Source organism: Conger conger, chromosome 5 (assembly GCF_963514075.1).
Source record: "Conger conger chromosome 5, fConCon1.1, whole genome shotgun sequence".
Taxonomy (NCBI): domain Eukaryota; kingdom Metazoa; phylum Chordata; class Actinopteri; order Anguilliformes; family Congridae; genus Conger; species Conger conger.
In genome coordinates, this window is record NC_083764.1 from 8371386 (window position 1) to 8432333 (window position 60948).

Here is a 60948-nt window from a genome sequence, read left to right on the forward strand (position 1 = left end):
GCTTGTGAGACGTTTGAGACATTTTTGAGAGATGTTTGCGAGATGTCTGTGAAATGTTTGAGAGATGTTGTGAGAAGTTTGTGAGATGTTTGTGAAATAGCAGGGAGACATTTGTTACATATTCATGAGATAACTCTGAGACGTTTGTGAGATGTTTGTTAAATCTTTGTGAGATGTTGTATGATGTTGTGAGATATTCCTGAGAAGTTAGAGAGATGTTTGTTAAATGTAATGAGATATTTGTGAGATGCTTGCTTGCTGTCTCATTCAGTCCACATTCACTTTGCACTTCCACCTTATACTGAAAGCACGGCATTACCTTTTCCATTTCTATTTAAGCTCACAACACTGCACTCTTTACAATTATGAAAGTGTCCACTCTGGTTTTGGTGAACTCTACTTACCGTGTTTGTGAGGAAAAGACAGTAATATTTGCATTTCATTTTGACACGGGCAAATGCTGAGTAGGGTTTTTGAATAGGCATCAACCTCATCCATTGCACTACACTTCCCCCGGAGGCTGAACAATGCAGTCCCTACTCCCGGTGCTTTCTGCAGTGGGCTATAGAGTTACTGGCGTTTCTCACAAGAGCTGGTTTAGATATGGACACTGCGCTACCCGAGGCTACAATCAGGATTAGCACATATGCAGATTACATGTTAACAGTTCAGGAACCCTTAAAAATGCACTTCAATTAAAATGAATGTTGACAGCCTATCAGGCAGGCACTGGGTATACTCAATATGTCGCCATGGTCGCCAATAGGGGTGAAGTACCTTGAAGTGATCTTGAAAGACTCAAATTAAGGAAATTACTCCCATAACATCTGTCCCGTTTAAATAAAATGTGCATCAGAAAACAGGGAAAGACAGTGGGATCTTCCTCAATCAGAGTTTGGGTAAAACAGGTGGATTTTTCGCCTGGCAGAAAATCACCTACTGCAATTAGTGCCACCCCAATTTCCTTTAATGTCCTCGGAGGAATATGTTTTATTCTAAAAAAATTAAACTTTCACAGATTAAGGACAAAGCTGGCGTTGGGTTTTCCAAACCAACTGTGTAAGTAAAACAAATTATTTCTGTTCTATTTTTGTTGTGTACGTTCTTCATTTTTAGCTGAGAGAGCAGTAAATGTGTTTTGCATTCCGTATGAATACGCAATTATGCAATTAGATCTTACCCTCCAATCAAAGAGTATTAGTCAACCTGTTCTGAATTTGGCGTGTGAAATCCCAACCATTTTCATAAATTAGGTGTCGTTTTATGACACTTTCCTTGAGAAAGGGCAAATAATTTTTGGAATAGCAATTGTGGCCCAACGCATGGTGAGGTGTAAGGAACGGCTGGCTCAAAGCCCAACGTACAGTACAATGGTAGAGCCACCTGGATGGTGGGGGATTAATTACAACACAAATGTGATTATCTGCTATCAGCTCCAGGGATGAAACGCCGAATGAGAACGTGAACGTTGCTGCGACCTCATTTTTATAATAATTTAGAAAGTCACGTAATGGGCTTAATGGACGAAAATAAGGGAAGGATCTGATCCTAGAATCAGGGAGAGTTGTGGACATAAACCAATGTAAAGTAATAGCCTGCGACGTTTATTGAAGGGATTAAAAAAGCACATTTGAGAAATCTCTCTTTAGAGTGAGTTTGTAGAAGTGTCTCTGCTTACTGTGTCAAAAGAGTAGGTCAGTCTATAATCTGCCTCTTAGCTGACAAACTGGATATTCTGGATATTTAATCTAATTTATTTAATTGCAGCTGTAGCAATGCAAAATCTTTTCCAGATTCACAGGCACAGGGAATGTGCGCTTCCACTGTGTCCTGGAAACTGTGACTACAAACTGAATATTAATAATAATAATAATGATAATAATATTCTCACACATGTAATTAAAGGCAATGAGCCACTGGACTAATGGACTCGTTAGCTCTGGGGAGGCTGGGCACTGTCACTTTGGCTTAGTTGATGAGGAAGGGGTGATCTTTGTCACATGTCAAACACACGGCTGTCTGTGTGGCCTGACGGCCTGTCAATCCTTTCAGCCAACGGGGTGTTTTACACAGCGCAGTGTTAACTGTGTTTCTGCTCCCGCGTCCCATATTAGGGTCCACCAGACATTTCACTCCACCGTTCCCTGCACCTGTTGTACGTGCATCTGGGCCTGAAGAGTGTGTGTGTGTGTGTGTGTGTGCGTGTGCGTGTGTGTGTGTGAAAGAGAGAGATAGAGAGTTAGAGAGAGATAGAGAACGCAAGAGAGAGAGAGACATACTGAGAGAGAGAGAGTGTGTGTGAGAGAGAGATAGAGAAAGCAAGAGAGAGAGAGACAGAGTGAGAGAGAAGGAGAGATAGACTGAGAGAGAGAGAGTGTGTGTGAGAGAGAGAGTGAGAGCAGGGGGAGAGCAGAGAGAGAGAGAGAGCAAGCGTGTCAGAGATAGATAGAGAGAGAGTGAGAAAGAGAGAGGTTCTGGCTGTGTCTAGGGAACACTGCCCAGCCTGTTCACAGCACCAGGGCCCGTGGCCCGCCCTGGGCTTGTTGTGTTCTGGACGTTAAAGATAAGGACTCCCGCCTCGGTCAGGCAGGTATTCCTCACACCGTTCTGTCAGCGTTACTGCAGGGCCCGATACCTGCGACCATGTCCTTTCCAGGGGCTTAGAACCGCGGCCTGACGCTAACAAATCTATTTGGGGCAAATTGTCAGTGAGAAACTTCCGCTCGAACTATTTCGGACAAAACTGGCTGTTGCAAAGAGCAAATCCTGTTGCATGAAGCTCTGAACAATGGCCAAATGTGTTGATGTGCTGCTGGTGGGTTCCGACTGACAAAGAGCGGATTAATTGGTGCCTTGGCTGACTGATTTGAGATGGCTCCACTCAGCTAGCTCGGTGGGGAGTCCCATTGTCCGCTCCCTGATTCCCACTTTTCACAAACTCCAAACAAAAGTCAATTTCTTTTTTAAGGGGAAAAATATCGACCCGTGTTTTAGCTCGGGAAAGTGACTCAAACTTTAAGGATGACTAAACCCTCTCCTGTAGGATTCTTTTTTTTTTTTTGTGTGTGTGTGTGTCCTTAATGGATGTTACCGAATAATACAATTTTTTTTAAAAGACGGCTTTCCAAAAGGGAGGGGTGATGCCACGGCACCTGTTGAAAGACTAGGCCAGCTTTATTGACGCGCCCATTAATATTAAAATATACAGGAATGCCATCATCCCGTACTCTGAAATCGGTCTGATGTGGCCCCTGGCTTCCCCCAGGACAGACCACTGCTTTCAGGGAGCTTCTCGAAAAGGCTCGTTAACAAATTATGACAGCTGATAAGAAAAGCTTATCCCATTCACGCCGAGCCGGCAAACAATCTAAAGCAAATGACGGATTTTTAATTTAGCAATGCGCGACGTGTACTTGATTTTATTTGCATGACTTAAAAACGTAGCTTTAAATCCTCAAGTCATGCAAATAAAGTCAGCGGAATGTTTGTCTCTGCATGAAACTTCAGACTCTTTAGAATTCGCGCATAGCAGTGAAAGCAAAAGTGTATTTGTGTTTAGATTTCTGATTGTGTGCCCAAAAACCTCTTCTAAACAGTGTATATCGCTTATGTGTTATTGTGTTTTTAGTCTCCCATCAAAGATTATTAGTCAAGCCATTGTTAACTTGACTGTTCCTATTCAGCTAACTTGAATAGCTTTGAAAAAGCAGAATTATGGCTAAAAAGATTGCAGTTAGCAGCTAGTTGCTGTCTTCAAATCTTATTGTGCCTAAGAAATGCATTTAGAATGAGTTACACCAACAAACTTATGAATTTACTAAATGGTTGCAGAAGCTGCTACATATTTAATGCCAATACAATTCAACAGCATTCAATTATTCCTTCATCTATATACATCTAAAATTGACGTAATACCACAAAAGAGTAACACCACAAAACAACAGAAAATGAACAGCAGCAACAATGTTTGTTTTAGTATTTAATCACAATGCTTTCTTATTTTTTAAATTATGTCCCTCCTTTCTTTGCATAAGCAAAGTCTCTTGTAAAACAAAACAAATGAATTAAATAATAATACTACCTTGTATTTGTTCTGAATATTTGATTAATATACAGTATAATAAACTCTGCAGTACCCCAATTGCTCACACAAAATGAAATTGAACGATCAATCCCAGTGTAAATAAAAAATGTACACAAACTACGTCTAAAACCTGAAGCACAATGAGCTGTATACTGTGTCTGACGTACAAGGCGGATCATATGGTGCTCAGTATGTTGGCATTCATTTGAGTTCACGTAATCATGTCTCCTGTCAGTCATACGTCAAAATTAGGGTCTAATTTTATAGTCCAACATGCCACCCCTGCACATACGAGAACAATGGCGGATGTCTGCCTGCTGACCACTGATCTGGGGGGGGGGGGTGCGACGGCCAGCGTAGACAGCCCCCCAACGGGACACCTCTGTTCCGGGGCCCTGGGGTTCAGAGCAGGTCAGCGAGGCCTCCAGCTTCCCGACTGACCACCCCCTAGGAGGACAATTCCAGATCTGGGCCGTCCGGAGGAGAGCGTCATTAACCTCCCTCGCCGACAGCTTCGAGCTGCCCGACGCCGTTCCCCGAACACTCCGAACGTCTCCCGTGTCTGCGCCCGTAAGCTTCAGGGCTCTACCTGTGATGCTGTCGTCTCCCCTTCCTGTCACTGTGTTTGTGCGGGGGGACCCACCGGGGATTGTGGGCCCCATCTCACATTGAGGGCCACCACCCCGTAAGACCCCATGTTGTGATATTTTCTGAGGGCCCCAGACAGTAAGGGCCACTATAATTATCCTCAATCGATCAATTTCTCATCCAGCCCCCCCAATGGTGCACCCGATTTTGTCCTTTGAATTTGAATGTTTTAGTATGACTTCAACTGAAGAAGTCAAAACAAAACACAGTCAAAATGCGTATGCGAAGCATTATAAAACGCAAATTATCTTTCCATTTGTTTGTATAGGTCTTGACTGCAAAGGTTCACTGATTCCCACTATTGGTTCTCTGGACAGACCAAATGGGGACGAACTACAGGTTGCACGGTATTTCAATATTAATATTTGTACCGGCCAATGTGGCCAACAATAATCTCACGCAAGTCAGAGAACCTTGCCCTTTCGTTCACAATGTTATTAACATCTGTGACTAAGACTAAAAATAGAAATAGACTCATTGTTCCATTATTCTGCCATCCTGAGGGAAACCTTAACCAAAGCTAACAGAATGACTATAAAAGCAACAAATTGCTTGGTCCTTGATGACAGTCACATAACAGTTCTCCCACTGTCGGATAAAAACTTGATTTTGAAGTTTGTCAGGCTCTGTACAACAACAAATGCGTTTTACAATAAAGAACTCATTTTAGATGCTCAGAAATTCAGTATTCATAGATCATGGTATAAGATACATAATAAAATTCTATATTGTTAGAATATATTGTCCCACTTATTCATACATGGCAATCATGATAAAATAATTACTCTAACCCCTTGTGTTCTGTTTATGTATTAGCACCTGTGAAACTCAGTCAAATTGACCCGGGACATTTTCAGATTTTTTATAAAACAATAGCTTTAGAATCCCTATTTTATGGAAGCGAATTAAAGCAATTTGACCCAAACCGAACATCGAGGTGTCGCAATAAGTGACAGCCTTCCCTTCATTTGAAAAAAGAACACGGTTCTGGCTCAAGGTTCATCCGCTGTGACGAGATCAAACAAATAAATGTCAGCCTGCGCACAGTATGAAGCAGAAATATGAAATGCGCGATGTGAATGGTTTTGTTTATTAGTGTCTGGTGGTGGCCCTCAGATGTGGGAAGATGTGGCCCCGGTCATTATGCAGGAAAGCTTCATTTTTACCCAGAGCCAGTCTGCTATTGTTTCTAAAACAATTCCTGTTGTGTTTGGGGTCCTTGCTCTGGTTAGCATGTCATTATGCGCAAAGCTGTTGATTAATTTCATTTATGCATCACTTCTTTCCGGCGTTTGTAGTCGCGCTCTCCTTTTTTTCTCACCCGCGAAAATAACCGTCTGGTCTGGAATCTAGAACATACGAGTTGCATTGGTAAAAAAAAAATTAAATTAAATTAAATAAACAAAAAATAAAAAAAGATTTAACCATCTTCTTCCTCGTATTGAAATGTCCAGAATGTTAAATATGAACAATATAGCCCAGACTATTCCCTGTCCTTTATCTTTCAATACCTCTATTCAAAGGCATTCTGTGTTGCTGCAAGAAAAGGGACATGCATGCTTATTTATAAGAATTCCTTTATTGGAACATGTGCAGGCAGTTGAGCCACAAAGGCCTTAGATAGGATATTTTCTGTTCCTATAGTAGCTTTCCCTTTTAAGTACCGAGCCAAAAAAGTAAGTTTACAACTCCTAGCACAATGGCCCTCTTCACTTTAAGGTTGCTGAGACCTGGGTGACCTACGAAAGTTAATTAGGAGGTTAACAAAGAACATGCTGGAGCGAAATACCTCGCCTCCCCTCCAGCCAAAGATGTCATCCATTAATTAGGAAAATCTTTAAGGTGGCCTTATTGAATTTACAGAAAGCCCGCGGTTGGCGGGCGACAGTTTTGATCAAGCCCCTGCCACAATGGAGGCCCGCTAAGAGGCGGGGACTGGAGAGGAGGAGACGGCCGGGGCTTCAGCCTCCGTACAGTCTAATGGAGTCGCGGCCCAATTGTGACAGCTGTGCTTCTCAGGGTATAGGGGACATAGCTTCCGCATGATGTCATGCAAAGCCAACCTGGGGCGGAGAGGGCCGCACCGGGCTAAAACTACAGGAGCCTTTCAGAGTTAACATCTCTCTGTCTGGGCCAAATCCTCCCCGATCCTTTCTTCTGCCCGAGAGGCTCCCTCCCCAACGGGGCCCGTTTACAAATCAGCCCTCCTTCAAAACTGTAACTTTGCCTTTGTGCACTCCCCGCCCCACAGAAATTGCCTCTGCTTAAGAAAAAATAAATAAAAGGATCATTGGCGGAAAAAAAACTTTTCTTTTTTTCCTCTCTCTCTCTCTCTCTCTCTCGCCTTTCTTAAGATGTAGGTTTTTCAGAAGTTTGTTGTTCCTTTTTTTTTGTTGTCCCCCCCCCCCCCCTTCCTTTCTGAAATGTTGACGTTGTCCCAAATGTTGTGTTTTTTTTTGTTGTTTTTTTTTGTTTTTTTTGTGTGTCTGTGTGTGTGTGTCTCGGTGAAAATAATTTGCCGGGAAGTGAAAGTGGGGTTCCGCTCTGCCTGGGTGACGACGGAGGAGTCGAGTTTTAATCAAAGAGTGCGTGGAGGGGGCAGCGACGGAGCACAAGTGCGGTATTATTCCGTCGGTAAGAACGCGAGGCCGTGTGTACGCAAACCTAATGGCTTTGAAGAAGGCACGTACGCTTGTTTTTGCTGTGAGATTTGTATTTCTTCCCCCTGCGTTGGGTTAAATACACCCGACTCATTATCTATAGTACAAAAGATTCGGATGGCAAAGGTGCAAATCGCGCGATACGATTATTAATTGGGTGCCGGACTCGGTTCCCATTAGCGGAGGTCCGTCACCAAAAACAATGATCACGTGCGAGGGCCTTTAAGCCACAGCTAACCTCTCGCAGAATGCACGTCTGATTGTCTAATGCCTAGTTGCCGCAGCGACATGGAACATCTACCCTCCAGGTTTCTGTTGAGTGAAAACAGTTTGCTTTTTTTTTTTTCTCAGAACCAAAATAATTCATCTCTCCACGCCCAGCACATTTTAGGGGCCTACTGTTGCATCCGCCCGTCTTCGGCTTCGAACAATTACATTACACGGGAGCAAATGCGACATGTCGCGAAATGTTTGCCACAAACTACTTTTTAAAATAATTCAGACTTGGGATGTTTTGTGTGTGGTGAAAGAAAAGTCAAGTACAAACCGCAGAGCCGCACACTAAGACATCATACACAATTAACAGCCACGTGTGTAATTATCACTAATACCAGCTTTCCACGTGAAATTAACAACCTTCAAAATTATGCCAGGACATCATATCCATGAACGGGCTCTGTCCTCATAAAACTGCTGATTTATTTCATCTCATTTTCCTGGGGTAGGATTTTGATGTTTTCCCTGTGGTTGGATGGTGATGTGTTCTCTGTGGTTGGATGGTGATGTTTCCCCTATGGTTGGATGGCGATGTTTCCCCTGTGGTTGGATGGTGATGTTTTCCCTATGGTTGGATTGTGATGTTTTCCCTGTGGTTGGACAGTGATGTGTTCTCTGTGGTTGGATGGTGATGTTTCCCCTGTGGTTGGATTGTGATGTTTTCCTTGTGGTTGGATGGTGTTTTTCCCTGGTTGGATTGTGATGTAAAATTATTCTCGCTCTAACTCTGCCTTGCCAAACCTAAATGACTGATAATGGAATGATTTCTGGACATAAGTTGACCAAGGTGCATTTTTATTTGCAATAAAAGTTTGCAATAAAAATATGCTTGTGTTTGACGCACTCTGCTCAAAGGTATTGTGAAAAGGAAATGTTTTACACCCATTCCCAAAACCAAACCAAACCAAGCTTAGCAGAAACCTCCCTAACTGTCATTGTACATCATTAAAAGCCTCTTAAACCCCCACAAAGTAATTAAAAAAGAAGACTAAAAGTCTTTTAAAGTAGTTAGTGACTGCATACAACTGACACACTCTAAAAAACAAATAAATAGCTCAGAATAGGATTCAGTTCAGGATGTCAGATAAATTTGCAAGCTTCTTTTTTCCCCATTTCAGCATCAATGTTCAAAATGTTCGAGGGCCAACTTTTAAACAAATTAAGCAATGAATTTTGGGGCAAACCACATTCATCAAACAGGGGCTGCTGGCCTGTATCTATCTATTTTTCCCCCTTGACGTGGAGAGTCTCCCCCGGGGCCCTGTGGCCTGTAAGGAGGGGCTCGTCCCCCCCCCCCGTTCAGAGGCAGACCCCTGCATTCACCCCCCCCCCCCGCGCCCCCGCGTTACAGTCCGCGAAACATTCAGGCGACCGGCCGACCTAAAACCTCCTCTTCAGCAGCCTAATCTGAGGGGTGGATCTATGTGTTTTGTTGCTCGTCAGAAACAATCGCCCCCGTCCGCCATTACATTTAACGCACGTCCTCCTTTAATTGGTGTAACACACTGAGAAGGGAGAGGGGGAGCGGCCCCACAAAGGGAGCGCAGTGAATGAGCCCCCGACTCGCACAAAACTGCTCTTCAGAAAGTTCTGAGCTGCCCACTAACAAGGAGGTACGGCCGGGGCCACTTTTAGAGAGGGGGCTAAGGATGCTACGCTAAAGGCAGCCCCCAGCCCCCCCCCCCCTCGCCCCTCCCCGGCCAACAAAGCTAAAAAACCTCAGTGTGTTTGGGCATGAGTGTTGTATCAAGGTATCGGGCCCTCCGCAAACAAACTCGGAAACAACCGGGCAGAGAGAGAGAGGGAGATGGGAGAGAGAGAGCGGAGAGAGAGAGAGGGTGAGAGAGAGAGGGTGGATGGAGGGAGAGAGAGAGAGAGGGGGAGAGGGGGAGAGGGAAAGGGGAGAGAGAGGGAGAGGGGGAGTTTGAAAGGGGAGAGAGAGAGGGCTGGTAGATGGAGGGAGAGAGGGAGAAGGGGAGAGGGGGAGAGAGAAAGGGGAGAGAGTGAGGGGGGGATGGAGGGAGAGAGAGAGAGAGAGGGTGAGTGAGAAGGGGTGGATGGAGGAAGAGAGGGAGAGGGGGCGAGAGAACGGGGGGAGTGAGGGGGGATGGATGGAGGGAGAGAGGGAGAGGGGGAGAGAGCAAGGGGAGAGTGACGGGGATGGAAGGGGAGAGAGAGATAGTTGAGGGAGAAGGGGAGACGGGGAAGAGAAAGAGGGGAGTGAGAGGGGATGGAGGGAGAGAGAGAGAGAAGGGAGGAAGAGAGAGAGAGAAAGAACACCATTGCAAAACATCCCAGAAATGAGTTCAGAAATGGCTAAAATACCTATGCATTAATTTAACTTTAATTTGCACACCCCCTACCGCCTGCCCCCCTGTCACAATGGGAAGAAGCAGCTCTCATAATCTGAAGTAGCCCCCTCCCTTGAGGCAGCGGGTGAATAGTTTTTTCTAAGGCGACATGCTCTGACCGGACAGCACTAAGAGAGAGAGATGAGCACCCCAACACCCCCCCTCCCCAACCCGACCACCATCTCAAATATTTTTATTTGTCCTGAACTAAAGGGGGGACTCTTCACTGCATGGCTTTGTGTCACAATATTACGGGCAGTGGAGAGGGGGGGGGGGGGGGGGGGGGAGGGGGTCAGTGTAGGGGTGGAGGGAGGGTTGGGGGGGGGGGGGGGGCAGAGACACACACAACAACTTTATTTCCCAGCGAAACACCCCACCCTCGTCCCGCACGCTCTCACCCTGGCCCTGTCCGGGGCACCGGGGGCTGTCAGCGAGGGTTTATGTTCAGTTCACTAGAGCTGAAAGAAGTCAGCTTCGTGTCTTGTTATGAAACAAGACGTCTCTGGCCCCCGCTCGGGGGCCCGGGGGCCCCGGGGATCATGACGGGCCCCGGGGGGCTCCGCGGCGTCCGCGGCGGGGCCTTCCCCGGTGGCGGCCGGCCGCGAGGAAGTCAAAGCCGCCATTGTTTCGCTCTCCGCTAACTGCCCGTTTGTTAATTATCCCGTCTGTGTCTGTCGAGCCAGCGCCTCTACACCCTGCCAGTACGTGAAGCGCACAGCTCCCCAGTCTTTTACGCTGAAATATACCAATGTTCGGATGCTGTCATTTTAAGAAATGATTTGTGATTAAATTATTAGTTGTTGTTGTCGTTGTTGTTGTCGTTGTTATTATGTGCATTAGCAGGTTTCTTGACTTAGCCACACAGGGTTATACCCGTGCACGGTGCACTGGTGGCACACAGAAGTCTCCATGTGCTGGTTCACTTGCCTCGCTAATGAACGAAGTGACTAATTCAGATTTGAGAAGCTTGCTTTGCTTCACACAATTCTTTGCCACCACAAATAGAAAATAAAAGTGCAACATTTTTGTGTGAGCTGTGCCCTATTCACGAGTGTTTCATGCGTTATTTTAAGTGTACATTGAGTGCATGACATACAAACATAACACACAAACACAAACATGCACACACACTGACAAACACACACACACACACACACACACACACGCTGGTAGTCAGATAAAGTGACCACTTAATTTCCATCATTTCTTTCCACTTTATTATTATTATTTTTTTTACTTATTTTGAAAAAATAAAGAGAAAAAAAAAATCACAATGAACAAATCCAAAGAGTAATCAGCTAAAAGCCATTAATTTGTACATAGCTATTCGTTTTAAAGAGAAAAGCAGCCACTTTAAGTGAATGCGCGTTCGTTTCTTCTTTCAGAAGGCCTATATAATGCCCGGCTTGATGAGTTTCTCTTGCACAAATCAGTTCTTAGATGCAGAATAGCTGGTCCCTTGATCCTCACCAATTGTCATCGGGAGTTTGGGCCACTCTGACCGCCAGTTAAGGGGGAAGTCAGGGCTAATCCCCAGGAGGAATCACGGGCGAAGAAAAGCAACAATAACCAAGTCAAGCGTAAAAAAATGAAAGAGAAATCTCTATTATCACCCACTACATTTCCCAGCTATGTACTGAAAATCGTCTAGTTTGTCATTCGAGTCAGACACCGGGAGAAGAATATGGGGTCGCGGTGGGTTGGTCGACTCACACGACGTAGCGAGCAATATTTCGGTGAAAAGGGGCCTCGCATTCGCGAAATCCTCTCTCACATCCCGACATAACCATTAAATACAGACTGACTTTATTTTGTATAGAAAGCAAAAAACAAGAAAAGAGGCACAGTTCTGGTATAAAAGAATGAGGTTTTGGGGGATTAGGGCTGGCCCGAGGGATGAAGAATAACTTCTGCATAACTTTACAGCTATTTTCCCCTTCTCGCCTGTATGAGCCAAGTCTACGCCGCGCTAAAGCAGAAAGGTTTCAGTTAACCCCTTGAGGAGTGTCCTGAAGAGGGAAAAGAAGGCTTTTAGATAGTCCCCTATTGAGCCCACCATTTGCAAGAACCGCACTGGGGTTTATAAGAACTTTTGAATATTCAAAGGGTTTTTTAAGAATATAATGAAAAGTAGTTTTATCACACATTTACAGGGGATATATAAATATATTTTTTTACATTTGTTTTATTGTCTTTTAAAGACCCTCTTCCATGACCTGGCATTATAGTCACATAAATATGTCACCAACAAAGATATGAGTTATACATCTTCATTTTAATACCCAAGCCTGACTGCATTATGTAATAGAAATATATAGAGTAGAAATGGCAAAATATCTGAGAATATCTGAGGCATATTGTATTTTTTCAGATTGCCATTAACGCTGCAGTTGTATTATTGTATAGGCTACTGCATATTCCTATATATAGCATATATATATATATATATATATATGTGTGTGCAATTATTTTCTATATTATTTCAACAGAGAGGAAAAAGTGAATTAATTTGTTTGCTGTCTTTTCAGGTTCTGTTCTGTTCAGGTTAATTTAACCACAGTGGCGAAAGAAGAAAACTATGTCAGCAGAATCTGTGCCATACATTTGCGCCATACAATTTCCTTTAAAAAAAATTCCACCCATTGCCATATTAAATGTATAATGTATAAAGAAGAATAACATGTGCACAGGCAAAGCCTTTTCGCCTTTTAGCCAGTGAAGAGCAAAGCTGCTGGTCACAGACCCTCTTCTGCGAATCATCTAAGTTAATCAATTTGAGAATCAAGGTCTATCTTTAAGAGAATTAGGTAAGCACATTTCCTCGGCGTGTCATTTTTATTAATATAATCACTCCTTTCCAACATTTCTGAATTATTACGCCCCGGCCCCGGATTCGTATTGCGACGGAGTCTTTGCTTCATCACCTTGCTAAAGAGCCCTTGAGGCGATGGAGATACTCCGCTGTCCTAATTAGTGATTTCTGTCCCCTTGTTGCCGGGCACAGCTTCTCATGCAAATGAGCTCTTCACCGCTTCCACCATTACCATTCGCCGCAAAATTAAATGACAGTTATCTTTAATGATATGCTGATCTTCTCTTAACCTAGCCATATCCCCATCCTGATTACACCAATCAATAAACCTCTGAAGCCACTCTCATCACCAACAGCCATTCTGCTGTGCAGGGCCAAAGTTTTATCCGGATGATTATGACCATATATATATATATATATATATATATATATATATATATATATATATATATACATTTTTATTTATTTTTTACATTTAAAAAAATGCATATAACTATATAAGATTGATCTTCATTTCACAGTAAAGTAAGATTTTTCATTCGCAAGGAATTATACTGAAAGAAATGCATTATATTTAAATAGGTTACATGTTAGTGCACTATTACATAACATGTAAAACACAACCCCGTTTTCTACATTCAGAAAGATTCAATCAAATATTTGTGAATTCGTGGATGGAAATTGTGGCTGTATTTTTTTCTACCTGTAGCCAACATTTCCTTGATTTTTTTCCAATATCACACCATAAAACATACACACTTTGCCATAATCGAATAGACACATTTTAAACCACATTTGACATGTTTTTTTAATAAGTGATCTCATAATAAGTCTGAGATTTTTTTTAAAAAGTGGATATTGTGAAGAGGAAGAGGTAAAAAAAAAAGAAAAAAAGGGGGGAGTGAGGACAGAAGAGGCAGGTGGAGGCCAAACGCAAGGACAGATCCAGCGGAGCCTACTTGTGAAGACGAGCCAGCGAGCAGCCGTCAGAATGGCCCTAAAGCAGCGCGTCCCTTTCATTAAGCTTGATGACTACGGAATTGCCGCGGACTGTAAGTTATCAAGAGCCACTAATTTCACATTAAAGACCATTGACTGCAACGGGTTGATTCAAGGGTTTTTGACAATTAGCACAATCAGAATTTGAGCCCAGATCATTTACCTTGACTCTGTCATTATTTTACTCACGCACACATTCGAAAATTGCATGGTGTCAACTAGCAGTAAATATGAGAGGGAAGTGACACGGAATAGTCCAGAGACCGCCATCTATCGCACTTAAAAAACGCATTCTTCACAATCTCAGCACAATAATTATTGAGTGCTCCATACTGAGTGCAGTGCCGGACCATATGCTGTAATTTCTTCTCTTCAGATGTTTTCAACCAGAGTAGAAAATGTCACAAGTCATATCTCCAGATATCATGCCAAGCCAGACCACAAAGTGTAACACAAGGGGGATTTTTTTTGGCATTGGGCTGTTAACTCAAATGTTTTTGTACCTGTTTTTCTGCTAATATTACATTTGTTTGAAAAGGCTTTTAGCTGCCGATGCTATATTGTTGATTGATGAGTAATTCAGGTTCAAAGTGTCAATTGTTGTTTTGAGGGCACACTTTGGATTTCAACATCATAGAAATGAGTTTTTTTTTTTTCCTGTTTCATTTGAAAGAATGTGATGGAAACACCAAGGTACTCTGCTCAGGGAACATTGCATGTACACAATGTACAATGCACAGGCTTGGTCTAGAAAGCAACACACTGTAATAACAACTGAACACAAAAGGATGGCTCATCTTCAAGGCAAGGCAAAAACAGTACATGAAAACGATACAATCTCACATAAGACATAGCTTTTGGACTGGATTATGTTGCCGTTATAGTCGAGAGTGCTGTTGAAAAAAGTAGCCTTCATAAAATCAGAGGGCATCGTAGGAACTGTACCGAAATATCCCCGCACAGCCTCTAAACCATGGGAACTGTGGCCACTGCGGGAGAGTCACTTTGAATGTTACAACCGGGAGCTGAAAGGGCCCATTCAGAGGCCTAAAACCCTGCTCCATGTTGACCTCAAACGTTGATATAGCCAGAGACAAAACAATAATAGCAGCGGACCCAGGACAGCTGAGATGTGCCCAATGACAACTAGAGAAGGCTCTGTGTAAAAAAAGCTTTGCATCAGTGCGCTTGAATGGGCTGCTCCTAGCGGGAGGATGAGGATAAGGGGGATTCTGTGACACTAATGTATTGACTTCCAGGGCTGTGATTTATTTAACCAAATTGTATATAATCCCGTTTCAGCGTAACAGCAAGGTAAAAAAAAAAAAAAAAATGAAAGTAAAAAAATTTCTGTAAATAAATGAAACTCCCCAAAGATAGTGTTGTGTTGTTAGGCACTGCAGTTTACATTTGAAGGCTATTGTTTTTAAAAGGTGTCAAGCCACCATTGCAATTACACCAGCCCCATTGTTGCACTTCACAAAGTAAAATATTTATGTTTTATAATCCATTTCATTATAATATGCTTTTTTTTCCCCTAACAGTATTAATGCAACGTGAATAGCCTACATATAGCCTAGTTGAAGCAAGTATTAAACAGCTCAAGTGTCTGACGACGCAACTGTCTCGGTTTCCTTGTTTGCCGCATCGATGGTAAAATTGAATGAATTGCGTATGACAATAAGACTTGTTAATTTAAAAAAAAGTTTATTAAAAAAATAATAACGTGTGCTCAGCTGAAATAATCGCTTTCATATCATGGTTTCATTATGCGTGTATTTTATATATCGCTACTAAATATAGTATACTTGTTATTAAATACTATCTGATTGCGATATATAGCATATAATAAGGTTAAATACTATCTCACTAAGGTTTAAGTTTGCATATATGCCGGTGTCAGCGGCTGACCTAAAAAAAACAGTGGAGATGTCGCGACTACAGAAACTTCGCATCTCTCGAGATCTCAGTCATCATGTGACTAGAAGCAAAAACAGGAAGTGTTGCTCTGTGGCGTGACAAAGGGGCTAGAAAGTATCTATCCTTCAAGAGACATGATTTTCGGCAGGATTTTAGCTTATTTCATTGCTTCGTTACTTTATAACACGATCCAGGCATCTGACGTACAGATCAACCCCGCAGTTTCTGAGTCGAGCGATGGCGATGTTTCTGTAAAAAATTCATATTTAAACCCTGTGTTGTCTATGTCGCCTTTGCTCCCATGGAGTTCTCATTTCTCTCCCAGCTTGCTGTCCGCGTTCCCAGAGGATCTTGAAGTCAGCGACTACTGTCGTGAACTCCTTACAATCTTTGCTCAGCGATATGTATTGTACGTGAATTGCCTCGTTACTTATGCCCGCCCTGTCAAGATTTGCCAGAACTGTTACATCCAGTTTGGAAACCTGAAGGAAATATACCGCAACATATCATCAGACCAGGTAAACCATTTGAAGTTCAACTGACGTCTAATTAGTGAGCTAGTTAACTAGTATTTACAGTTTTAAGTTGGTCGAGACTTCGCTAGCTAGCTAACTAGCCATTACATTATATTTATTCGCTGCTTCTTTGCTTAGTCAGTCTGTCCTGTGACTGATACGGAAACGAGATTGCCTATGGAAAACGGAACTTGTAAAACTTCAAGTTAGTTTCAGGATCGCAGGGCCATTTGACTGTAACGCATTCAACGAATTTAATTATCTCATTACATTCACACTCGTGATTTTGTTTATAGCGAATTAGGCTAAACTCTGAGGATGGAGAAGGCATCTTTGAAAGACAAAACATTTTACAAAAAGTAATTTACATTAGTTAACTGGGTTCCTTTTGGGTCCAAACAGTAGACAGGCTAACTGTACGAACTGGGACATGTTTATATTAGCCTGAAAATAAATAACTGTTTTTCAGGTGGGCCCTGCCAACGTCAGCTGCAGAGATAGCCTTCTGCGCTCGGACAGACTAATGCTGGTGTTTTTGCTGTATGACAACCTACTCGAGATATGGGGCTGGTCGGACTGCAAACGTGAGTGACCTTGAGGAGAATGCGAGTTTAAAAAAAAAAAAGTTGAGAGCTTACCGTTGCCCTTCCTTCTGCTAAGGACGCGAGAAAGCGCATATATGGAAAATCACATTCACACGCGTTTCTAGTCTCAAATAGCTGTGATCTCAGTCTTCTGGTTGGAAAACTGGGTCTAGAACGACCGATGTCTTACAACTAATCGCCAGAAAGACAATGAAAACGTAGATGATTAAACGCCCTTCAATAGTAAACTGAGTATTTCTCCTGAGGTTTATTTACTTATGTGCCCCTTGTTGGTGTGTGGTATAGTTGTACTACTTGTATAACATCGATTCCCCTTTCCCTCTTCTGTAGACTGCCTTGCCGTCGACCAGCACAGTTTAACCAATGACACTCTGTACTATATGGCGATCCTGAACGAGTCACTAAGTTGCTTTGAGAAACATCAGCAGGTCAGTAACCCTGGGACATGACATCTGTTGTCACTCTTTGAGTGCCGACACAGTGAAGTCGACGCACGGAGACTGATCTGACCTTTCTTTGCCTTTTCATCAATGGACGCTGAAGTTAATTAATTAGAATAATAAAAAAAGCCCCGTCATGAATAATGCAAATAACAAGAACGGTTATTATTCTCCGGGTGTTGCGGCTTTAGTTCTGCACTAGAAGAGGTTCAACTTGTGTGACGTACACTGTGTGTGTGTTTTGTGTGTGTGTGTGTGTGTGTGTGTGTGTGTGTGTTTGTGTGTGTGTGTTTATATTCATGCTTTTCCCCTCTTTTTCCCTTCAGCAGGGGAATCACTCTGAGCTTTGTAAGGAGTGCAAACCAACCTACAAGCACTTAAACGATCTCTACAGCCGGATGGACGTGAACAAGACCCTTTGCATCGATATTGAGGATGCAGTAAGTACCTCACACTTTCTCAGTAGGCATGGTGGTGTCTTCTAAACAACATCCTGCAAGCACATGCAATACATGTTTTGCAGGGTTGTTAAATTGAACACAATTTTATTTTTATGTCCTCTTGGCATTGCATTTGACATTTGACGCCCCCCCCCCCCCCCCCCAGAATTCTAAATTACTCAAAAATAGTTAAGGACTAGCCACTTGTTATTATGGTGAAAATACAAACACAGCAGTCGCGGCACGCGATTAGAACGCATGAAAACAGCACCCCCTAGGGGCCACTGCAAATCCTGCCTTGGCAAGGTGCTAACTTTTTCACTTCTACTTTTATATACGTCACGTTGGCAACAATGGCAACCACAGTTTACGGTTCAGTTCCACACCTCAGTTCCTGCCGCAGATCGCTAAATGAATGGCATTTATTATTTCATACTTTTATAAAGTTTATAATGTCCTGAAACAATTAAAACCATTCAGGGCTTCTTTTGCCAGACGGTTGCCTGCTTTTAGCCAAACGGGGCGTTGTTAATCTATTATAGCCTTTGTATATAAACAGCGTCACCTGTTAAAGACTCCCACGCGAGAAGTTTTAGACAATGGTTGTACTGGCAACTTGGCAAAATGCACCCATCCCCGTTCGCTGGCAACGGGGAATGCCTGTCCGCGTCAGGGCCCGGCCGTAAACTTTTCACCCTCTCGGCGTTGATGTAATCCCTCGCGTACGAGCCGCCCGGGGCTGCCAGCGGCTACACCTTGTTGTGTTCGGTGTCCCACAATGCTCTCCGACGCCAGCGGTTGTGTTTGTAGCAGCGGGCCTTACGTTGGGTTGGGACCGGTAGACCGCTGGTGGACCTGCCGGGGGGTGTGTGTGTGTGTGTGTGTGTGTGTGTGTGTGTGTGTGTGTGTGTGTGGGGGGGGGGGGACTCCGGTGCAACTGCAGGAGCACCTACGGGGAAGGGGGGGGGGCCTCCTTTTCGTGGTTTCATCAGCTCTCGTGTGGGACTCTTTTTTTTTTTTCTTTCTCTTTTTCAGATGAACATGACCCGCAGACTGTGGAGCAAGAACTTCAACTGTTCTTTCCCCCGGGAAGAGACGGTCCCTGTCATCGCCGTGTCGAGCTTCATGCTGTTCCTGCCCATCATCTTCTACTTGAGCAGTTTCCTGCACTCGGAACAAAAGAAACGCAAGCTCATTCACCGTGAGTAACCGGCTTAATGCGCCCATTGTCCTGCCGTTTTTTTAACTGCCGAGTCCCGGGCCCGGGATGCCACAGGTTGTTTTGCGGGGAGGCGCTACGGTCTCTGACGGTTTCTTGGGATTTCTGTGACCGGAGACCGGCGTTTGTCTTGTGTGGCCGGATCCTTAAAAAAACGTGTGTGTGGGTGTGTTGCGGTGGACCGTGACCTTGTTATGAGTCATTTTGCATGCAGTGGAGGGCTTCTGTTATTGAGGGCCAACATCGGCCATTGAACTAATGGGGAAATGGGGGATAAAAGTACTAATTGGAAAATAACATTGAGATTAAATGAAGACTGTACAAATAAGATATTTTGGGGAAAAAGAGGTCAGAATACACTTTCAGACAGTTAACAATGCATGAGGCAGAAGATGGATTAACATTAAGCAAACCTTTGTGAAAAGAAAAAAACTTGCTGTGGTGAAGGATTTTGACAAACATTTTTTTGTTTGTTTTTCTTGTCTTTCCTTTCCTTTTCTTTTTTAAAATATCCTAGCCAAGCGGGCTAAATCGAGCAACAGTGTGGCGAACATCCAGGACAAGTACAGCTGAGGGAGGGGGTCCCGACGTGGAGGAAGAGGAGTGGATGACGTGGAGGTGACTCAGTGCCCCGCCCCAAAAACACAGTGTGTCTGCGACGGTCCCCATCCTGAGAAGACCGCTTTCATTTCGCCTCAGCAGAGGGGTATGGTCGGGGGCATTGGTCGCAGTGCTATAGTTTCACAATAACGCCCCCCCCCTCCCCGGGCAAAGAAATCAAAAGCTTTTATTCTGATTGGACTGTGAGGAAAACGTGATGCTGGCCATCAGGAGTTGAGTTGCCACGTTGTGTTACTTTTGTCAGGTTGTGTCGTTAAAAAAAAAAAAAAAAAGACTAAAAGAAGCACGTTTGAAATGAGCAAAGAAGAAATCACACTTTCTGAATACTTACAAAATGTTGATTATGAGATCACTGTCGTTCGTTGGCGTGTCCTTTTTCAGTTTGTTTTGTTTTCTTTGTTTTGTTTTGTTTTGTTTTGGCCGAAGTTAACGCTGCTGTGTGTCTGCTTTTCTGTTTTGCTGCCGGTCCCGTTCCGCGGCTAATTACCTGCAACCGAGGCCCCGCGTCCACTCCTTTGTTTCGCCCAACGTTTTCCGGCGTTTGAAAGCCGAGGCTGGGTGCTGGAGGGCCGGGGAAATGGACGGCGGTAATGTGGCTGGTGAACGAGCTGCAGGGAAGCACTTTGGTGTCCATTAACAGAGGGACATGCAGCTCCTCTCTCACCGAGGAGAGCTGGCTGACCATTTGGACTTTACAGAAATGCCATTCCTGGCTTCCCCCCCCCCCCCCCCTCTTTTTTTCTTGCGTTTTTGGAGCGATATATTAACCGCGCGGGATAAAAGCACTGAATCGCGTATACAGACTCCATTATGAAAGCCTTCTTGAGCTTCCTTTCCACACGGAGAGAGAAATGTAACATTGTGTCCCTGCAGACTTATGCTTCGGTCGTGGTATGCGTTTCATTTAACCAATTAACCATTATTAATACATGAACGTGCGTTACTAACATTTTAGCAGGCAATGGAAAAAGTTCCTTTTGAAAATCATCTTTATTGAACGATATTTTCTTCTCGACACTGAGCATAGTTTTGTCAGGTGCATGGCATAATTACTGACCCACTGAGTTTAAAAAAAAAAAAAAAGAAGAAAAAAAAAACCCCCCAACACCTGTAAATGAAAACTAAGACGTCTATCTCTGCCATGTACAAACCACCAATGTCTCTACTCGGTACATTTTTCTCCACGATCTCTTCGTGTGTTGAAGCAATCGGAGCTTTTTGGCAGGGCTTTGTGTTCGTCCATTTACCCTGCTGAGAGACTCTGGCTGGTGGTGAGGCCGGCCTGCATCACCGCCTTCAAGGAGGCTCAGGTTCAAGGCTTTACTCGATGTGGTTCGGAATGCTCAGTTGTGGAGAAAAGTGCTCCTCATTGCTCCGCCACAAACAATCACATTTTTATTTTTTGACTTGAGTCCTTGAAAAGCCCTGGAAAAGAAATTGTACTTGAAAAGAAAATGTGGTGTGATTTTTTTTTTTTTTTTTTTTTTTTTTTGGTTTTGAAATTTTTCACCTGATATTTAATGTTCCAGCACTTTCCGTATCTTGAATCGATTTGCAGTTGAACATTGTCTATGAGTGCAAGCTGTTTAATAAAGGAGCAGGATGAGTTTTAATGACGGACATTGGTTTTTAATTCTGTGTATAAAGCATGGTTTTTTTTCCCCACAAGGAATGATAGCAGTGTACTGATACTGTGTGAATTTGATTTTAGGATGTATATGATACGTGTTCGTGTTCGATACTGTGTTAACGTTTTTGACATGGCTTTAAGGAAGATTTGAATGAAATGCTAAGACCTGGTACCACCCTGATGCGGGATTGGATTGATGTAGGGAAAATGTGTCAATGGTGATCAAGAGGCAATTAATAAATGGGTTAAGTTGCAACTTGTGTTTTCGTTCATTTTACTATCAAAACCACTGGTATTTAAGTCAAAAAGAGCTGTGCCTGTTATTTTTAACTACACTTGAAAAAATTACCAAAACTAACACTGGTTAAATGTCACCACCAAAAACTAACACTGGTTAAATGTCACCACCAAAACTAACACTGGTTAAATGTCACCACCAAAACTAACACTGGTTAAATGTCACCACCAAAACTAACACTGGTTAAATGTCGCACCAAACTAGGTAATGCTTACATCATTCTACGCTACATCATGACATGGTAAAAAAATGGATCGAAACATTCTTCTGGGGAGCATAACCCCCTAGATGGTTATGGGTCCCCCGCACCAAAAATCCAGTGGGAAACACTGATGATGATTATTATTATTATTTGTGTTAATAATAATTTTAATTCTTTCGTTTTTGGATACTGTATATGTTCTGTACAATGGTGTCGTGAATCAGTTTTTCTTGGTTGATGTGCCATTTTTTTACTTTGAGCACCTGCCCCTTAAAAGGTCTCCACACAGCCCTGTGCTTTAGTCCTCTGACAGTCTCAGGCACACACTTAATACAACTGTACTGTTTCAGGTCCTTTTGGTTCTTATTTCTGGTGATGTTACAGTTGAACAATATACATTTCTTCTACTTCGGTATTTTAGTCGCTAATTCAGAACATTTGTACATAAAGCTTGACTCTTTTCATACAACTGAGATTTTTTCTTTATTTTTGCCATTTTATTTAGCAATTTGTTGCCGATCTGAGAGCAGGTAAGTATTCTGCCTTCACATTGATTAGATAGGCCCTATAATTATTTATTTTTTTGTTTGTTTGTAAATGACAAGTTGGGTATGTTTTAATCCAAATCCCTTTCAATGCGTGCTCTATTTAAAGCTTATTCGCTTTCTTGCGTCATTGTTTGAGAGCGGGGGACGTTTTCCAGTTTTAAGGTTCTTTGGCTTTTTGCTGGATTGCAACAAAACCGGTTTCCTGCTCATTAGTAGTTAATCTAAATGTAGGATAAAGTTACTCGGCTGACTAATCATAATAACACTTCGATTTAAACCCCTTTGGCTTTTTGGACTTCGGAACCACAGCCATTGCCTATTGCACTGTCTGTAATAGCATTAGCGCCGATTTGCTGAATCATATGATTGCGAACGCGAGCTTCTGAAAACAGTCTTTCATTCATGCTACCATGAACTGGCCACGCAGCTCAAGAATGACAGCTTTGATTCTGTAATCTGTGGCTTTCTGTGCACCGTGGTGGTAATCGGGGCTGAAAGTCATTATACCCAACTGGGGCATTTCGGTGCAGAGAGCTCTCAAGCTGGCCGAGCGGGTTCCACGTGAGGGCGAAACCGATGGAAAACTGAAATGCCTTCGGTTATACGTGCGATTCTGGTCCCTTGCCCTTCTCTGGAAACGCTTGAGGAGATTTGCGTGACTTTGGCCATGAGGAAACATCTGGAAGGCTTTAGTGCGCGTGGAGACAGCCAGCCTCCGGACGTTTGTTACATGGTTCACTTTAGGTTGGCAGGAAGTGCAAGTCGGGTCGGTGTGAAGTTATGTGAAAACTAGAACACTCACACTACATAATACTGATCACACGATAAACTTGCAGCTTTAGTTGCTGAACCAATCAAAAAGGACATTTAGCTTTTCTCTGGGGGTGACTTTTGACCTTCCTAAAGGGCCACTCTACCTACAGGAAATGCCTAAAAAGAGATGGACAGCCACAGTCAAACGCCAGTATTGAGAGAGTTGGCTAATCCTGATTCCGGTGACAACACTGAATTCCCTCTCACTGTGTATTAGTCATATGTGTGGGGTCAAACAGTTTTCATGTATACTGGCCATTTACCTTAATGTAAACTCCACTTCAAAACTCCAGGCCAAACCACTACGCTTTCGGCCCTGCACTCGTGTTCACTTTTTGGATTCGAAAAACCTGCCCGTTAAAAATGAACCATTTTAGAACGGAATTGGAAAAGAACGTTAATGACAACAGACTCTGACATTTGAATGCGAATTGCCGGTTGCTTGGGACTGTTAGTTGCGGCGTTAGTTGCTAGGACCGCGAATAAAGGGGGTGATGCAATCCTAAATCGGCGCTGAGCAGTAAGTTATTCATAATTCCCTCGCTGTGCGAACGGGCCTCCTGTACCACAAATCTACCAAAAGCGCTTTTAAGGAAATTGACTGTGGAATAGTGCTGTGAGAAATGTCAGTTTTCTAATAAAGACTGTAATTTTCAGACTTGTGTCTGTTGTTGATGTGTTTGTGTGTGGAGGGAAAGTTTACACGGACACATCTCGTCATACTGAATTGACGCAGTTATACCTATTCCTATCTTGAACGATTATTTACTTGGCTGGCTTGATTTAATTGACTTGAGTTTGTGGGTACTGTTTTTGTTGGAAGGTACATTAGATGTGTAACAGAGGAACAACGGAAAAGGCAGTAACAGAATGATTGTGCTGCTAATATACTGAGTCTATTTAATGTATCCATCATATTTAACTGCTGCAGATATTTTTAATGTGCACCCAAAGCTTCACAATGATATATTAGACCAACATACAGTATGTTCATATTGAGTGGGTTCGTGATTGGCTTTGCTCCAGATCGAACTGGATTCTTGGGGTAGAACAGGGTTAATCAACTGGTCGGCAGGTTCATTTATCGACCTAAGGTCCAGGGTTGAGGCCAATTTCATTTCAATTCAGTTTTTTAATCGAAATGCAATTCATGAAAAGAAAAAGCCCATGAAGTTGAATGAGGATTTTTCTATTCTTTAAAAGAATTCCAGTTAATTTCCTGAACCGACCACGTTTAAATTAAATTGACCGCAACCACAAAAAAGGGATAGCCGTTTTCTATTAAACAATTATCTTATATGCAACACGTAAGTGCCTTTCTAAATATGCAATAGCTATTAATTATGATTCCGGGTATGCTAATATTGTGAGTATGCTGACTTCACGTAATTACATTCATTTTTTTTAAAGCAGCTGAATGATGCAATTATTTTCTTCTCAGCGGCCAAAGAACCAAACGTACACGCTACAGCCCTCAGGCCCGCAAGCCGGGCAGCCAAAGTGTATCTGATGTACCACAGGTGAGCAGGGAAAACAGCAGGGAAAAATCGAAATAACATTTTCTACTTCGAATGTGGACACAAATTCAAACAATTGTTTTGTATTATTACTTTCATTTATGTTTTTAGGAACATAAGCAAATTAGCTAATGAAAACATATTAGTTAAAACACTTTTACGTTTTTATTTGGTAGCTATATCTATAAGTAAAAAATAATGGAAATAGTTTTGAAATAATTTAGTAATTTAGAAAATGTCCATTACATTTTTCTTTTGGTGCTTGGTGTACTTGATGGGGCTAAATGATCTAAATTAACTGCTTAAAATTGTTTCTTACCATTGGTTCATGCATTTTATGAAACCACAGTAGTTGTCAAAGCTAAATTTCATAATATCTCAAGATTGACCAGTGGTGCCTCCCCTCAAGGAACCAAGGGGAAGTCTGAACAGGTTGGTGTCCTGTGTGCAGGTAAGTGCCCTGTAGTTCCTACTGCAATTGGACCTACAATTCAGCAAGCCCGCAGAAAAAGCACTGCTGGCCATTTCGACAGAGCTTTCAGCGGCATTTACCATTATGAGGCTATCTGTATCGGTATATTAATGCATATTAATACATAAAGAAATGTATGTATAACTGCTGGGGGAAAAAAAGAAAGTTTATGTAGGCTCACATGCATTTTGTCCGTTCACTTCCTCTCAATGTCCTAGAACTTTTCAGTTGCCCTGGTGACCTGTGAGGGAAAGGTACAGGCGAATATGTAAAGAACATGATGTTTGAGTGCATTTAGTTTTAGATGTGTGCACCTCTGTGCTTTTGGATGAGTGGGGGTTGGGGGGGGGGCGTTTATAGTTGTGTATAGGTTACCTAATGCACATGGTGATGTGTAGATGATCTAATGCACATGCCTGTTATTCAAGTGCTCCTCTTCAGTTTTCCTGAAATAATGCACATTTGCTTTTGTGAGGACATGCCCTACTCTGCCACTGAGGTTATTAACCACCACCCCCCCCCCCCCCCCTTGCTGGCATGCTCCAACCATCATACATTATGAAGTAGTCAACGTTTCCTTCCTCACGCCAATATTAAGAAACTGTTAGTTAAAGCTTAAGTTGTTATGCAAACGCCTTAATCTGTCAATTAGTTAACTGGCTAAGGCAGCAAAGCTACCTCCGAACGCCGTGGTAATGAATATGGTGCTTTGTTAGAGCGGGAGAACATATGCCTGGGATATATACTTAGAAGAAAGCCCCCCAAAGAGCGAGCATGTGCAGTTGAATAAAAGGGCTTATTATACCTGTAAGGGGTCAAAGTCTGTAGATCTCTGGCTTAACGTATTATGATAGATTATAGAATCACTCTATTATGTTAGTCATTGAGTTTGTAATCGGGCTCCAGCGGGTTAGCGGCTCCTCGAAAGGCCATTGAAAAACAAGGCTTCCCGTTTGGCGTTCGTCCAGAGGTCCCATGACAGGTCAGCTGTCGATGACATCACCGCCATCGGAGCGTATGTCAGAACCTCTGCGCGTCTGACTTCTGCCGTGTTGTCTCGGAGCCCCTCGGGCCCGGACTTCCCGGGACGCGGCTCCTCGGCGGATAATCGGGGGTCCGGCGGGGGGTGCGGGGATACGTGGGGAGACCATCTGACCCCACTCTTCGCCCCGCACCACTCCACTCGCTCAGAAAAAAGGGCAGCCATCAGCTGGAGGAGACATTTTCAGGAGGCAGGAAGGAGGAACAGTCAAAAGAGACACACGCCTGTCAGTATGTTGGATGGCCCTGAGCCAGACACACCCATGAATGCACATGCTAAATACTGCTGTGTTGTATTGTGGGATAGGCTCCTGCCCTGCGAATCCGTCCTTCGATATTCAATAAATACTGTTGTTGTTTTTTTTTATAGGAAAGGCCTTGGCATGGAAAGACTGCTGGCTTGCCTGAATCTGTCAGAAATGGTTAAAATGTGAATCGCGGTCCGCTTTCGCTTCAGCGGGTCACAGCGTGTGCGGCCTACACACTCTCATTCACGAGACGCTGTAGGTCAGTCGCGTGTGTTTTTGCCCATTATCAGAAATAATGTCGTACGACAGAATACAAGATACAGGAATCTAATTAAAATCTCTCTTCTTCTTTTTTTTTGTCTGTATTAAGACCATTTTAATTCCATGCAGTTCGACCATGGAAGAACTGAAGCAAAGGGACACTACTGTAAATCCAGCCATTTCAGAGCAATGTTTTTATGAGAGAACAGTGGTATAACAGTGGTATAATCTCATCAACAGTACTGATGGTAAATGTGAATTGTTGTGTAAAAGTCATTGATACTGACATTCACATTTAAAGCTGCCTATTCAGTTTGGACCTGCAATCTCTTTAAAAAAGTTACAAGTATAGTTACAAGTTTCTTCATTCATTTAAAATAATATATATAATACATATATGAATGTTTTAAAAAGTCCATGTCAACGAAACAATGTTTCTCAGGTCTGCAAAGAACATTTTTTTGGAATTATGGACATGACTTCCACGTGCTCTTTCAGTGCCATCTATAGGTAGCAGCGTGTAACTGCAATCGATTTAGCAATTAACTTCATTAATTCAAAATATGACGTTAAAACAAAAATAAAAAATAAAATAATGACATTATGGACGAAAATTATCAACACGTATAGTCAGGAAATTAATATCATCACTGCAGTTGTCAAATTTCTAAATAAATCTTCTGAATCTACTTTCTGAATTCTGCTTTTTTTCAGTGTCCAGTTATTTTATTCAGATTTTGTTCCAGTACATACCCAAAAAACAGACTTTCTTGGGGGGACATCAATTTATTTGTTTCAATTTCAAAAGATTCATAAGAGTTTAATCATTGTATTGTACAAACCACAATTCTATGGGGATATTATTTCTTCATTTAACTTTCGCCTTATTGTTTCTGCTCATTTCTTCTCTGTGCAAGAGAGCCTTAGGTTTAGTTTGCTATTTCCCCTGTAATATAATATTGACAGAAATCACAATTTAATAAAATAAAAAAGACAATAGGAATAGTTTAATAACACTGTAAAACACATGTATTAATATCTAATCCAAACACTGTCGGAAGTGACGTAATTATCTTTGCCGAAACATCAGCTGACTTCTGTGTGCCAAGCGTGGCGGTGGGAGCATGCGTAGTGTACACAAAACATGGCGGTGGAAACTTGTTTTGCGTTTCTGCTCGCAGAAGAATTGGATTCAGATGATAATGTTCCTTTTGTAGTCGATGCGCTGAGACACCTTCAAGAAGTGAGGTGTGCATGCTTATTATTGCCCAAAATCCCATCTATATTTGATCCGTTATCAGAAGGTATCTTACTCAAGGCTAATATTGTTAGCTAGTGAATGTGGTTAGCGGCTGCATTCATTTTGGTGTGGCTACCAAACGCTATTTTTATTTGCAGTCTGGTGCGACCCACGCTGGCTAGCCACGTTCCTCCATTGCGATGTAGAGGGAGACGTAGCCGACTTAGTAGCAACTCTACAAAAAGCTAAATAATAGAATAAAGCACGAACGTAAGTGAAAAGAGGAAAGGTGAGAAGCTTGTTATTTATAAGACCGGCACCAAATGCATTGGAATGTATGAAATATAATTTCGCGGTTATTTGGTATTAATGTAACCGAAATCATGTAGCTAGTAAACTTCTCACCTAACATTAAATTACAGTTATTTGGCGTTTATCCAAAGCGACTTGATTTGACTAAGCAGGGGCCAATCCCCCCTGGAGCAATGTGGGGTAAACGGCCTTACTCAAGGGCCCACAGCTGCACGTATCTTATTGTGGCTACACTGGGGTTTGAACCACCAGCCTCCTGGGTCCCAGTCAAGCAACTTAGCGACTAGGGTCCCAATCAAGCAACTTGGGTATAGGTAAGCAAGTGTGCTGTATGTACAAAAATCTAATCGTGTATGTGGCCAAAACCATTATTTAGGTAGGGTGCTAGTAATGAACTCCCCTTCTTATTCGTTAACTTGAATCTTTCTGTCTTAGGGATAAAGCTGAACGGAACTACATAAATACTGTGGTGCCTAAATACAGTATTAGCGAGTTTCAGACCCACTTCCAGTTAACACCAACTCAGGTGGAGGTATGTAAACAACTCACTTATATCCTGACTTAATAATTGACTTGAAAATGCATTTTTTGTACGCAGATATATGGACAGCAAAACGTATCATAGGGATGTACATACATGAGTGCGGTATGTGTATTACCTGAAATGCCTGCTGCTGCTATTTGACGCATGCAGATCCGTTTCCACAGGAGCTGATTACGTCTCTGGAGCCGTTGAACTGGAACTTCATGAGGAGAAAATGGCCCCTCAGGAACATCATCCTGTCGAGCCTCTGGACGCTGTCCACACTCGAGTCGTACCGGGACGTGGCGGAGCGGTTCCAGACGAGCAAGTCGGTCATCTGCGACCACCTGCACGAGTTCTGCGCGCTGATCGTCGAGCACTTCCCCGACAAGATCGCCTGGCCCAAGGGCGCGGAGGCGGAGGCGTCCGCGGCCGGGTTCTCCCTGGCCGGGCTGCCGGGCACCCTGTGCGCCGTGGGGTCCTGCCACGTCCCCATCGACAAGCCCCAGGGCGTCCCGGTCCCCGAGGCCTACCTCAACGGCAAGATGTTCTACTCCGTCAACCTCATGGCGTTCTGCGACCACGCCGGGCGCTTCGTCCACGTCAGCGCCGAGCACCCCGGCGGCTGGCACAACTCGCAGGTCTTCCGGGCGACGGAGGTGGGCAGGGCGCTGGAGCGGGACCCGCACGCGCTCCTCCAGGGCCGCCATCTGGCGGGCGACGCCACCTTCCCGCTCTCCGAGCACCTGCTCACGCCCTTCCCCGATTTCGGCAACCTGGCGGCGAGGAAGGGCCGCTACAACCGGCGGATCCTGGCGACGCTGCAGGCGGTGCGGGGCGCGTTCCGCGCGCTCCACGCGCGGTTCCGCCGGGTCAAGTCGCTGCAGATGCACTCCGTCGCCAAGACCAGCACGGCCGTGAGGGCCTGCTGCATCCTGCACAACGTGTGCCTGGAGAACAACAACCCCGTGCTGCTGGACGACACGGACTGCGACACCGTGTCCCAGGAGCCCTTTCACCTGCTGCCCAACGGCCACTCCGGGAGCCTGGGCGGCATATCCAAACGACAGGACATCGCCGCCTCGCTGTCCAAAAAGAGGCCCCAGGACGTGATGTGATCTCAGTGTTTTTTGTTGTCGTTTTCTTTCCTCCCGCTTGTGTAAATAAAATGTTATCGCCCGTGTTTCGGCGTGCGATTTTTAAGCTCGTCAATGTTTTCCAACCTTTAGCATTCACAGTCCGCCCACAGACCACATGCAATTTTTTTACCGTATATGATATCAAAAAGGGTTTGTATGTCCATAAATAAAAGATTCCCATGTGGGTTAAACTGTCTCTACTCGAGACAGTATATACGTATGTAGTGTAGATTACTGACTATCATTAGTTGATTCAAAAACTATTGGCTCCCCAAATGCCCATAACGCAGTGCATCACTACAATAAAAAGAGACCAAATTGAATTATTTTGCAAACCAGATTATCTGAATACATTTCCCATGCATTAAGCGTCTGCCAAATGACTAAAATGTAAATGTAAAATGTAATTATGGTAATTATGATATTCAGTACTGTGGAAAAGTCTTAGGCACCTGTATAACATTCTGTACAGATAAGATTATTTCAAAAATAATTAAATGAAAGGTAACCTAAATAAACATACCATACATTTTACATTACATTTCAGTAATTTGGCAGAATTGTTAAAAACTTCATCAAATCAATATTTTTTGTGACCACCCTTTGGCGTTAAAACTGCATCACTTCTCTGAGATAGCCAACGCTGTCCAGCAGTCCTATAAGACAATCAGCAGGGAGGTTGTTCCAAGCATGATGGAGAACTTGCCACAGTTCTTCTGCAGACTTAGGTTGGCTCCTTGCTTCTGATCTCAGACAGTTTTTATGTAAAAAGTAGTCAATTTCTTACAGTAATATTTTACTTTTTTAAATTAAATACAAAAATGTATTATTAGATCTTTTGGAAAATGAATATTTGGAAATCTCAAATATTTTCTTTTATACTAACACAAAAAAATAAACATATATAATAAAGTCTAGGATGCCTAAGACTTCTGCACAGTACTGTACATACACTGTAAATCCACATTTTTGGATTTATTGCATGATCTGCCATACACTGTCCATGTTAACATTAACTGTGTCATTGTAGTATTGCGGCCTCAACTCTTCTGTCGTCAAAATGGAGACATTCACAAGGAGCTGTGAGGGACAGAGAAATGACTGAAAGTCTGAAGCAACACTTTTTTTCTGAAGTCGGCAGTCAAGTTGTCTGGCCTGCTGACCTTGAGAGGTGTTTCACAAAGTTTACACGAGATGAGTGCAGACAGACCACATTAAGTCTTACATCCTTCAGTCAGTCCTTCCACTTAGAATAATGATGTGCTTGTACATAATGGATGTCTATGAATGAAAGAGCACAACCTCTAGCATCAAGAGATCAATAGGTTCAATGTCGAGAACCCCATCAACCAAACCAGCACTGTGAAATAATGTGGGGAAGTTTACAAGTTACAGTTATAGCACCAGAGGCAATTAACAGGGTCCAAGCAGCATTTGGCAGATAGGGCACAACTACACAGTCTTGTATGTTTGTCAGGATGTATTGAATGACACAAAACACCTGATTTATTAATCTTAGAATGGATTTTAAATGCAGGCCAAATTGTTGAGTTAGGAGTCAAAAATATGAAAAATACATGCTTCATCTGATAGTGGTGCGAGGGAGCATGGCCGTTTGTACTGCATATGTTTGTGGACTTCAGACAATGATGGAAATAAGTTTTAACTAGGTTGCACAAGTTATTCAGAATTACGCTTCACCGGCTTTTTACCCATACTCACCACTAAGTGTGCTGTGGCTGACTGCTTTGGATCGCAAAAATCTTTTTCATCAGCATACTCCCAAGGGGTCAGAATCATGTTTTGTTAACATTAGCACACCAGTCTCGGAAGACATCATTTTGACCATGGAATGCAATATTTTAAGTTATGGAAAATGACAAAATATGGCAGAAATTAAGCAACTGTAAATATTATTCAACACTCTTTACTCAATATCTAGATCCCGCATTTTTAATCTGGGTGAAAGAATGCCAGAGTTATGGTAAAAAGGGAATAAAGAGAAACACACCATGTTTATAGACCTTGCAGTTTGAGATACAGGTCAAAACGTAAAACGCCTTGTTATAACACCAGCATGTGGTCAATATGTACACTTTTGGTGATTGAGTAGTGGGCTGAGTAGTTCAGTTTAGAAAAGTAATGCAGAATCATAATAACCAGAACAATCCCGTTAGGTTCGCTGCATGGACACCAAATAGCAAAACTTCCATTGAATATGCGTATGATATGGATCTATTAATGTATTCATAATAATGTGTCAAAGTCCGCTAATTAAATCGACTTCTTCAGACTTAGTGTGTGTGTGTGGGTGTGTGCGCGCCTGTCTGCCTGTGTGTACGTGTCCGTAGTGCGCACGCGTAAGACCACGTACCCCCCGATTCCTTGGAGCGTCGCGTTGTTTCGCCGTGTTTGCTGCTAGTGTGTCCAGTCACACTTCCAGGGCATTGACTGGGGAAGGTAAGCGGCGGAGAGGAAGGGGGAACTTCAGCGCCTCTCCGAAATGGCCGGACAGCAGTTCCAGTACGATGACAGTGGCAACACGTTTTTCTACTTCCTAACGTCCTTCGTTGGACTCATTGTCATCCCGGCCACCTATTACCTGTGGCCGAAGGATCAGAATGCGGGTAAGGCCTGAAATCTTGGGTTGTAGCTAAGTTGTTGGCTGCAGAGGAACTGAGTATCGTTGCCTCGCTAGCATTAGCATCACTAGCTGGCTAATGTTGCTAGTGGGTTAGTCCAGACAAACAAGATACCGTGTCGCAAGTATGAATGTGCATGCAGCGACCGTTTTCTAACAAGAGGCCTCTTGGTTTTTCCTAGGGGTAACGTTATAACGATAGATCACGATGGCTATCTAATAGCCAAACAATGACCACTTGCATAGACAGTGCTAGTGCCTGTTGGTCCGAAGTGTAAGCCTGCAACACGGGTCGGGATTACTAGCTGGCTAAATTAGCTAGCTAAATCAGGCTAGTTGCAGCTAACATCCCTGCTTCTGAAGTTAGCTAGCTAGCGTGTGAGAGAGTTTGGTTGCTAGTTGCCAAACCAACTAAAGAGGAATCAAATATTTCGCTGAAATGCTAGCTAGCCACACACGATGTTGAAACGGATAACACCACAGGTTAACTTACGAACAGGCTTGCACGTTTGAATGCCCATCCTTTAAAAAACTTCCAGAGCTCCCGCTAGTTAGGTAGCAAGCTAGTTATTTCCTCGGCCCCCTATCGCTAGCAGCCTCACAATGAGCTAGTTTACCTTAGGAATTACAAAAATACTCCACTAATTACGTTACGGTAACGGCGCTTAGGCTTGGCTCTATGGGCTGCCTTAAAAAGAACGGCCACATTTGTAACATAGTTCGTCATGCAGCTGCGAAATATTTGCCTAGGCTAACGTTATGTTGGCTAGTTCGACTAGCTACGGCTACAACTGTTTACTTTGTGGAAATCACACAAATATGTTATGGAGCGCCATGGAGTGTTAAGTGGGCCCATGACCACAGTTATGGCAGGGTAATCTATCACAGAAAACGGTGGGTGTAGATACATTATTGCAGTGGATAACATTACCATAGTGTCAGTTAGCTGCTGCCTAATTTACAGTACTTGCCTTTTAGTTACCTTGCTCTGCGTGACGTGTTCTTTTTCAGACACACGCACACACACATACACACACTCTCTCTTAGAAAACTAAAACCTATTGCCTTTAGCTGCCTTAATTGATGCGAAAATAAATGTGCTGTAACATTAATACAGCGTTAATATCGTCTTTCATTTTCGTAGTTAAGTCAACCAACTGCTTAAGAACAGTGATGAAACATTGTCGACCATTAAGCCTAACATTAGGTACTGTTGTTAGTTATTAGTTACTAACTTCGATAACTAGTAACAAAAGCTACTTTGTCTTGCTGGTCGTAAATCACTTGTTATTGCTGTGTTAATATACCAAAGGTTTGTTTTTACTTCTGACTTACAATTTTGAGTAGGTGAGACTAAAGTTTGTGCTAACTAACCCTTTGCCTATCTATATCAAAAGACTGACTAAAATTTGCTAGATCCAATTGGACTGCAATGAAACCAATCTGTCAATGCTTAGCGCTTCTTTCCAGACACGGTCAGCATTTGGGCCAGGATTCCGGTGACCCAATAAATAAAAAGCCACACGTCTTCTGATGAAATGTTACCCAACATACTTGTGAAGACTAGGTTGCAGCTGAGCTTTTGTCAATACAAGTCATACATACATACACACAGACTTCCTCATCGCATGCAACGCATTTTAAAATTTGCATAGCAACAGGTCATTGTTGACCACAATTTAGATAGAGAACCCATAACACAAATTGGTGATATGTGTTCCAGAATTCTCAACGATCAGCTGTTTAGTCTGGTAGTAAGTACACGATTTCTTTGTCACTCTCCCGTGGGTTTGTTCGTCTGCGAGGTTGTGTTTCTGGTGCATTGTGAAAGGTTCAGTTCCCACATCTGGCTCGTAAATGAGGTCTATTCTGCCATGCTGTTGCGATCATTTCTGCGAAGTCTTCTGCGAGGTAATCATGAGGAAGAAAGCTGTAGCTAGAGAAGGTCTTCTGCCCTGTGATCTCCCTAATCTGGCTTCACTATGGAGGAATTCCCTCTGGAAAAAAAAAAAACAGCCCCCCCTTTTGCCAGAGGGTGTTTGGCATACTCTTGTTGAAATTATTCATTCGTTTTTTTTCTCGTTGATATGTTTAGCCAAATATCTGTTTTTTATTTACTGCAATTCATATCCTTCCCACGTATGTATTGTAGCTATCCTACGCACGTTTTCTTTTTCATGGCAGTGGCCAGAACTTTCTGGGATCAACAGGCTTGAAGCCTATCAGGGAGTGGAAATGCAAGTATCATACAAAAGCACTGTTCCAGGGTGTGGATGGAGACCACGGTTTGTTATTGAGTCTGGCTTTCATATTCAATAGACATATTTCCCTGTCCGTGACCTGTTGATAGGATGCGATGAGGCCAGACTTGGGTCAAATGTGTGAACGTTTTGGATTCAAAGACTTTTCTACACTTTACTGAGCTTGTCTGTTGTGTTTGTACCTATGGAATAGCCTACTCCCAACAAGTGCAAACCACACCCCCTGGTCCTCTTGGTTGGTTCAGTTGCATCTGGCAAGATCAGTTGAGTGCAAAAATCCAAATGAAATGCGTACTTGGTCCAGGTCTGGATGAGGACCAATCCTTCGCTTTTGTTGTTCTTTACCTTTTCTTGGGCAAGCGGGCAAGGAAGGAAGCAAGGACGGAAGGAGCAGGTCCCAGCTGGGGCCTTTCTCTGTGGAGTTAGCATGTTCTCCCTGTGTCTGTGTGGGTTTCCTCTGGGTACTCCGGTTTCCTCCCGCAGTCCAAAGACATGCAGGTTGGAGGATTGGGGAGTCTAAATTGCCCCTGGGTATGAGTGTGTGAGTACACGGTCTGTGTGCCCTGAGATGGATTGATGACCTGTCTAGGGTGTGTTCTTGCCTTTTGCCAAATGCATGCTGGGATAGAGTCCACCAGGAAACACTGGGTTACAAAATGGATGGATGGAACTTTACCTTGCTTGTCTGCAACAGCTGGACCAAATAAGGTATCATTCAACAGCAGTTGATTGCTCTGTTTGAGGATGTGTACAGTATTTTGACTGGTAAATTTGAAATTGAACCGTGGGAAAGAAGAAAAACCAGGTACAGTTGTATAGATTCTCATGTTATAATTAGGCTTTTTATGTTGTGTGTTTGAAGGATGGTGCGAATTCTAGTAAATTAATTTGACTTGGTTTTGTCTTCAGTGTCTTTTTTCTTTTTCTTTTTTAAACTGGTTAACAAGCCCTCAGAACTGTAATCACAGGCAGCAGCTTGAATGCAGAACATTGTTTTAGAGATTGCTTTGTGCTGCCGTTATCAGGATTGTGAGTTACTGCCGTTTTATTTTATAGTCAATAGCGTCTGATGTAAAACAAGTGCATTGTACTGCGTCTTTGCTAATCCTCAAGAGAAACTGGCAATCTTGGAGAAGAAAGTTTTGAATTTTAAATCCGCAACAAGGAGTGTACATGCAGTGTTTTCAGTAGCACAGTGCCGCACGAAGTGCAGAATGCTCAAGTCCTCTGCTCAGTCCTCAGCAGGTTTTTTTTTTTTTTTTTTTGCTTCGTAATCTTTCATAATTCATTTCCGTTTCTTAGATCTTCTTTCTGGCTTGTCTCTATTGTGCTGTTTCTACATTTGGAAATGGAGTAGCGCACGAGTGTGTCAGCAGAATCTGATTTGTTCAGGGGGGAGGAAAGGGTGTCTGGTGTTTTGGGAAAAAAATATAAAAATCTTTTTGTGGAGTTTGGCTTCTTGCTTGTCACAGACCGCATTCTAATGCTTGTCAGTTGTCAACGGTTTGACTCAGGCTTGTACTCTGCAAATGTATGATTGAATCTCTTCCCACAGTGGTAGAGTTGGAGTGAACCTATGGTATATTTTTTGCCTGCTGAGGAATATTTGTCTCATTGTTTCTGTGTTGGGAGAGCAAGGAACTGGGACTCTGTGCACTAGCCGTTTGTATCCTTCTGCCCATTTGTTGTACTGGATGAACCAGGTCTTGGGCCCATGAACCTTGGGTTGCAGGGTTTGTGACCCTGATGGCTAGCTCCTTTTGTGCTGACACACAGGGTACTTTAGGTCTGGGTACGTGCAGCAGGCCTAATTTAAACCATCCAGAGTTGAACTCGGTTGTACTCCGTCTGTTCCATCTCTTGTTCCGGTGGGAACACACGTGCGCGCGCACACACGCACGCACACACACTCTTGTGCCTGTGAAAGGTGTTTGGCCTGGGATCCAGGTGAGGGCGAGAGAGAGTCTCACACACACACACACATGCACCCATGCACCCATGCACACACACGCACCCATGCACACACACACACACACACACACGCACACACACACACACACACACACACACACCCCCACTCCCACTTGTGCCTGTGATTTATCTGGAAAGGTGTTTGGCCAGGGATCCAGGTGAGAGACACACACACACACACACACACACACACACTCTTGTGCCTGTGATGTTGCTGGAGAGGTGTTTGCCGTGGGATCCAGTGTGCTTCAGTGTTGCTCCTGGAGAACAGGGCTCCTGTGGGGGAGCTGAACTCCCCTTTTGCTTCACGGTACATTATTCATTCGCTTAACTGGCGCCCGTATCCTGAGAGATTGTAGTTATGCAGCTAGATATTCATGTAGGCAGTTGAGATGATGTGCCTCGTTCAAGTGTAGACTGAGCAGGGATCCACCGGCTTCATGCTTCTGACTTAACGAGCCCAGTTCATGAATGGCGGCTGTGATTCGTTCGGCCCCTGAGTGATCCGGGCTCTGCTGCCAGAACAAGTGGACCATTTTAGGACGTGGCTATGACTCGCTTTCAAGTCACCTGCACTCCTCTTAGGAAGTAGCACCCTCAGGTGTGCTGAACAGGAAGCGTTCACACAGAAGGTGTTGTGTAGATGTGTGTATGTGTGTGAGAGTTATTAGTCAGCTTCTGCCAGAACTCAAATCCAGACTGCTTAACCCTTTGCACAGTAGGTTTAAAAAAACCCCCAAAAAAACAATTTTTTCTTCTCCCTTAGTGTTCTAGAACTCCAGTGCTTTCAGATGCCAATAGTGGCATCAGCACTAGAATATTCAGTTAAGAAATGTGTGCATTAATACCTTACCGTCCCTAATTTAAGAGGTGCGCCTTTTCCCGGGCTCTTATTTTGAAGGGTTTTTGCCTAAAGGGAGCAGGAAATCCGAAACTCTGGGGACGGGAGGGCTACATCTGGCTGCTGAGACGGACGGCTCTGCTGTGTGCTCATGCTCCCCTCGTTTGGGCTATTTCTGGTAGTGGATCAGGGAGGCAGAAGATGGGTCCATCAGTGTATTTGTGTATTTGTCTGTAAGCAGGTATATGCTAACATGAATGGTCTCTTGGTACCCAAGGGAACTGTGTTGCGTGTGCTTGTGCTTGTGCTTGTGCTTGTGCTTGTGCTTGTGCTTGTGCTTGTGCTTGTGCTTATGCGTGTGCTTATGCGTGTGCGTGTGCGTGTGCGTGTGCGTGTGCGTGAATGCCCTGGAGTGTCTGTGTGTCTGTCTGTAAGCGGGTATATGCTTGCATGTATGTGTCAGAATCTCAGTTCTCAGGTACCACTCTGGCACAGTGCCCTATGAAACTCGACTGTCCTGCTGACTGCCTATCTCTGTCTGACTGTCCCATTTCCACAGAGCAACTTCGCCTGAAGTCTCTGCGGAAGGTGCACGGGAGATGCCAGTGGTATCGTCTGCGGCTCATGAAGTCCCAGCAGAGCATCATCCCAACTCTAAAGTACGTACCTCTCCCCCTGCACCCCTTCAAGCCCTGTCTTTCTCCCTGTGAAGAGTGGCTTTTTTGGAATGTTTATTTAAAAGAAATGTCTTTTCAAAATTCTAGAACTCCTCTGCTTTCAGTTACCTGAAGTGATTGTGACATCAGCATCGGAATGCTCAGATAAGGACGTTCTAATCGCATATTTGTGACCTCACACCTCAAAGGGTTAAGGACGGTTTAATCTGCCTTGTGCTTGTTTATTAAACTGTCAAATCCGGGCGATTGCCAATTTGTCTGCTTTAAGTACGCCGCAGTTTTTCCTCCCCGTTATCTCCAGCAACCTCGGCTGGTAAGGTTGTCTCAGATAGGGGGATGCTGTTCCGTGCTGTTTGAGGGAACGGCCTACACCTTTAAAAAGGAAATGTAGAACGTGTAGCCTCTCTGTTCGCCGGGGCTAAATGGGGCTGCTTAATTCGGATCACATGCTTAGCCTACCTTTGTGAGGGATGCGCTTTGTTTCATCGCCGTGAACCTAAATCTGAGGCTCAGCGTAACGGAAAGGCTCATCCGAATCTTAACAGCGGAACAGGGGCTCGCTCTAATTCTCTTAACATAAAATTGCCTCGTCAAAATGCACGTAAAATTAATTTGTTGGAGACCGGTGATTTAGTGTTGTCTCTGCCCGCATTGCCCTGTACCTGTCGCTGACGCGCGTGTGTTTGCCGTGTGTGGAGAATCGAGGGACGTGGCGTGTCGTGACTGCAGAGGGGAGCTCGGTTTGGTGAGCTGTGTGGGAAAGAGGCCGTTGTGTTGTCCTCCTGTTAGAGTCATAAGGACAGCAGGAGGATGAGAACAGGCCGCTTCCCCCGTCTAGGTCTGCAGGCCTGGGGGTGTCCAGCAGAGCTCCTGGCCTGGGCTTGAATTGGACCCCCGGGGTCTCGTGTCTCGACTATATGAGCTGGTAGAGCTGTTTCGTTCTTCGACAGCTCTTTGTTTCAAAAACAGTAAAAAAAAAAAAAAAACTCATCCTAAAAATACTTTTGACAGAGTGAGGTGAGTCGAGTAGTGGGTTAGGGTTAGAGTGACAGAGTGAGGTGGGTTGAGTAGTGGGTTAGGGTTAGAGTGACAGAGTGAGGTGGGTTGAGTAGTGGGTTAGGGTTAGAGTGACAGAGTGAGGTGGGTTGAGTAGTGGGGGTTGAGTAGTGGGTTAGGGTTAGAGTGACAGAGTGAGGTGAGTTGAGTAGTGGGGGCTGAGTAGTGGGTTAGGCTTAGAGTGACAGAGTGAGGTGGGTTGAGTAGTGGGGGCTGAGTAGTGGGTTAGGGTTAGAGTGACAGAGTGAGGTGGGTTGAGTAATGGGTTAGGGTTAGAGTGACAGTGAGGTGGGTTGAGTAGTGGGGGTTGATTAGTGGGTTAGGCTTAGAGTGACAGAGTGAGCGTGAGAGCTGGCCCAAAGATGTTTTCTAGGTCACAGGGAGCCCTGCTTGCCGTTCCCGTCCCGTCCCGACTAAGTGGGAGATGATCGTTCACATGAGCGGCTGTGCCCAGAAGTAGGCCAGGGTGCAGGCGCTGTTGCAAGGAGTCGACGACAAACTTTCCTATTAAACTCCCATCTTGTCTGCTGTGGCAATATCAGCACGTGCTCTCAACAAAAATGTTCGCAGTTAAACGCATTTGTCTGCGGAGTTTAATTGCAAAAAATCGAAAATGCTGTGCAAAGCGAGAAAATTGAGTGGTTTTAGGCAGGTTTGCTTTCTTCGTGCCGGTGGAAGCGGTGTCAGACGCCTGGCCTCTGCCGTCGAAAGCCCCACGGAGGCCGCACCCGCCCGCGTGCAGACGACGCTAACGTGCTAGCTGAGCGCACCTGGAGCCTCCCGCGCGCTCAGCAGCCTAGCACGTGCTAGCCGGTTACCACGGAAACGTGCTCTGCGAAGGAAGAAAAAAAGAAAAAGAAAAAAGGGTAGGGGGTGTTTCGGCTTGAAGGGCAACATTCCTATCCAATGAATAATAAAGACACTGAGGCTCTCTCTCTCTCTCTACCCCTCTCTTTCCGCCTCTGAGAATCTGGGTTGTCACGTTGCTGCTGTTCTGCTGTGTGCGGTGACAGCTGGGCTGTTATGTGACATCCAGCGTTTCGTGAATTTCACCCTCTTTTTCCGCTGACAAAACCAACAGCAGAACGAGAGCGGTGCAGCAACAAACCGGACGCAATTTAAAAGAAAAAAAAAAACTTTATCCCTGCCTGGTCTAGCTTTTCTAGAACACGGACTCGGCTCTCCTTGGGTTTGTCTTAAGTTTCGTCATTGAGCGCTACCGTCTCCTTGATTCATACCTGGTGCTGTCCCTCTATGGCCTGTTTAGGAAGAGGAGTTCTGTAGTTCGCTGGTGAACTAGATAAGCTACACCTGCTCCACTACATAATGGTTAGGGAGCGCTATATATCTAGGTCCAGCTGTATAAACAGATTCCATGTAAGGAATGAGAAAGTGGTGCTCGTCGCTCTGGATAAGAGCATCTGCTAAATGCCCATAGTGTCATTTAATGTAAGAATGCTAATTGTGTTTCCTGCTAATCTTGCGCTGTGTTAATGTGTGCCCTCCCTCAGTATGCATTAATTTTCCTGTCTTTTTTTTTTTTTTTTTTTTGTCTTGCAGAAAAGCGGCCTTGTTATTTGGATGGGGAGTCTTTTTACTCCTTGCCTATAAAGTTTCTAAATTAGACAGGGAATACCAGGAGTACAATCCTTATGAAGTCCTAAATCTGCACGCGGTGAGTTGTCAGCTCGGTCTCACTAATTTTTACCCCCACCCCTTCTCCTGGGTATTTTTATCACCAGGCAATTAAATCCTACAAATAGTTCTGTACAAAGAAATAAGTTCCTTACATCCTTACGAGTCGCTGAAGAAGGTCAGGACCTTTTCTGAAGGCTCCTGCTAACAGCCTCTTTTAATATGAGTGTGGAGTGACACAAACAGAGGAGAAAATGTTATCGAAAAACACCTAAACACAGCTAAGACTGGTTGCACAGATACAGATGAAGCTTGGCTGAACATTAAGCTTAGTCATGGACTAAACTGAGTTTTTTATGGAAAGTTGAACTTAGTTGAACTGGGCTTATTCTGTGTATGTTAAACTGGCCCTAAGTGTCGTTGGGCCCGGGCTAAAATGTATTTGTGTGTGTGTACTATAGGGGGCGAATATCGGCGAAATCAAGAAGCAGTACAGGGTGCTGTCGCTCAAGTACCATCCCGATAAAGGCGGGGATGAGGCCATGTTCATGAGGATCGCCAAGGCCTACTCTGCGTAAGTGCGTCGGGAGCGTTTCGCCGCTCCGCCCCGTTCTCATTGGCTGTCGGCCCTGTCTCGGGTCTCACCTGCGCGTGATCCTTCGCAGGTTGACCAACGAGGAGTCCAGGCAGAACTGGGAGCTCTACGGGAACCCAGACGGGCCTAGAGGTAGGCTTCTCTTCTGCCTTTGTGATGTCATTTCCTGTGTCATTTGAATTTTAAACATGTAACCGTATTCGACTGGAAAGGCATTCTGTTTTGCTGTATGAACGAAGCTTACATTTCTGAAACACTTTCTTGAAGGAAGGATATCTTCTGAGATGTTTAAATCAGTGTATGGATCTTTGTGCTTGATTGTGCAGCCATTTCTCCCCCTATTTGTGCATTATACACAAATCTTCTGCTTCTTCAACCAACAAATTTCCTCAGCCTTGCCAGGGGTGTAAGCCCACATTTCTGTTGGGTCTCATCGCTCTATAGTGGCCACTGCTGGTCAGACCAGGCACCTGTGACACGCATACCAACAATATTAGCCAGTATATGACTGGGGGTGCATCTGCAGTGTGGGAAAACTAGCGAGAATTGGTGTTGAATGAATCTCGATGCCGTGTTTTGCCATCTCCTCAACAAGATGAACAAATTCGGAGTTTGGGGGGGTGGGGGATGGGGGCTATAGGATAAATCAGGAATGAAATCATTGCTTATTTCAGTTCTTCATGTGTTCTTGTGTTCGGTTCTTGTCCCCTCTCTCAGCTACGAGCTTTGGCATTGCTCTACCTGCCTGGATTGTAGACCAGAAAAACTCCATGGTGGTACGTGTCATAGTGTGTGCCGTGTAACTGAGTAATGGTATAACACTGTGGGTTGATACCGGATTAGCTCACGTGTATTGGAATAAATTATTTTGGTGATGTACAAGTAAACAGATTATTTACATTATTTTGGTGTCAGTGTATTAAAGCTTTTAAAGGTAGCATTATATCTGGTATCAATCATTTCCGACATATAATTGTGTTGATACAGGACTGGGCGTAATGTTGATTTATGAATATTCTTTTTTGTAAATTGACTTTAATAACTCCTCCAGGTGCTGCTAGTCTACGGGCTTGCCTTCATGGTCATCCTTCCTGTCGTGGTGGTAAGGCCGCGTTTTTACTCACAACTCCAACGTTATACCTGAAACTAATGCAGGCCTGCAAAATGGGTGCGTGATTAAAGGCGGAGGCAGTCTTAAGAGCAGTGTCTAAACGCGCGGTCGTGTTCCGCAGGGCACGTGGTGGTACCGGTCCATACGCTACAGCGGAGACCAGATCCTCATCAACACCACCCAGCTCTTCATGCACTTCATGTACAAGACGCCCAACATGAACATGAAACGTAAGTTCTGGCCCGGCTCCCCTGACCCGCAAACCCACCGGAACCCAGGAGCAGGGTTGGGATCGGGCCCAGGGTTGTGAAATGAGATCTGGGATGGCTAGTAGTCACATGCCTCTCTTTTAAATTCAATAAAATGGCGGTTAATTCAATCCGAATACGTATGCACGCGAGCGGTAACAACGGGACTGTGAGGAATGTTGGCTCCACGGAAGGATAATTTCCTACATTTAAACATTTATTTTGTGTTAACTGGCAGTGCTGGGCTCCAGCCAAAGTAAGCTGAGGAGTGTAAAATATTCTCGAGGAACGCTGGTGCGGTTCAACTAATGCGTGTACATTTCCTCACTGAGTTATGGGAGGCTATTAAATGTGCCCACTTCAGTAACAAAAACAGGGAATTTCACTTCCAATCTTCTGTTCCCTTTTTACCCGTCTAATATCTTCTGGTTGTTGGGAGGGAGAGAGAGATCATCTATGACCAAGAGAATATACTTGTGGATTTTGTGATTGCTTTTTGCACATAGAGATATTGATGCGTTGTGCAGTGGATCTGTCTCAGTAGCACATGGATAGTGAGCTGTTGATCGCTCCCCCTTTATAGCCGGGTTCCTCCTGATATTTCTTCCCGTCTCAGTTTTTATTTTCTCACCACCGTTTTAGGGTTTTTCCTCCTTACTGGGGGGGTTTTAATTTTATTTTTTACCTCGTGCTATCTGGGGGTGCAGGCCCCCCTCTTCCCCTTCTGTCACACTATAAAGCATCTTTGCGACAGTCTTCTGTGAAAGTGCTTTTCAAATATAATGTCATTAAATTGAATTGAGCTGTAGAGAGTACAGCAGGCTATGCGAGTGCCCCTGTGTCATTCGGCGTCTGTTATATAATAACATTTCTTATATATATATATAAATGTTTTATTTATGAAGTGCCTTTCTCACACCCAAGGTCGCCTATTACACACACACACACACACACACACACACACACACACACACACACGAGCACAGATCCAAGAATAAAACCGGTACACTACAGTACTTATGCAGGCAAGAGGGGTCAAATGGAATCAGAAGAGCGCAGCCCTGGAGTGGAGGGAGGGGAAAACGTGAACGTGAAGAAAGCCTATGCCTATGGCAGCGCTGGAGGGGGGCATGTCTTTGCTTTGGTTCTGCAGGGAGGAGAGACTAGCGCTTTCAGGGAGGCGTTTGGGTAAGCTGTTCCGTAGACTGCGGGCAGCGGTCACGCACTCAACCGCCACGCTCTTGTTCACACCTCGCAGGGCTGACGATGGTGCTGACGGCCGCGTTCGAGTTCGACCCGCGGAGCAACAAGGAGGCCACCATCCGGCCCACCGACAACATCGAAGTGCCGCAGGTAACGGAGCTGCCCGTCGGGAGGGGAGGGGAGGGGAGGGGTGGGGAGGGGAGGGGTAGCCGTGCTGTTCCTCCTGCCTGCCAGAAGGGGGCGCCAACTGTCAACCTGTCGCCCTTTCAGCTGATCCGCGAGCTGGGCAACATCAACGTGAAGAAGAAGGAGCCTCCCTTCTGCTACCCCTACAGCCTGAAGGCCCGCGTCCTCGTGCTCTCCCACCTCGCCCGCATGGAGGTGTCGGAGGACATCGAGGAAGGTGGGTCCCCGTGCCTCTGCTGCCTCGCAGACCTGGGCTCAAATACGTAAAATTCAAATACTTCTCTGTGCTCTGTTGTGATCTTGCCTGGTGCATTTGAGCTTGTAAGGAGGAGCAGATGGGGGCGGGCTTTACATGTTTGGGATCATCAGATTAGTTCCAATACGCCAGGCAAGCTTAGTCAAATGCAGAAAAAGTATCTAATGCCATTTGACCCCAGGTCCCACACCGGCAGGGAACCTCGTCCGCGCGGTGTTGAGGTGTGGCGGTTGTGCCAGTTTTGTTTGGGCGGGGGTAACCCTGTCTCACCTTCCCCCTGTGTTCCCCGGGCCCCTCAGATCAGAGGTTTGTGGTGAGGAAGAGTCCGGCTTTGCTGCAGGAGATGGTCAACGTGGGCTGCCAGCTCACCATGATGGCCAACAGCCGGGGAGGTAAGCCTGGGCTCAACAGCCTGAGATCCTCAACTCGTTATCCAGCAGCAGCGCCTTATTATCTTATTATAGTAGACATTTGGTATTAATAATCTTCCAAGATTTGTGTCCTCACACTCCGATAATACAATACGTTTAAATCTGATGACTAAGATGAGTAATGAGTTGGTCTGCTCTTGCAGTCATGCTTGTTTGTGTTTAACCCTTTACATTAAATGACATTACTTTGCAGTTATTTAGCTGACTCTTTTATCCAACATGACTCATGTAGTTCATGTAGTAGGATGTGTGATGTAGCATGCTAGGTTAATGTAAACACATATTTGGTGTAGCATGCTAGGTTTGTATTAATGCATATGATGTAGCATGGCATGTTCATATAGTGCGACGTGTGATGTAGCATGCTAGGTTAATGTAAACGCATACATGATGTAGCATGCTGGGATAAAGTGATGTAGCATGCTAGGTTCATATAAAGCATGTATGATGTAGCATGCTGGGTTAATGTATGATGTAGCATGCTTGGTTCATATAAAACATGTATGATGTTTCATGGTAGGTTAATGTAAACACATATGATGTAGCATGCTAGGTGAATGTATGATGTAGCATGCTAGGTTCATATAAAGCATGTATGATGTAGCATGCTAGGTTAATATATGATGTAGCATGCTAGGTTGATATATGATGTAGCATGCTAGGTTCATAGAAAGCATGTATGATGTAGCATGTTAGGTTAATGTAAACACGTATATGATGTACCATGCTAGGTTAACGTGTGCTGTAGCGGGCTAGCTGCTGTCTCTGGATGCCGTGCAGGCTGCTGAAGGCTGTTTCTCCGCAGGGTTCCACGCCCCCCGCCTGGTCTCCATAGAGAACTGCATGAAGCTGACCCAGATGGTGGTGCAGGGCCTGCAGGAGTCCAAGTCCCCCCTCCTCCAGCTGCCACACTTTGAGGAGGAGCACCTCCGATACTGCATCTCCAAGAAGGTACGGCTGGAGCTGAGTGTGTGAGTGTGTGAGTGTGTGAGTGTGTGAGTGTGTGAGTGCCACACCAGGTACCTGAGCCCGCTCATAATCCATCTCTTACCGTATTCACACTGGAGCTGGGAATGAAATCAGTTTGCAGTTCTGCATTGAAATGAACCACAGGGGAGCTCTTTCTGCAGGCAGGCTCCAGGTTAATGACCACTTTCGGAATCCTTCCTCTGACCAGCCAAACGCCGTTCCCTCATTTTTATTACTTTTCATATTTTTATTCCTTTGCTTTTATTAGCACATAAATTTACATTAAACCCAGAGCTCGTTTTGGAGACGCGTTCTCCCGATTTAGCTCCTGCCACCGCGGTTATGAGACTGCCATTATTATTATTAAAAGTGAACGTGTGCGTAGCGAAATTGTATGTTGCTCTAACACGTTAGGTCGTGTTATGCGGCAGACGATAATTGCTCTCGAGAGTATCCGCAATCTGGCTCCAGTATGTTAGCGGTTGCTTGAATCTCGGGTCACCGGGGGCTGACTGCCAGCCGCCAATGAAATGCCAAGCAGCTGTGAGCCTGTAGACGTGGGGTCGTGAGTGGAGGATGACGGTTAGGAAGCTTGTAGCTCAAAGGTTGTGGGTTTGACTCCCGGCTGGGAGGAGGGGGGTTGCCGCTCTACACTAAGGGGGAGTACTTAACCTCAATCCCTCAAGTGAAATTACGCTAACCAAAGCGCTAATGCAAAGCGCTAATACTTAGCCTCAATTGCTTCGAGTAGGAGTACGCTAGCCAAAGGGCTAACGCAGAGTGCTAATGCTTAGCCTCAATTGCTTCGAGTAGGAGTGAGCTAGCCAAAGGGCTAACGCAGAGTGCTAATACTGAGCCTCAATTGTTTCAAGTAAGAGTACGCTAGCCAAGTGCGTCCTTGTAAAAGAGAACACATTCTCAATGGAGCTCCCCTGGTCGAATAAAGGTTAAAAATAATAACATAAAAAAAAATGTCCGCTAAATGGCGCGATGCTAATGCGGGATGTAAAATGGCGGTGCGCTAACGCGGTAAGCCCGAGGCAGAGGACGTGGGAGCGGGGGTGAGCGGAAGGAGAGCAGGAGGAGTCCGCTGAGCGTTGAAAGCAGGCGGCTTTGTGAGATCCGCACGCCCACTACATCGCGCGATGAAAGCCGCGCAAGGCGGGCGCTCGGTGACTTTGCGCGACCTTGGCTTGCGTCCGGGTCTTTGTTGTACCCCCGTGAGGAGCCACCTGTAGAGTTTTTTTCTTTTTTTACAGCTCGTTAGTCAGTCCTCCGGTGGCTGAGATGCTGACACAGCGTCTCCCGGAATCCGCCTCTGGAGATGTCATTAAACGCCGTCCCGTTCGGGCGCCGAGCTCCTCTCAGTCGGTCGTAAAATCATTTCTACGTTCATGCGGCGGCCTCGTCTGTATTAACGGCTGCGTTTCCGGCTTTATTCCGCCGTATTCCTGATAATGGACCGGTAAATGCCCGATTTTATTTTATTTGGTACAAAATTTCATTCGCGAACTTAATGCTTTTATTTTATGATTTGGATATTATTGATTTTAATATCCTTCTTCTCCCTAAATTTTGAATTATGAATTGCTGCAAGGAGTCGCTTAGAGTAGCTTTTGCTCGTTGGTGCTTCTTCACGCTGTGAGTGTGTTCCGGATAGTTCCATTCACTTGACTCGCCGGCCTTCTGCGATTGGCCTCCAATTAGCAGGGAGGCTTTATCTGAGACAGCCACCTTGCTCCGTGTTTAATTGCGCCTGTTCAATTGGAGAGGCTATAAATACACGCTGTCCATTTCAGGCGCCCAGCTGGCTTCTGCACTTAAATTACAGGCTAGTGAAACTAAGCCGGGCCTCCTGAGCGGGTGTTCTCCCGTCTCCAGGTGCTCAGGCAAAAATAATACAAATGAATTAATTATGTAATATTCTATAATAATGATACTGTTGATTTCTGCATTTCATATATTGACTCGAAAGCCAAGAAATGGAATGAAATTGTGAAAGATTAGAAATGTTACAGGCCAGCAGAAAATGGATAGACAGAGAGAGAGAGACAGAGAGAGAGAGAGAGAGAGAGACAGAGACAGAGACAGAGAGAGAGAGAGAGAGAGACAGAGAGAGAGAGACAGAGAGAGAGAGACAGAGAGAGAGAGACAGAGAGAGAGAGACAGAGAGACAGAGAGAGAGAGACAGAGAGACAGAGAGAGAGAGACAGAGAGAGAGAGACAGAGAGAGAGAGACAGAGACGAACAGACAGTGAGAGTGAGAGTGAGAGTGAGAGTGAAAGTAGTCAGGGTAAAACCATAGGCGGGTCTTATGGGTAAGCCTGCTGGGGATGTTTCTGTTCCCTTTTCTGTCAGTACAAGGGCATGGGCCTGCAGGGCCTTTTGAAGGCTAACGTGCTCAGGCTTCATCCGTTCCACCATCTCCTCATGGGCTCCGTACAGCAGGGATCATATTAGCAACTTGCGGTCCTCCAGGGCGGAAACTGCTGGTTTTCCACACTCTCTTTACCTGAGAGTCAGGTGTGAAGACAGTCTGAAAGAAAACAGGGTTGGAGGGTCAGGGTTGATGGTCCCTGTCACGGAGTGTGAGAACCTGCAGTGTCTTATTAAGGCTAACATGCTAGTATGTTAAACCCCCTCCACTCTCTTTCCCAGTGTACGATGCGCAGCCTGAAGTGTCTTATTAATGCTAACGTGCTAACACCCAGGCCTGCTCTCTCTCTCAGTATAAGGTTCACAGCCTGCAAGGTGTTAATGCTAACGTGCTAACCCCCAGACCTGCTCTCTCTCTCTTTCTTTCTCTCTCTTTCTCTCTCTCTCTCTCTCTCTCTCTCTCTCTCTCCCCCCCCCTCTCCCCCAGTATAAGTTGTGCAGCCTGCAGCGTCTTATTAAGGCTAATGTCGTGCTAATGTGTTCACCCCCAGGCCTGCTTGCTCTCTCTCTCTCTCTCTCTCTCTCTCTCTCTCTCTCTTCTCTCTCTCTCTCTCTCTCCCTCTCTCTCTCTCTCTCTGCCCCCCCAGTGTAAGGGGCTCAGCCTGCAGGGTGTTAATGCTAACGTGCTAACCCCCAGGCCTTCTCTCTCTCTCCCTCTCTCCCCAGTGTAAGGGGCTCAGCCTGCAGGGCGTTAATGCTAACGTGCTAACCCCTTCTCTCTCCCCCAGTATAAGGTGCGCAGCCTGCCGGGTCTTAATGCTAACGTGCTAACCCCCAGGCCTGCTCTCTCTCTCTCTCTCTCTCTCTCTCTCTCTCTCTCTCTCTCTCTCTCTCTCTCTCTCTCTCTCTCTCTCGCCCTCTCGCCCACCCTGCCGGACGTTAATGCTAACGTGCTAACCCCCTCGCTCTCCCCCAGTATAAGGTGCCCACCCTGCCGGGCGTTAATGCTAACGTGCTAACCCCCGCTCTCTCCCCCAGTATAAGGCGCCCACCCTGCCGGGCGTTAATGCTAACGTGCTAACCCCCTCTCTCTCCCCCAGTATAAGGTGCGCAGCCTGCAGGACCTGGTGAGCCTGAAGGAGTCGGACCGCCGCAGCATGCTGCGCTTCCTCGGGGAGGAGAAGTACGACGAGGTCATGGCCGTCCTGGCCAGCTTCCCGCACGTCACCATGGACACCAAGCTCCAGGGTGGGTCCGGCTCTCTGAAGGGTCCCTCCCTCAGCACGGGACAAAATGGCCGCCGTCCCCCTGTGTTTCATATTCAGGCGTTCAGCAGACGCTCGTATCCAGAGGGGGACATCCTGTACACACAGTCCGGCGTTTACACAGCTGCATACGCACCGATACAGCTCTGTACCACAACCTAGGAGGCGCAAGTCTGGTTCCCCAAGAGGTTACGCTACATGGCTGCCCCTATATTGGTAGAATAAAACCTGAAAACAATACACAATTGCTGGGACGTGAAGTTCAATTCAGTTGAATTTTATTTCTCTAGCACTTTTTTTTACAGAAGACTGTCACAAAGACGCTTTACAGAATGGCAAAAATGAAAAGGGCTAACCGGACCATTCTGGGGCACCAAAATAGCAAGTACCTGAGTTAAAAAACCCCCCAAAAAAACTCCCCAGTGGGGAGGGAAGCCCTCAAACAGTGGAGAGAAAGAACTAGAAGCACACTGGTGCATACCTATAGATGGGAACATAGCTGTTCAGTGCTCGCAAACTATTTCCAACATTGCATGGTGGTGGTGCTCAACCCAGTTCCTGGAGAGCTGCAGGCTCTGCTGATTTCCATCGCTACCTAGCGTTCGTGCGGTTTTATACAGTGAGAAGTCACCTCTGCTGGTTTCTTTTCTCACCTCACCCGGTTCCCCGGGACTGACTCGGTTATCAGATTTAAGTTGAGAATACGAAAGCGGTCTCCAGGACCAGGTTTGAGTGTAATATTAATAAATATTTTTCCCCTCCAGTGCTCGATGACGAAGACAGCAATAATATCACCGCGGGGTCCATTGTAACGGTGACCGTCACCCTCACAAGAAAAACAATGGCGGTAAGCTCTTTTTTTTTTTTTTTTTTTTTTTTTTTTTTTTACGATCCGAGATTCGTTTATACGTCTTTGTAAACGTGTCTCCGCAGTACAATAACTGCATAATTGGACTGAACTAAGTGCCCTTAGCTGGCTCTGAGTCAAGCAGCTGTGGTTGAATGCTGTTCCCTGTAGACCTGAGGTTTCCCCCCGTTGGCAGTTCCAGACTTGGCCACCAGGTGGCGTTTGCCGTTAGTGAGCCAGGCTCTCAGGTGCAGCCCAACCCCTTTGCCTCTTGTTCCACATTGCCAGGCCTGTTGTGGATGGAGTCAGTCGGACTCAGTAATGGGAATATTTCCTATTTCTGCGTGACAGAAGCAACCTGCTGGGCTCTCTTTGTTTAGCAGCAGCGGGGCTAGCGCTAATTGCTATGCTCATTAGCCGCACTGCTGTTCCTCCTCCTTTGAGCTGCCATTAATCTCTGGGCCCTTCCATTTACGATTAATGCCACCCCACAGCCGCCCTCAATGGGTATATGTGTTTGTCAGATACAGGAGGAATAGGGAAGTGTCTGTTCTACAGTACAGAAGAGGCAAGTGTCTTTAGTGTGGAGCACTCCTGAGTCAAATACATATTAGTTTTAGATTCAAATACTTTTCTGTGCTCGATAATTCTTGCCTACTGCAACTGAGCCTATCAAGAGATCCAGAAGGCTAGTGGAAAGTGCCTCTACTCTAAAGTCCATTCAGTGTGTAGCAGATCTGAGTCAAATGCGTAATTATTTTGGATTCGAATACTTCTGTGCTCTATTAATCCGGGTGCAATTGAGCCGACTAAGAAGACGTGAAGGTGGGGTTTGCACCTTTTTGAGAGCATTTCTTTGGTTCCAGTGCACCAGACGACGCTCAGCAAAGCGTAGAAAAGTATTTTAATCCTGGGGTGTCGGGCAGGAGAAACGGGCGAGTGACGTAGGGGCGGAGAAGGTCAGGTTTGAGATTCCTGTGTTTCGAGTGCGCTGAGGCGGTGCGTTTCCGTGGTTGCAGGACGCGTTCGAGAAGGAGCAGGACCTGGTGTGTGCCGGGGAGGAGGTGGCCTCGACGGACACGGTAAGTTCACGCCGGACCGCCGGCCTGCGAGCCGAACGGATCTTCTTCCATTTTAAAGGCCCACGCGTATCTGCGTTCCGGCGTCTGAAACGCCAACGCAACGTTCGCAGAGAGCAAGTCCCTAACTGTACCCCCCCCCCCCCCCTCCACCTCCACCTCTGCCTCCTGCGGTCAGCTCTCTGTGTTAACGTTCGGCAACGTCATCCGATAATTAGGCGAAAAAACACATCGGGTCACGTTTTACTTGGATCGGTTATGCAACACAAATCAAAGGCTCCGGGATGATAAGAAAACATTAAAAATATGCGTGTGGGCCTAAGTAAGTAAATTGCGTAAGTAATTGGACAGTGACACTATAAAAAGGGCAGCAGTTCCCACACGTTTCACAGGACATGGATGTAAGCGCCCACACATTAAAGCTTACGGTCAACCTATTCAATGTTATCAAATCCAATGAATTCACCTCAGCGTCCTGATTTCCTGAGCATGCAGCCTCCCTGATAAACTGTCTACACAGCAAGGGCAGGGCTGTCAGCCAGAGGGGGGGTGGGGGTGGGGGTGGGGGAGAGGGGAAAAAGTGTCCTTTTTTTTTTTACTGAAGCCTGTTAGAAGGTCATTCATGCAAGGTCCTTGAAAGCTAGCGGAATTTGTCGAAGGTCCTTGAGAAGCCCTTCCGAGTTCGTCATCGTGGAAACTGCAGCGGGAATTGGCGGGGTAATGTTTCGCCAGTGCCAAAGCCTCTTTTTTTTTGGTAAATTCTTTTTTTTCTGTTTTTTTTTTTTTTCTTTCACCGCAGGGTGACGCCAGCAAAAACAAAACCAAAGTTTGGCAAAACAAGAACAAAGGGGCGAAGAAGGCGGCCAAGTCAAAGAAGAAGAAGCTGACCAAGAAGAAGGGAGTGAGCCAGCAACAACTACAACAGCAACAGCAGCAGCAGCAGCAGCAGCAGCAACAACTACAGCAGCACAAGGCTGACAAGCTGAAGCAGGCCAACGGAAACGTGGCAAGCAACGTAAGGCCAGACCCCGGAAAAACCACCACTCCACACTCCACACTCACCCTGGCTTCTCCACTCCCATTCTTTACTCTCACCGCCAGGCAGGGTCTGCTGCTGCTATGGCGGCCATTTTGTCTGGCAGTGGCAGACCAGTCTTTCCCCGGGTTTTGACCAGCTCAAAAAGAATAAAAAAAATAAAATCCACAATGGGAATGTGAATATAACCCGCTAATGACCAGAAGATTAAGACCTTGTAGATTTTTATCATTTTGTTAATGGTTATGTGAACCAATGAATCCAAATAATGTAAAATAATGATATGTTATATAATTAGTTTATTTATATCTGGAATGTTTATACTTGTCCACTACAGAAGGATTTGGTATTGGTCATTTAGAGGCCACCTCTACATTTGCATGCAGAAAATGTTTTATTATTATTATTTTTTTTGGTCATGTTGGATCCAAACTATCTGCGTATGGAAGGTGTAGTGTGTCTGAGAAGGCTCTCTAATCTAATAATTTCTCTCCAAACATTATATTCCAGTTTGCCATATACCTGGCAAGTACGCAATGGGCTTTACCAATGCTGTTGATACGTTATATTTATTGATACATTCACGGCAGTTTTCTGTTTAAACTAGGGATGAAATTTACTGAAAGGTTCTGGACGATGAGTGTACGTGTGTAGATTCTGTGAATCTGTGAATAGCCTCAACCCAGCCTATAGGGGGCAGCCTGCCTAGCTAAGGTGTACACGACTGGGACCTAGAAGTTTGGTGGTTCAAACCCCGGTGTAGCCGCAATAAGATCTGTACAGCTATTGGGCCCTTGAGCAAGGCCCTGAACCCCATATTGCTCCAGGGTTGGGGATTAGCCCCTGCTCTCGGTCTAATCAACCGCGAGCGGCTTCGGATAAACCGTATTAAAACTCCACGCCGTCGCCGCGGCGATCGTCTCCCCCCCCCTCAGGACGCGGCCCCCGCGGCGAAGGAGGACGACGAGGACGCGTCGGATAAGGGCAGCGATTCGGAGGAGGGCGAGGCCAACAAGGACTCCCCCAGCGAGCGGGATGAGGAGAGCGACAAGCAGAGCGACACGGAGGTGGACGAGATCGCGGGAGACGACGAGGAGGTGCGCCAACAGGGGGCGGGGAGGGAGGGGATATTCGGCTAAAGCTCAGGGCTGTGCCCTGTCTGGGTGTTCAGACCTGGGCTCCTACATCGTCTCATCTCGGGGTCCAATGTATTGTTTTTGTTCGTTACTGGTTGTATGTTATATGTGTACGGTGTAACGTTGTCTTGGACCCCTGGAAGACTAGCAGGACTCGGCTGACGGGGATCCTTAACATAAACTAATACGATGTTTGTTTTTGGATTCGAATTCTTTTTCTGTGCTCTACCGATCTTGCCTGGTGCATTCGAGCCTGCTACGGGAGGAGCAGATGGGCAGGGTTTACACTTCTGGGATCATTTAATTTGTTCTAGTACACCAGGCAAGCGTAGTCAAATGCAGAAACGTGTTCGAGTCCAAAACAAATACTATTTGAACCCACGTCTGTGGTTGTTTGAGCGCCTTCTCAAACGGATATGACTCAATGTTGTGGGATAGTGGTGTGAATGGTTCAGTGCCATAATGTGGTGATGGAGTCGCTGCCAGCATCAGCCCTGTGATGAGCCAGGACGGGCCTGGATGGCTTGTTCCTGTCATTGTGTTGTCGTTTGAGAAGTAATAAGCCGCAGTGATATTACTTTGAGTTAAATTAAATTGTGTATGTACTGTGGGTCTGAACTGAACACATTTTCTCCCTCCTTCCCTCTCCCCATTTCTCTTTTCCTCCTTCCCTCTCTATTTCTTTCTCCTGCCTTCCCTTTCTCTCTCCATTTCTCTCTTCCTCCCTCTCTCCCTCCCTCCCTCTCTCTCTCTCTCTCCCCTCTTGCTCTCCCTCCCCTCTCTCTCTCTCTCTCTCTCTCTCTCTCTCTCTCAGGAATGGGAGGCTCTGCAGCAGAGCATTCAGCGTAGGGAGAGGGCTCTCCTGGAGACCAAATCAAAGATCACACATCCCGTCTACAGCCTTTACTTCCCCGAGGTGGGTCCTGTCTGCACGCGCTCAGTGTGTCCCTGCTGCCGCACGCGCTCAGTGTGTCCCTGCTGCCGCACGTGCTCAGTGTGTCCCTGCCGCCGCACGTGCTCAGTGTGTCCTCGCTGCCGCACGCGCTCAGTGTGTCCCTGCTGCCGCACGCGCTCAGTGTGTCCCTGCCGCCGCACGCGCTCAGTGTGTCCCTGCCGCCGCACGCGCTCAGTGTGTCCCTGCTGACGCACGCGCTCAGTGTGTCCCTGCCGCCGCACGCGCTCAGTGTGTCCCTGCTGACGCACGCGCTCAGTGTGTCCCTGCCGCCGCACGCGCTCAGTGTGTCCCTGCCGCCGCACGCGCTCAGTGTGTCCCTGCCGCCGCACGCGCTCAGTGTGTCCCTGCCGCCGCACGCGCTCAGTGTGTCCCTGCCGCCGCACGCGCTCAGTGTGTCCCTGCCGCCGCACGCGCTCAGTGTGTCCCTGCCGCCGCACGCGCTCAGTGTGTCCCTGCCGCCGCACGCGCTCAGTGTGTCCCTGCCGCCGCACGCGCTCAGTGTGTCCCTGCCGCCGCACGCGCTCAGTGTGTCCCTGCTGCTGCACGCGCTCAGTGTGTCCCCTCCACCATTAGCTCACAGTTGTGTGTGTGTGTATATATATATATATGAATATGAGTGTGTGTGTGTGTATATGAATATGAGTGTGTGTGTGTGTGTGTGTAAGTGTAAGCTCACAGTTGTGTGTGTGTGTGTGTATGTATGTATGAATGAGTGTGTGTGTGTGTGTGTGTGTAAGCAAGCTCACAGTTGTGTGTATGAGTGTGTATATGTATGAATGAGAGTGTGTATGAGTGTGTGTGTAAGCTCACAGTTGTGTGTATGAGTGTGTGTGTGTGTGTATGTGTGTGTGTGTGTGCGTAAGCTCACAGTTGTGTGTGTGTGTGTGTGTGTGTGTGTGTGTGTGTATGTATGAATATTAGTGTGTGTGTGTGTGTATATGAATATGAGTGTGTGTGTGTGTGTGTGTAAGCTCACAGTTGTGTGTATGAGTGTGTGTGTGAACTCAGTCGTGTGCGTTGGCTCCCTGCAGGAGAAGCAGGAGTGGTGGTGGCTGTACATTGCAGACAGGAAAGAGCAGATGCTGGTGTCGATGCCGTATCATGTCTGCACTCTCAAAGACACGGAAGAGGTGAGCGCTGCTCTTTTCTAAAAGCCAAGGTCACAGAACAGAGCTGCTGTTCGTAGTGGATTCGGGAGGGAGAGGGGGGGGCTTGTTGTGGAGGTTTCCTCCCTAAAGGGACGCCTTTTCAGCGCTCCTGCAAGGGCAGGAACACACCTCGGTGGATAAGTTTTATTCGATTTCTTTCTTTTTTCCCCCCTCCCCTCCCCTCCCCTCCCTGGTCTGCAGTAGAGAGGTGTGCCCATCGACAAACACCTGAACGTGTGCTGCTACGCTAATTAGCCAAACCCGCACGCGAGACGTTTGTCACATTAAGGGCTTTTCTGAATTTCCAGAATTTCTAACGTTTCTTTTTATTTTAAACCGCTAACGGGTGAAGACTCTGCTTTCCACAGACCGCTGTCTCTCTCTCTCTCTCTCTCTCTCTCTCTCTCTCTCTCTCTCTCTCTTTCCCGGTTCCATAATTAGTTGCTAGGCAACCTCTGTGTTGCAGCGTGAGACTCTTAAAGGGCCAGAAGCCCCGGGTCGGTCTGAGCCCGGTTTTGTTTTGACTGTCGCACTGCGCGGACGTCAAGAGCGCCCGTGAGATTCCACCCCGTTCTCCTCACAGTATCGTATCGTTCTGCGGCTGTTCCGCCCAAAGTCAATACCGTTTTCTTTACCCCCCCCCCCCACCTTAACCGCTCGTAGCGGTAGCCTGCCGCCGTACTCCCAAGTCGGGTTCAGCGCTAAAGCTGTTAGCGTGGCACCGGGCTGACTGCGTCAAGGGGGAAAGAATCAATCACCCGGGTGGCTGAAATGTTGGGTCCGTGGAAAAGCAAAGAGCCCTGAGCCGTAATGGCCGCCCGTGGCAGTGGGGCCCATTAACGTTAGATTTATTACTGGAAGTGAACTTGACATTAGGAAGATTGATGAACACTGTGAGACTAACTTTGCTTTGTGAATATTGTCCAAAGTGGAGTGTTTCTCTGAAAGTGTTCATTTGTTTTTTTCGTAATTAAGATTAACATGTATATGTGGTTATTAATAATGGGATAGTTACTGTACATATGATAATATATTTTTTTGACGCTGTTATGTTATGAAAATACATTTAAGGCAGAAAATGAAACCGTCTGGTGAATTATCCTGGTAGAAATGTTATCCTTTGACACAGGTGTGATGAAAGCTGACGTGTTTTTCACAGGTGGAATTGAAATTTCCTGCTCCGTCGAAAACCGGAAACTATCAGTATTCCGTGATTTTGAGATCGGATTCCTACTTGGGGTTAGATCAGATTAAGCCATTAAAGGTAGGTGGATTTAAAAAATGCACTTAAACTGAAAAATACAGCAATTGTATACAGTGGAATGTGTTGGTGTAATCTGTAGGAGATTTCATAGATTTTTTTTTTTTCTGTGTCTACAAGCAATTACGTGTATCAATTTGGGTAGATTAATTAGTCGTCTTTTATGTACGTAGCTGCAAGAAACGTAATGAAAATTTGTTTACAAGTAAAGGGCAGAAATGTAGCCCGTTCGGGGGGGTTTTGCTGGGTCAGACCCGCACTGGGTTCCCATTGGCTGGGCCTGACTCCGCCCTGCGATTCCCATTGGCTGGGCCTGACTCCGCCCCGTTCCCACAGCTGGAGGTCCACGAGGCCAAGCAGATGCTGGACAACCACCCGCAGTGGGACATCCCGGAGACCGAGGAGGAGGAGGAGGACCAGGAGGACAGCGACGGCATCGAGGAGAGCGAGGAGGAAGACGAGGACAACGACTAGCCCTGTGAACGCCACGGACTGACCCCCGCCGACCCGTCCCGTCGCCCCACGCCGCCCGAATCCCCCGCACCCCTCTCCCCCCAATCGCTACCCGACCCACAGCCCACCTGACTCACGCCTGACCGTGACCAGAGTGACCCACCCCATCCCCACGCAGAGCTCCACACGGGTCCACACGGGGCGGTCTCTCTCTCTCTCTCTCCCTCTCTCCCTCTCTCTCTCTCCCCCCCTCTGTCCCCCCCCCTCTGTCCCCCCCCCCCCCCCTCTCTCTCTCTCTCTCTCTCCCCCTCTCCTTTAAATTTCCTAAAATGGAGGGAAAAACCCCGTCTCAGACAGCAGTGAGTCTGATGTGTTGGTTGATGTATGTGTCAGGATGTGGAGCAGGCCGTGCATTGTGGGATATGTAGTTCCCTGCCCCCCCGAGAGGCCACAGACACGTCCAGCCCAGGGCCCCTCACGGTCTCGCCTCCTCTGTGAATTCTGGGGGTGCAGACGGAGCCACCCTGTGCCCCACCTCCTTTAACGAAATAAAAAAAAAAGAACTGGCCTGTAAAATTGTTTTTTTATTTTATTTTGGTTTTTTTTTTTTTTTTTTTGAAGAAAGTGGGGAAGAATGTCAATTTTTTTTATTTTGTAGTTTTAGTATTCCACAGGTCTGATGAAAAAAAAAAAAAAAAATGGAAAAAAAAAGTGGAAAATATGTGAGGCAGTCACTTAAACAAAAAAAAAAAAAGCAAAAAAAGTTGAATGTTGTCTGTTTGGATTTCTAGAGGGTTTTTCTGGCTGTAGATTGTTGTATTTTCACAGCACTCGTGACAAAAGTGCGTTTTTCCGCGACATGGCAGGGGAGGTGCAGCCACGCCGGGCTCTGTGCGTCTGACGTTTCTCTCCGAAAGACGGGAGCCAGGAAGCGGTCCAACCCCCGTTCAGCAGGCCTCGGCACTTTAACTCTGCGGGTTTTTATTTTAACACTTAAAATGGACATTCCACCACGGACCCCCATTTTCTTGTGATCGAACCCCCCCCCCCCACACACCCCACCCCCCGAACATCAGGACTGTAAAACTCCAGTTGGTATTAGCTGTGGTTCTTCATACTCATTTTCAGTTTTCACTGTTCTATATGGATTATTTTATTCTTATTTTTTTGACACCGTGCATTCGTTTAGCGCCATTTTGAATTGTCACAGCTGAGTGGAACTACAGTCTGTTGACAGCTGAGGCCTGCCAGCAAACGTTAGAAATTCTATTCGGCGTTCCAAAGTTAGGCAGCTCTCGGCTTCAGCGCGACGGCGAACGGGACGAGAACCTCGTAGAACCGGTGACGGGGGCGACGTCGGCGTCGTCGGTCTCCGTTCTCGACCGTCGGACGTTTCAGAATGCTTAGGTTGTCGGGGGGCGGTGCCGACCGCTTTTGGCGACCGTCGGCACGTTGGAGCCCGAGCCCTCCGGAGTAGCGTGACGCGATTGACTGTAGGAGCACATTCCGGGCGGTTCCTTCATCTGTAATGCCTTATAAAAAAATCACAAGACTAACCCACACCTGCGTGTGAATCCACTTGTACAGAGCCTCCCGTTTAGGAGAGCGAACCCCACCGCCCGCCCCCCGTCTGAATCATTTGGCCTTCCCCTCTCAGTTAAAAAAAAAAAAAAATAATAATTTTTTTTTTAAAATTTTTATCCAAATTATTAACGTGTTGTGTTCTTCATAACAGCGGTGAGATGATTGACAGGCGAGCCCAGGTACCTTACCGCTCTCCAGCCGCGTTCAGGCTGAGCTCGAGGCACGGGCCAGGAGAACGGTTTGAGGAAGCGAGCAGTACTTCAGCGACCTGAGAACGGGAGCAGTACTTAGACTTCACCGGTCTCACTTCCCAGTGAAACACCCAGCCCCATTGGTCTGTATCCAGGTCCCTTTCTCACCAGGCATTCTCTGTCGTAGTTTAAGAAAAGAAAAGAAAAAAAAAGGTCTGGGTTTCTTCTCATGGTGAAAAGAAACTTTATTCTTCTTTATTTAATGTGAATTGTTGCCCAAAGAGGCAGCGGTTGGCAGACGGTTAGCATAATCGTATGGATTATTCGAGCAAGAGGAGCCCAAAACGCTTTGGGGGGCGGGGGACGGTCGCTGAACACGAACTGGGACCATGCAGTGAGCCAATGGCATTGGGTTAATCAGGTACTGCTCAGCAGACAGTGGAATCGCATAGAAAGGCAAAGGGATTACCGGTTTGGGAATTTGGGCAATTCTCTTAAGACTAAAAATAAATAAATAAACGTACTAAAGTGGGATTTGAACTGTTTGCAGGCAGTCGCCCCGGTTCGAAGATGATTGGTGTGAAGATGATTTTCAACTGATTGGACATTTTGTCTAAAATTGTAGAAATTGTATGAAATGTGACTAGCAGGACATGCTTTCAGATCCTTGTTTTTTTAATTTTTTTATAATATAAACCAATTTGAATTTAGGACTAGGCCCAGAACCTAGTAGTCTTGTGTATTTTATTGTTTTTTCTGGAACCTACATGATGCTAAACTAAACCTTGATAATGACTCCTATGGATAGAATTTTCTTTTTCTTTTCTTTTTTCTCCATAGCATAAACCTACTGTGGGAGGGAAAAGGGCTTCAGCAAGACTGCATGCCCTGTTAACACAAAGCCCGGTTAACCAAACCGTAAAATCCAATTTCAAACAGGATATCTACAAGATTATTGTACTCAAGTATTATTGATCTGCAAGAATGTAGCATTAGTTAACATGCTGTGTTTAAAACTGCAGTAACATACAGTACTTAATTTACACAGATAGTTTAAACCCTTACAGGCCAAATAGGAATAATTACCCAATAATATCTGCCACTTTTGTTTACAAGAAAACTGTCATTGTAAATGGAAAATATATAATATTTGTATTTAAATCATTTCAAATAAAATGGTAAGACCTTTTAAAAACGACATTGTTTGTTTCTTCCTCCTCTCCTCGGTGTGTAATGAAGCACAGCTTACTGGTTTAAATTTTATTTTCTTGAGAATCAGACGTGTAAACCAATAACAGTTAAAATTTAAGGTGGTTTTATTAGAAGGAAAACGAGAGTTTGGGAGGAGAGAGGTTGTGTCCATGTGCATGCTGATATGAAATTTGATCGGACGTGGCATTGATCTGTGGATTGGTTTTGCAGTGCAGTGTGACGCGGATGACCCGTTTTCTGTCTGGAAGCATAGGTTTATGATTGCATTTCAAAAACCGTGTGTCTGACCATTTCTGTGTTAAACTGGTAAAAAACCAATTTACTAGGCCCAGCGGTACAATACATTGAAGCCATTCCTATTAACCAAAAAAAATAAAAAATCATAAATGTATCGTTTAGTGGTTCTACAGCACTAGAAATACTATATGGTTGCTATATTATATATTACTATATTTTCTTTATTGTTTTGGTCATTAGATATAACAATATT

The 60948-nt window shown here is 45.4% G+C and overlaps 3 protein-coding genes across 6 annotated transcripts; all 3 read left to right on the top strand.

The window, feature by feature from the left end:
- The first annotated feature begins 15829 nt into the window (after positions 1 to 15829).
- ostm1 (osteoclastogenesis associated transmembrane protein 1) lies at positions 15830 to 21476 on the top strand. 2 transcript variants are annotated; one of them, XM_061242436.1, is made up of 6 exons: positions 15830 to 16268; positions 16735 to 16849; positions 17201 to 17298; positions 17637 to 17750; positions 18786 to 18951; positions 19487 to 21476. In XM_061242436.1, exons 1-6 carry the CDS (start codon positions 15885 to 15887, stop codon positions 19540 to 19542), a joined length of 933 nt encoding a protein of 310 aa, XP_061098420.1. In that variant the 5' UTR covers positions 15830 to 15884; the 3' UTR covers positions 19543 to 21476. The 2 variants fall into 2 exon arrangements, with proteins under 2 accessions (XP_061098420.1, XP_061098421.1); XM_061242437.1 differs by having other exon boundaries at positions 17640 to 17750.
- A 6234-nt stretch (positions 21477 to 27710) lies between these two features.
- On the top strand, positions 27711 to 29878 carry si:ch73-257c13.2 (putative nuclease HARBI1). Of its 3 annotated transcripts, XM_061243813.1 has the most exons (4): positions 27741 to 27868; positions 28019 to 28130; positions 28608 to 28704; positions 28881 to 29878. In XM_061243813.1, the coding sequence occupies exon 4, from the start codon at positions 28920 to 28922 to the stop codon at positions 29811 to 29813; it is 894 nt and encodes a 297-aa protein (XP_061099797.1). In that variant the 5' UTR covers positions 27741 to 27868; positions 28019 to 28130; positions 28608 to 28704; positions 28881 to 28919; the 3' UTR covers positions 29814 to 29878. The 3 variants fall into 3 exon arrangements, with proteins under 3 accessions (XP_061099796.1, XP_061099797.1, XP_061099798.1); XM_061243812.1 differs by lacking the exon at positions 28019 to 28130 and having other exon boundaries at positions 27711 to 27868; XM_061243814.1 differs by lacking the exons at positions 27741 to 27868; positions 28019 to 28130 and adding an exon at positions 28158 to 28486.
- Positions 29879 to 32162: 2284 nt separating this feature from the next.
- sec63 (SEC63 homolog, protein translocation regulator) lies at positions 32163 to 60444 on the top strand. The gene is made up of 21 exons (XM_061243259.1): positions 32163 to 32461; positions 38108 to 38207; positions 40842 to 40956; positions 41378 to 41490; positions 41582 to 41643; positions 42229 to 42287; positions 42563 to 42613; positions 42744 to 42852; positions 44129 to 44223; positions 44344 to 44476; positions 44815 to 44907; positions 45752 to 45897; positions 49392 to 49539; positions 50321 to 50403; positions 51423 to 51485; positions 52282 to 52497; positions 53454 to 53615; positions 54469 to 54570; positions 55641 to 55739; positions 56917 to 57021; positions 57355 to 60444. The coding sequence occupies exons 1-21, from the start codon at positions 32338 to 32340 to the stop codon at positions 57490 to 57492; spliced, it is 2316 nt and encodes a 771-aa protein (XP_061099243.1). The 5' UTR covers positions 32163 to 32337; the 3' UTR covers positions 57493 to 60444.
- The last annotated feature ends 504 nt before the right edge of the window (positions 60445 to 60948 follow it).

Bases quoted from the DNA above. Each gene is read 5' to 3' on its own strand.
- ostm1 (XM_061242436.1), top strand. From the start codon at position 15,885: ATGATTTTCGGCAGGATTTTAGCTTATTTCATTGCTTCGTTACTTTAT. The intron at 16,850-17,200 runs GTGAGTGACCTT...CCTCTTCTGTAG, and splicing joins GGGCTGGTCGGACTGCAAAC to ACTGCCTTGCCGTCGACCAG. The intron at 18,952-19,486 runs GTGAGTAACCGG...AAAATATCCTAG, and splicing joins GAAACGCAAGCTCATTCACC to CCAAGCGGGCTAAATCGAGC.
- si:ch73-257c13.2 (XM_061243812.1), top strand. From the start codon at position 27,765: ATGGCGGTGGAAACTTGTTTTGCGTTTCTGCTCGCAGAAGAATTGGAT. The intron at 27,869-28,607 runs GTGTGCATGCTT...TTTCTGTCTTAG, and splicing joins AGACACCTTCAAGAAGTGAG to GGATAAAGCTGAACGGAACT. The intron at 28,705-28,880 runs GTATGTAAACAA...CCGTTTCCACAG, and splicing joins TAACACCAACTCAGGTGGAG to GAGCTGATTACGTCTCTGGA.
- sec63 (XM_061243259.1), top strand. From the start codon at position 32,338: ATGGCCGGACAGCAGTTCCAGTACGATGACAGTGGCAACACGTTTTTC. The intron at 42,853-44,128 runs GTAAGTTCTGGC...CACACCTCGCAG, and splicing joins GCCCAACATGAACATGAAAC to GGCTGACGATGGTGCTGACG. The intron at 44,477-44,814 runs GTGGGTCCCCGT...CGGGCCCCTCAG, and splicing joins GTCGGAGGACATCGAGGAAG to ATCAGAGGTTTGTGGTGAGG.